This window comes from Martes martes, assembly GCF_963455335.1.
Source record: "Martes martes genome assembly, chromosome: 2".
In the NCBI taxonomy this organism is placed as follows: domain Eukaryota; kingdom Metazoa; phylum Chordata; class Mammalia; order Carnivora; family Mustelidae; genus Martes; species Martes martes.
Window position 1 is genome coordinate 59,834,669 of NC_137889.1, and position 72,089 is coordinate 59,906,757.

At 43.1% G+C, this 72,089-nt stretch overlaps 1 protein-coding gene across 1 annotated transcript; it reads left to right on the forward strand.

Annotated features, from left to right (window-relative positions):
* Window positions 1-25,277: 25,277 nt before the first annotated feature.
* On the forward strand, window positions 25,278-31,425 carry STMN4 (stathmin 4). Its single transcript, XM_080796659.1, has 4 exons — window positions 25,278-25,371; window positions 26,552-26,760; window positions 27,704-27,895; window positions 30,810-31,425. Exons 1-4 carry the CDS (start codon window positions 25,290-25,292, stop codon window positions 30,867-30,869), a joined length of 543 nt encoding a protein of 180 aa, XP_080652785.1. The 5' UTR covers window positions 25,278-25,289; the 3' UTR covers window positions 30,870-31,425.
* Window positions 31,426-72,089: the final 40,664 nt, after the last annotated feature.

A 72,089-nucleotide genomic window follows, 5' to 3' on the forward strand; every position in this document is an offset into this window, starting at 1 on the left:
TGGCAGGAGAGGAGGAAAGGAAGGCAGAGCTCTGGAGAGGAGCTCACCCCAGCCCCAAACACCCCCAGGGTGGACGGAGACAGAGGAGGTAACTTCTAACAGAGTTGGAAATCTTTGGGGGAAATATTATTTATTTATTTATTTATTTTTTTAAGTAGGCTCCATGCCCGGCATAGAGCCCAACACTGGGCCCAAACTCACAACCCTTCGATCAAGACCTGAGCTGAGATCAAGAGTCGGTTGCTTACCCGACTGAGCCACCCAGGTGCCTCGGGAATACTAAGTCTTGAGTTGAGGCTGCCTTAGGAACTGAGAAGAATGAGAAGAAATAAGGAAGTCCTGGATTTTCATTCAGGAATATTGGTTGCCTGTTATAAATTGTGTTTGTTCAACTGCATTTTGATTTTACTATTAGAGTTCTCTGAATACACCACTCAGGAAAGCCAGGGCCTTACCGTGTTGATCTCTTAACCTAGAATGCCATCCCCACCCCTGTTCCTCTTCCCTCGTCCAAACACAAGCCTGTCACCATCTCCTTCAGAGAGTCTCTCTCGCCCCTCCCTGTCCCTGCTTTCCTTTGTAGAGAGAGAAGGGGCACACCTGTTTGGTGGCAGGAGGACAGACCTCCAATGCAATGTCCCAGCTTCGGGGTAAGATGCTATTATTTATTATAACTCTTCTTGTCATTACTGCACAGTGTTGTTATTGTTGTTTAATCAGATTTATTGTGGTATGATTTACCAACAATAAAATAAACTCATTTGAAGTTCAGTGAGTTTTGACAAATATATAAACCCACGCCCATCACTATCACAATGAAAATATGGACTATCTCTGTCACCCCAAATTTCCCTTGTCCCTTCCCCAGATCAACCCCACCCTTGCCCAGCCCCAGGCAACCCCGTTCTTCTTTCTATCTCTTCGGATGAGATTTGTTTTTCCTAGAGCTTCATATAAATGAAATTGTACATGACAATTCAAGTTTAATCAAGAGAAATCTGTCTATATAAGAAAAAACCAGTTTCTTTCTAGAGAATAAGAAAGTCAGTTTAAAATGGGGGTTGTTTCCGAACCAATATTTATTCTCTCTGGAAAGTAAACACATTGAAATATAATCTTTCTGATTGTATTTTCTGATTAGCTCAAAATCTCTATCCTCCTTCTCCATCGCCCTCCTCCAATTTATGTTTCCATTTTCCTTTGATGTCTTATTTATTTTGCTAGAATATAAAAATGTTATTGGCATTCTGCTTATGGGTATTTCAAATTTCCTTGGATTTGGATACAAATTGATTTTTCATGGGCTCATACATCTTCAAGATTACTTTGCTTGAGTTTGGACTATTCATTGATCTACTATATCTTTGAAGACATTGAACAGATTCTAAACTACATGAATGAAATTTACCATGGCTTTTTGTTATTGTGGAAGGATTGTAGATATTTCTTCCTTTTCTGCCTTTCTTTTTAACCTACCTTTACAGCCTTCCAAGTCCCTACTGTCCCTTAAACCTAAATTCTGTAGGAGAGATATGAGCTGTCCACCCACCCTCCCAACTCCCATTCTCTCTGCATTCTTGAAGGAGAGCCAGGAGGAAATCTGCCAAAATGACCCAAGAGGTGATTCCCTCTCCTGGTTCCAGCACCTTCCATGTACAGACAAGCATGCAGCAGGTGAAACTGGTTGAGTGATTGCTGTAGCCCCTAGTCTCCCAGCCCCCAGCCTATCTGACAGCCTGTGTTAGAGGTGCATCTCTTAGTTCCCTGCTGTGACGCCAGAGGAGGCATCCCTCCGAGGTGAGGTGTTCAGCCCCTTAGAGTCCTGCATTGGGGGAGGAAATAGCTCTAGTTCTAGGGAGGGGCAATGAAATGCAAAAAGCAAATATTCTCTTGTCCCAGCTTTTTTTCTTTTTTACCTAATTCAATGTAAGTGTTCTGCCATTGCCAGTTACCTTTTTTTTTTTTAAGACTTTATTTATTTATTTATTTATTTTTTTTTTAAAGATTTTATTTATTTATTTGACAGAGATCACAAGTAGGCAAAGAGGCAGGCAGAGAGAGAGAGAGAGGAGGAAGCAGGCTCCCTGCTGAGCAGAGAGCCCGATGCGGGACTCGATCCCAGGACCCTGGAATCATGACCTGAGCCGAAGGCAGAGGCTTTAACTCACTGAGCCACCCAGGTGCCCCAAGACTTTATTTATTAATTTGACAGAGAGAAACACAGAGAAAAGGAACACAAGCAGGGGGAGTGGGAGAAGGAGAAGCAGGCTTCCCACAGCGCAGGGAGCCCAATGTGGGACTTGATCCCAGGACCCTGGGATCATGACCCGAGCCAAAGGCAGATGCTTAACAAATGAGCCACCCAGGTGCCCCTGCCAGTTACCTTTTTGTTCAAAGACCTTTTTGCACTGAGCACAATTTTGCTGTTATGATTGTGTTATGCCCGAGTTTTCGCGTCTGAGAGACCACCAAGGAGCCAACACTGATGTAATCACAGGAGGGTTTATTTGACAAGCTTAAACTTGGGCCCAAGTATACCGGAGGCAGCGGAGTAGGGACTTGGACCCCGAACCAGATTACAGTCAGAGTTTTTAAAGGCAGAGTAGGGGTGGACTCCGAGGTGGGTGAGGACAAAGGGGATTATGGATGATGTAAGTCTCTAAGGAATTTTGGAAGCAAGGTCTCCAGGACCTTGAGGGGCTAGCTATTGTCTGGGGAAAAGGTTATTCATTACCAGTAATAAAACCTTCTCTTGAGACCCTTTAGATGTATATCAGTGGGCCATATGCTTTGGAATGATTGTCGACACTATCTTGGAGGTTTAGACAAAGTTTCCTAAAGTAGACTTACAGGATCCTGGTCGGACCTATTGGGGTAGGGGTTGGTCAGGCTAGGATAGTCCTTAGCAAAACCTCAAGGTGAGGGCAGTTGAGTCCCCAGGGGAGAGCCACTCTGTCTGTTTCAAGGGCTTGTCAGTAGGTAAGGAATTTTAATGATTTTCTTCTGCCTCTGTTTCCCACTTCATTCCCCCCTGAACAATTTTGACCCTTAAATCTTTAAGGTTGTTGAAGGCGGAAGGTCTCATCTTCTGTAACTTCTTCCTGCTCAATAGGGGTGTAGAGCTGTCCCTACCTATTCAGGTCAACACTGGTCAGTTGGGGAATGTGTAGGGGAGTTATGAAAGACAGAGGCAGCTGAGTCCAGGGGAGACTGCGCAGGTGATCTTCCCAAGTGGAAAGGATCATCTATGGAAGTTATGACAGCAGAGGAGTTTAAGTCAGGTGAGGAGACATGGGAGAAAATAGCAAAACGTAATTAGTGTAACAACAAGAAAACGAAGCTCAAGTAAGTTTTTTGCTATTTGACAAAAAACCCTTTTCCAGTCCAGGAGTTTAAATCAATCATTAAAGGAGAGAGGGACTGTTTAAAGAGCTAACTTGAGTAGGTCAGAACCCAAGAAATATTTTGTGATAATCTGGAACGTCAACATGGCTGCACTTATGTCAGGGCTGGACTCAAGGTGGGTACATCCTTGTTTTTCTTGGCCTCCACAATTGGCCGCTAACCCCAGCCGAGTCCCCTCGTGGAATGTCTGCTCAGCTCTTGGCAATGCCATGCGCTAAGAACAGAGCCCAGGCAGAGTCATACTATGCAGCCCAGCCCCCAGCCCGCCCTTGACACCAGACAAGCACACCTGATTGAAACTGGGCTAGCTGGATTCTCTTGCCTGGACATTTGAAACTGGGATTGAAAGAGGGGTTCATCCATCTCTCACCTTAAGAAACACAGGATGGCCAATGCTCAGAAGGCAGAGTCTGTCATGGAGATGGAAGGAAATATCCTTGTAGATGGAAGCAGATGTGGGCCTGTGTGAGCACAGGGTGATGGGGGCTGGAGGCACAGCCACGTACAGAAAGGGGAAGCAGGGAGAGAGGGATAGAGGCACAGAGGGAGGGTGAGAGGGAGAGAGGAAGGAGGGAGAAGAGGGGAGGGAGAGAAGGAGAGAGAGGGAAAGGGAAGGAGAGAGAGAGGGAGAGGGAGGAAGGGAGAGGAAGGGGAGGAGAGGGACAGAAAGAGAGAGAGAAAAGAGGAAGGACGCTGCTCAGATTTTGTTGGCTTCCAGTCCCAAGTTCCAGCCCAGCTGTCCCTTTGTGTTGGTTTCCATGTGATATTCCTATAAACTTGAATGAACTTCCTGTTTATTCATGAGGTGACTCGGAGTAGTTTCCTATTCATTTGCAACCAAAAGACTGAAAAAGATGCAACCTGGTATCTGGGAAACAAAGTTGCCCACACACACCACCAAAGTGGGCCTTTGCAGGGCTTGGAAACAATGAGGATCCCACCACCCCGGGATAGGGAGGAATATTAGTGGAGCATAGACTGAAGTAGCTGGTGACATTAGTGTCACCGTTTTGGGGACTCGGACAATTTTCCTCCTTAGGCTGAGGCTTGAGCAGGCTTAAAAGGCCACGTTGAAGGCTGTCCAACCATGCTGGCTCCTCCCTGGGACCTCAGTAAGGGGCTTGGAGATGTGACCCAGTGCGTGGCTGTCCCACTTGCAGTGGAGGGGGGAAACAGGTCAGTTAGGCACCTGTGCTCTGGGGAGTCCTTTCTGCTTATGGGATAGGAGCTGAGAGCCCTTGAGTCCACTCCAGAAGTGGAATTTCTGAGCTATAGTCCTAACACTCCGCAGTGACAGACATCCACAACTAAATGCGGTACACTGATTTTGAAACTGTGAGGTCTAGGCACTTGGAATGAGGACACCTGCAACATGCCACGGGTGTTAGGGTTCCAGCGAGGGAGGGAACACAAGCAAGGGGAGTGGGAGAGGGAAAAGCTGGCTTCCCGCTGAGCAGGGAGCCTGATGAGGGACTTGATCCCAAGACCTTGGGATCATGACCTGAGCCGAAGGCAGATGCTTAACGACTGAGCCACCCAGGCTTTAAAGGCATTATGCTGCCAGGAAAACCTCACAGGGTCTTTAGAGCAACACAAATCCATTCCGCGGGGCTTCTCAGTCCCTGAGACAAGCCCAGGTCCAGCTCAGAGGCTGCTGGCTCCATTCAGAAGGTTTTCATGCCCCACAGCCAGGTCATCCCTATTCTCCCCACCAGGGGTGCTTCTAAGAGGGCCCCTGACAAGGCATGTCCCTAAGGGGCAGAACGTGGAGTGGTCCCACTGGAAAACCAGGGACCTGCAAGAGTCAGCCCGGGATGGCCATGGCCTGATCAGATATCCAGTGGTATCTGCAAAGCATACCAGCTCCACCAGAAGGCAGTGGGGTCCTTCATGGCTGTGAGGCAGCCATAAGCATGGAATAGTAGAGACAGTAGTCTACAAAGAAGGAAGCGGCGTTTCAGAGAGGGGAGAGAGACGGAGACGGAGATAGAGAAAATAATTCTAGATCAGGAAGAAGTTGCCAGGGTGGTACAGAGAAGTCCGATGAAGCCCTCACTGTTGCCCTCATGGTTACAATTTACATAACTGTAGCACAACATCAAAGCAGGAACTTGACATTGCTATAATGTGTGCCATTTTATCACATGTGTAGGTTTGCAATCAAGATACAGAGCTAGTCCATCCATAAACATCTACTCACTGCCAACCCTATGTAGTCATCCCTCCTCCCACTATTCCTCTTCCCCCAAAGCTACCGGTCTGTCCTTCAGCCTTGTAGTTTTGTCTTTGGGACAATATTCTACCAGTGGAGTCATACAGTCTTTTGAGAGTGGCTTTTTTTTACTCAGCATAATTCTTTGGGATGCATCCAAGTCATTATGTATCAATTGTTCATCAACTGTTATTGCCGGTGAGTATTCCATGGCTGTTGTACTACTTCTGCTTAACCTGTCAGCTCTCCAGGGACATTTGGGTTGTTTACAGTTTGGGGTTATTACAAATAAAGCTGCAACGAGCATTTGTGTACTACCCGTTTTTTTGTAAACGTGTTTTCGCTTCTCCAGAAATAATGCCTGGGAGTGGAATTGCTGGGTTGTATGGTGAGTGTGTGTTTTGTTTTTGTTTTTAAAGAAATTAACAGAATCCTTTCCGGAGTGGCTGTGCCATTTTGCATTCACACCAGCTATGCATGAGAGTTCCAGTTTCTCTTCATCATCACCAGCATTTGATAGTGTCATTTTTTGTTTTACTTGTTTTAATGTCATTGTGTTCTCGAACTGTGTCTCCCTTATCACAGGTAGTGAACATTTTTGCATGTGTATATTCATTGTTTGTATATTTTCACTGATGCAATGTCTCTTCATAACTTTTGTCCATTTTCTTTTCTTTCCCTTGGCAATCATGTGTTTATTACTACTCCGAAATTTCAACATCCATCTCATTAAGCTTGTCTGTGAAACACTGATCTATGAGGGGGGGTTAGTGTGGGGAAGGAAGGTTACCACCTCCTTCTTCCATGTCTGCAGAGAAAGCTCTTTTTGGATGAGAATCCCCTGTTTAGATCTGAGCATAAGCTCATTGATTGTTAGTCTTAGCAGTAAGTTAGTAAAAGAAGAAGAAGAAGAAGAAGAAGAACTCATCTTTTTTAAAAAGATTTATTTATTTATTTTGAGAGCACCTACATGTGCGTTGGCACACGTGTGGGCGGAGGGGCAGAGGGGGAGGGAGAGAATCTCAAACTGACTTCCCCCTGAGCTTAGAGTCTCAACTCGGGGCTCCATTGCAGGACCCTGAGCTCATGACCTGAGCCAAAACTAAAAGTTGAGGCTTAACTGACTGAGCCACCCAGGGGCCCCCAGAAGAAGTCATTTTTAAATGACTTTACTGTCTGTACCATAGTCACATTTAAGTTGGCAGAACTGCCTCCGGACAGACAAGGCAGAGACCTGTCATGCAAGGGAAAGTAAACGAAGGTTTTTTAAAGCTTGCGGAGAGAAAAGTGTCACGGTCATACAAAGATGGCTGCAGGAGTCTCAGAGGATGGTGCCAGGGCGCGCGTGCAGGCAGGAGTGCTGCAATGGTAGTTGGTGGACGTGTGTTGCCCCGAGGCCACTGCTGTTTCTCAAGGGCAATCTCATGTGCCTGGAAGCAGGTCACTTGAAACCCAGATGTACATGGAGTGGGGTAAAACTTGCACAGGATAAATTCTACAAGTTCCCTGGGCAGGTTCTACAAATCTCTTCTGTGACAAATGGTAGCAAAGTTATGATTCTGCGAAGGGAATCCCATAAATGGACACCAGGGGAATGTTTCCAACCTGTGAAATTCCTAGCCCAAATCAGTAAAGAGCCATCCATACCTTGGCAAGTAACCCCTAGAAGTCTCGTTGTCTCATATCTAGCTCTGTGATGTCCAGTCCGGGGAAGGTTGTCATGTTCAATGGGATTTACACACCTGTTGGTTATCTTTTTGTTTTTTTTTTAAAGATTTTATTTATTTATTTGACAGACAGATCACAAGTAGGCATAGAGGCAGGCAGAGAGAGAAGGGAGGAAGCAGGCTCCCCGCTGAGCGGAAAGCCCGATGCGGGGCTCGATCCCAGGACGCTGGGATCATGACCTGAGCCGAAGGCAGCGGCTTTAACCCACTGAGCCACCCAGGCACCCCACACCTGTTGGTTATCTTAACAGCTTCATCCAAAGTAGCAAAGGAAGTCTGCAGCGAGGCTGCTCCCACTGCTTGGGCATTATTCCTCTTTAATTCAGAGGCATGGTCCCCACCTCTGGCTAAACCAGTCAGTTTGGAACTGTCAGTTCCTTCACGGTGAATCACCTGCGGCATTATCCTTGTGGGAACTTCACTCAGCCTCCACTTATATTGTGGATAACTGTGGGCGCCCAAGCCCCTCGGACTGTGAACGTGGCCTCGGCAAGTAAGGGCAGCTTCTCTCTTTACATTTTGATCTCTGCCCTCTTCTTGAGGGTCTGGTGAAATCAGGGTGTTAAGGCATCACATTGTCTCTCTGGGAGGTTTTGACCTGTCTTGCTCCATTTAATCGAGACTTTCAGATGGAATGTGCCACCTGCGAAGGAGAGGTCTCCCCTGGGACTTTGCCCACTTTCTGAAGGTGACTGTTTGGCTCAGGTCTCCTGCAGCCGTCTCAGCCACAGTGCCTTCCTCCAGGAGGAGACTGCTTGTCGTGCCCATTCTCTAATGGGTGTGTGTGTGTGTTCAGTTTTGATGTAAATGCTCATGTTTTGTTAAGTTTGAGACCAACTTCTGTTTACTTGCAGACTCATGGGTAGTCTACTTTTGAATTCAACTGAAATAAAAGCTAACATTTATTGCACACATACTTTGCATTGGGCTCTGTTCTAAGTGACTTACAGGTTGTAGCTCTCTTGATATATATATATATATATATATATACACACACACACATACACACACACACACACACACACACACACACATATATATATATATATATATATATATGACTAAGAGAGGGCAGCAAGAGAGAGGGAACACAAGCAGGGGGAGTGGGAGAGGGAGAAGCAGGCTTTTCTGAGCAGGGACCCTGATGCAGGGCTCGATCCCAGAACCCTGGGATCATGACCTGAGCTGAAGGCAGACACTTAATGACTGAGCCACCCAGGCGCCCCGCCCCCTTGATACATGTTGTTTTCATAAACATCACTCTACGATGTTGTTCTATATATGAACCGTCCTTATTATTTAGTTTGCAAATCTAATTATCAGCATAAAGAAACAGGTTCAGCAATCCAAAATTGCCTAGATTCGAACTGGCTAAGTTTTATTTGCGTTTTGGTTGACTGAAATAAATCCAAGCTATTGGTATCATGAGCCTGCTTGAATCATGGGAGCCACTATTCAAGGGAAACAACATTGCTCACATTTTTAAAAGTTACATAGTACACACGTTTGTATTTGTTTTAAGTAAATACCCGACAGTATTCAATTCAATACATTCTATAGAAGAGATCTCCCAAACTTTAGTCTCGCCCCTAAAATAAAGGCCCTCCTTAATCTCCTGACTTTGACCTTGGTGATTGCATGCCTCACTCTTTAACCTTTGGACACTATGCTTGATGCTTTTCCGTAAAATAACTGTATTTCTTTCTCTGTTCCACCACTCTGGTCTTATGCCATCTTGAGGAAGCTCTGGGACACCGGCATCAGGTTAGGCTGGGCGGGCGGAGCTCTATGTGGCTTGCCTACTCTCTCTCTTCCCGATATCAGGCCCCACCAATTCAAATCTAGGTCTCATCCCTTAATGGGAGGCTGTGCGCAAGTTACCACTTGACTCTGTTTCTTGTATAAATGGGGTGGTGAGTCCCCTTCTCACAGGGTTGTCGTGAGATTTACTGATTATATACATACACACACCACACACACAGTCCATCACTGCGTAATACTCAAATAGTAGCTAAATAACTCTGGAAATAAGGCAGCTTTCTGCATTTCCCCCACCTTGGTCTCTGCTCTCAGGTTGTGATGTCCTGTCCTCTGCCCCAGCCTCCCTCTCCTATTAGTCAGTAAAGGGGACTCAGACAGAGTGCTCCCCTCCCCTAGTAGCAGAGAATATCTCATTGGCTGCCATCACCATGGCAACTCACTGTCTCCTCCCTCCACCCCACTCCCTTTCCAGAGCAGCAGATTGTGGAGTTCCAGACTTCTCAGCACTGGGAGGGAGGAGGAAAGAGAAGCTGGGGAAGGGGGGAGAGGCTCCCTTGGCTGCAAAGCGGCCCCATGGTTCAGGTTCACTTGGATTCCTGATACCGGTCTGGCAGGCAGTGTGACCTCTACTCTCTCTGCACATTCAGGCAACCATTTCGATATCCCTAGGCATTCCTGATTGCCTTTGAATTGGGCGAGCTTGGGACCAGAGGGTCCTGGTTTTGTGGCATGTGGCATACATGATAAGTATGTTATTCCTGCAGAAGAAGGGTTTTCGTCCCATTGCCTTTGCCATGTTGCTGGGGGTTACATGACAGGACCAGTGAGAGTGAGCTTGGTGGACTCCAAAGGCTGTCAGGTGTCATTCATGATTCTGGTCATCCCCTCTCCCCACCCTGTGGGGTTGCCCAGAGCTGGGCAACTAATGGGTGCTTTCCTTTCCTGGTGAGGGGGGTGGGAGTTGGAGATAGAAGTCCACATGGGGCCCCTGGAGAAGAGCACAGGGCACCGGGCAGGGAGCGGCCAACCAGTGGTTCCCAGCTGTGGGGTGCGTGCCAAGGCCCGAGAACCTGCTTCCTCCCCGACATGAGACGCTTGCAGAGTAGGTACACAGCATGGCTTCTGCACGCACACGGGGGGATGAGCAGATGCTCTTTGGTGCTCTTGCAATTCAAAATTGATTTAAGAGCATGGGCTGAACGAAGGTGACTTTTGTCTGTTCTTAGCAGGGCGGTGGAGGTAGAAGATAAGGGTCAATGACATTGACTGTGGTAGAACAGACCCTCCCCTGGAAGGCTGAGGGGAGGACATCCTGACACCCACTACCATGTGGATGAGCCTTGAGGACATGATGCTAAGTGACACAAGCCAGAAAGAAAAGGACAAATACTGTAGGAGCCCAATTACATGAAGTAATACATGAGGTAATGAATTTGCTAGAATAGGCACATTCAGTAGAATAAAAAAGTAGATTAGAGGTCACCAGGAGCAGGGGGGGGGAGGGGAGTCAGTGTTTAATGGGGACAGAGTTTCAGTTCGGGAAGATGAAAGTGTTCTGGAGCTGGAGGGTGCTGATGGCTGCACAACATCGTGGATGTGCTCAATGCCATCGACGTGTATGCAGAGAAATGGTTAAAATGGTTCAGTTTTGTGTCATGTGCCTTTTACCACAGTAAAAGAAATCCACCCCCCTCAACAAAGGAGGTGAAGGTGAGGCAGGGTGCTGGAGCACGGCCATGGGAGTACGGGGATGGGAGAAGACATTCAGCGAGGCTTTGAACAGAGAGGCATTCTAGAGAAGGGGTCTTTTTCCACAGGATGCCTGGCCCTGCTACTTCCAGTGGGCCAGCAGGCTGAGGAGGTGACATCAGGGGCTCCCTGTCCTCATTTCTTGAGGGAACTAGGGAAGGCACCATGGATGACCCCTCCTCTCCCCTCAGGGGTCCATCTGTTTTAGGAGTCACCAGGGTAGTGATGCTCCTCAGCGGCAGTCATGGTCTTCTTCCCTATGGAAGGCCCAGGGGGAGGGGGGAGTTGGGTGGACTGTGAGGACCCACCAGTGCTAGTCATGTTGCCACAGAAGAGGCGTGGCCAACATCACAGCCAGGTGGCAAGAGGGAAACCCTGCTCTCCTGGGGCCCATGTGCCACGCCCTCACGAGCTCCCAGGCCTGGGGTGTCTGCAGCCCCCTTTCTTGCCTTCTGAGTCACCGCTCAAACCCACCAGCCCTTCTGACAGAGCTGGAAACAGGCACCAAGCCCTCCGGAAGCTATTTTTAGGGTTCATCTGTTCTTTCTGATTTCTCCTCTAGATTCCATATTTTCCCACCCCCAGATCTGAAAGAGCTAAAGATTCTGGACATCATTCATCATTCCCCCCTCCAGGTGCTCTCCCTCGCTGGACAGCTCAGCTTGCAAGCTGGGCCTTCACCCCCACCTTCCTGTACCACTCCCTCCTTCTCTTCTGGATCCCCACCCTCACCCTGCCCCCCCACCCCGGCTCTGGCTCCGTAGGCAGCATGGAAAGCAGGCTATTTGTCTGACATCATCTTCCACTCCCTGGCCTGCTAAGAGTTACTCACTCAGGCAATCCCTGCTCCGCCAGAGACTGTCCAATTGCCAAGCAACCCACTGTCGGCCAATCACCGAGCTCAGAGGTGATGTCATGGCGAGAGCGAGCAGTGGTGCTGATGTGGAGAGAAGCCCAGGGTACCACTAATTGAGGGAGTGAGGAAGGGAGCAGCTCGCTTCGAACGGGATTGCAGGTAAGTAGGAATGAAATACAAATTATTTGAGGCTTTTCAGACAAAAGAAAAAATTAGCAGCGGCAGAGAGGAGAAGTGAGAAATCTGGCACCATTGTGCTGCCTTTGGTTTCACTCCATCAATTCAACTTTGTCAAATCCTGGGGGAAATGGGGTGATGTGCAAAGAATGGGTCTACCCCAGGGGTAAGGGGATGGCTAGAGGCAGTCCTTCTATTTCAGAGTTCAGGAGAGAGAGGGCGGATGGGAATTGCCAGGGTTTCTTTTGGGTTGGATGTCCATGGTGAGTTTTTTTCCTGCATAAAAATGTTCTGTTGCACAGGCAGAATGGTTTTGTTGAGTCTGTCTTCCCCTGAGCTGGCTCTGATGCCCAGACCCGCTTCAAGCTAGCAGCTGCTCTGGGTTTTACATTTCCTTTCTCAGCCACAGTTTTTCTTGGCTCCCTTTCCCCGTGTGTTTCATCCTTTTCTTTCTCCTCTATCTGCACTGGGTTACTTTTTGCTCCTGTATTCTAAGGATACAATGAGATCACCACCTCTTCCTCGCCCCGCCCCGCCCTGAGGTCAACCTGCTCCTACCTGGGCAGGGCCAGCGGGCTGTCAGGCAGCAAACTGCGGGAACCCACAACTGCCACGCCCTGGTCCCCGCTAGTGGCCGAGCCGGCCCCTCCTTGCTTAGCCCACTGCCCTCGCCAGGAGTTTAGGCATTGCTCTCTTCTCATCCAGGGGACCAGGACCAGGGATTTGCTGTCCAGTGGCCAGCTCCGTCCCCACGTGGCATGCTGTCTTTGTCTCATTCCTCCCAGGAAGATACAGTTAGGTGTGGAGGAGTCCCATTGTCCTGAAAAAAAAAAAAAATCAAACAAAAACAGGTCCCCAGAACCCCTTGGGAGGGAGTTCAGAAATATTGAGGCAGCCCAGGTCCGAACCCTCTGGGCAGGGATACCTTCGTGTCTCAAGACCAAGAGAACACATTGGGAAGGGACGTCCAGTGGTGGACTACTGGAGTTCTGCCGGGTGGGTGGCAGGTTGAGAGGGAATGTGGGAGAATCTGTCTCTACTGAGGCTGAGGCCCCCTCTAGGGGGAGGAAACCTCTCCCACAGGCAGAGAGTCAGGGTGCCAGGGGGAATGAGATCATCCACCAGATGAGGAGATAATCATAGTGCTGGAGCGAGAGGTGAGGAGGCAGAGGGGCAATGTCTGATTAGCAGCTCCACTGAATGAAGCTAGAGCCTCCAGAGACCCTGCCTTGTCCTCTAGGGCCAGCCAGCACTCACTCCTCAGCTTGTCCCAAGCCCCCACCTTGCTGCTAGGAAATGTGCTTGCACCCTCCTTAAAGTCCACTTACCACCATCACCGGAGCACCTGTCAGCAGGTCCCTGTCCTGGGATCACCAGCTCCACCCAGGCCACTCCTGGAATTGGACAAGGATCTGGATTGGACAAGGATCTTTAATTGCTAGATGGATCCACCAAGAGCATTGTAGAGAGTGAGCTCCCCACCACTGAGGGCATTCAAGCAGATGTTAGTTGACCATCCACAGGGTGGCTATAGAGATTTCTGCCTTGTGTTGGGGACTGGATCTAGGTTAGTGTTTTTCAAACTGCCGACTGAGATCCAATAGTGTATCGTGAAGTCTGATTTGTGGGTGGTAACTGGTATTTTTTTTTCAAATAAAATGGGATAAATGAGAGTGGAAAAAAGTCAAAACATATTCCATATAATAGAGTAAATGTTTTCAATCATGATTTCTTAATTATGTATTTTCAGTTATGTAAATATTTATAAATATAAACAATATTTATATTTATAAACATATTTTAGAAATATTACTATAGTTACAAATAAATAAGCATATATTTACATATTTATGTTTATAGTTCAGTTATGTGTACATTTCTGTGTATGTAGTTGTATCAGCGACTATAGGTATGTGTGTCTGTCAGCGTTACGACAGGTATATCCCGGGTCATGATACAAAATGCAGTTCTTTGTTGTTGGTCCCAGTAAGAAAAAAACATAAGCTCAGTGACCCTTATGACCTTTTCTAAGACTGTAAGCCCATGGATAACTCTTAACAGACTATGAATTCTTTTAAAAAATTTTTAATTTTGGTAAAATACACATGACATGAAATTTACCATTTTAACCATTTTATGGTATACAGTCCAGTGGTGTTAACTGTATTCACATTGTTGGGCAACCATCAACACCATCCAGCCCCAGAACTTTTTTCATCTCTCCAAACTGAAACTCTGTCCCTGTTGAACACTAACTCTCCATTCCTTCTCCCCCCACCCCAGCCCCTGGCAACCCTCATTCTATTTTCAGTCTCTATGAATTTGATTACTCTAGGTATCTTATGGAATCATATAGCCTTTGTGTTTTTATGACTGGCTTCTTTCACTTGGTATAGCGTCCTCAAGATTCATCCATATCATAGACTATGAACTTCTTGCAAGGAGAACTGTCTTGCTCAAACACATCCCAATGACCGCGTACCAAATAGGTGTCCAAAATCCAAGTACTGTGTTAAGTGGAAAACTGTGTTTCTGTAGGCGGATAGTCCATTCTAAAGAGTATATCAAAAATTGAGAAGTCTGGTTTAATATCGTTCTTCCTGAGCAGAGTGTTGAACAGACATACTATTGGCCAGTGGGGTGGTGGGAGTGTCTTGCAATTTTTTTTGCTTAACATTTAGATTTCACTTTGGCTCAATAAAAGAAATCCCAGGCTGCCTTCTCTCATCCAACTAGGCCACTTAAACCACATTTGCCTGATGGGACGTAAGTGTGCTGACAGATACGACTTCAAGTAGAGCAATAAAGATTGATAAACTGAAAAAAAAAAAGATTGATAAACTGAGATCTGGAGAGTAAGGTGTGACAGGAAAGGAGGCAGAGGAGGAAGGTAAGAGGAAGGTAAATCGAGAAGGACAGTGTCTGCATTAAACCAACCATACAGAAAGAACGGGAAAATTCAGATCTTTTTGTACTGTTGATTTTAAATAATTGGATGTTTTCAAAATCAATATCATAATCCAAGAAAGGCTTAATTTTTCCTGAAATCTTAAGATCCTTTCTCCAGACCCCCTTGATCTCTTTATATTATTTCTCACTTAACTGGAGACTATCATTTGGAGGCACAGAATTCCCAGAGATTTTGAAATCATAGGTAGGTAGAAATGAGCCATTTATTTGGGGAGGGGGATAGAAATTTGGGAGAAAACTATAAAACATTCAAAATGTAATTTTTTATATTGCTCTATAGAGAACCAAACTCTATTTCCATCCTTCCCCCTTTTTTTTGGCGTGGCTAATAAACACTCATCATGTATAATTTAATTTGCTTACTAAGTTAGAATTTGCTCTATTTAGAGATGTGACAGTCTGGAAAAAGGTTATTTTTTTTTCTGTTGTTTTTTTTGGAGGAAGAGTATGGACAAAAAAAATCTCTTCTGATATTTTAAAAAGCATTTTGCAGGTTTTTACATCTTTAGTTCCACTAGGAAGACAGGAAAATACACAGATACAGGTCCACTACCCTGCTTCCCCATACACACCTACACATCCCCCTTCCTCCCCTATGCTCACTGGTCTTTTCTATCCATTCAAACTGATGGTTGCCGTGTGTCCATGCCCTTAGGGTCCTTCTTTCAGAGGTAGGTTGTTGGAGGCAAGAGGACAGAACAGATGGGGAAGGGTGGAGCTCTGGGATGATTGGCCTAATTTATGGCGGAGAACAGGCAACCCGGGAGTTCAGAGAACCAATCAGGGAATGTGAATCCAGAGAAGGGAGCTGAGAGCAGATTATAGGGTGAGAGAGGGGGTGGGGCAGGGTGTAGAGTTCCAGGGGATCCTTTGGGGGTCAATGCCCAGGTAGAAAGCAAGGTTGAAACTGAGAATGAGGAAGCAGGTGGATAGATTCCATTAGCTAAGAGCACTAACACAACTTACCTGACTGTTGATCCTGGGACAGACGTATCTGTCTTCATCACTTGCCACCGAACAGATATGTAAGGACTGAGTAAATATTCCATGAACCCTGCTTGAAGAATGTATTACCCCAGAAGTAGTCTAGTTAACCAAAACTTTTTATCAAATTAAAGAACTTGGGTACAAAACAGATATGGTATTGATAATGGTGAAAGAAAGAAAATACTAGAATTTAGATGGTTTGTCTAATTATTTTTCTTGTCTAATTATTTTCTTTATTAGTGAGGGAGCTTGGGGGAGGGGCAGAGGAAGAGGGAGAGAGAGAATCTTCAGGAGGCTCTCACAACCCCCAGATCACAACCTGAGCCAAAATCAAGAGTCAGATGCTGAACCTGAGCCACCTGCATGCCCCGAGTCTTTGTCTAATATAATCAACATATTTATAGAGCTGAATGCAAATGTCAAATATGTGAACGCTAAGGAATATGTCTATTAAATTTATCATCGTATTACTTCCAAGCACCTCCCTAATCTGATATGTATAGTAGATTCTCAGTAAATATGTGTTGAACAAGTAATTTAAGAAAGAAATTAATAATAGCAATCCAGAATTGAAAATACAGATCACTGTGACAAAATCAGAAGGTTTGTAGTGAAAAGAAATAGACGTATGCAAAAGCTCTCATCTTTCACAAAGAAAACCATTAGATACTGTTTTCTTCTTAATATAATAAAATATAGATATAAGTGATTTTTAACTTGGAGATTAAAACAAGATGTAAAACTTACCAAGCACTGGGGAAGAATGAAAGAATAAAGAAAACAAGAATAATATTGTAAAAGATGAGAACATCTCTTGATTGTAGCTAAATGTGGATTGGAAACCTGGCTCTGCCCCTCCTACTTAATATTGGGAAAGGCACTGACCCTCTTGGGCCCTCTGTCTCTTCATCTGAAAAGGGTGGGAAATGAAGATGCCAGAGATCACCATGGCTCCTCCCATCTATGGGCAGAGAGCTTGACCTGTGGAAATGCCTACAAATCTATTGCTTGTTCTCTGCTGATGTGAAAATGATTTAATTTATTACACTTGGTAGGGCGTGTGTATGCTTTTGAACAGGACTTTCTGAGGCAATGCCTGTTGTAGGAGAGAACTCAGTGGTGAAAACTTTAAGCCCTGGGTCTGCCCATGCTTGGGGCGGGCAAGGCTTTGTGCACCCTTCATCCACATGCCCTAGGCAGTCATCCATCCTACTTATATTTACACTTGGTCTTGGATATGAGGAAGTACCAGGGAACCTTGAAGACATTCGCTCAAATCCCATCTATATCATTTTCTGCTTTCTGCTTGTAAGACTTTGGGCAAATCAAGTCACTTGCCTGAATTGATCGTCAGTAAAATGGGTATAATAGAACCTATTTTATAGGATTTGGAGAGAATGCAATGATAAAATATATATGCCCAGTTTACAACTATCTAGAAATCATGGACATTAGGAAGAAAAAGAAAAGCTAGAAGGAAATGCCAACAGCAAAAAGTAGCGAGATGACAGGGATTTCTTTTCTGAAATAGGATATTAATATGTTTGTAATTAAAACATTACATATAAAATGTATATACGCACATACATGCACTTGAAAGTGCCTGGTAAACTGAAAAGCACTCCAAAATATTGCTACTGTTGTGACTAGGACTCTGATTACAGGGCTTGTTCCATACTCCAATGCTCCCAAGTACTCTGAGTCCAGCATCTCCCACGGTACCAGGGTCGCAATGCCTTGCCCTCCATCCAGCAACCCTGCATGGAAGTCCGTGCCCTGGAATTTTGCTTCCAATATGTTGATTCTTCCGTATGTATTAAATGGAAAATATGAGCGGCCCAGAAAGTGCCATCACTGTAGATTTTTTGGGGCTGTCATTTTTCTAGACTTAATTTTCCTTCTTTGGCTGGCCTCCCAACATAGCTGTTACAACGAGGAGGGGCTCCCTAGACTCTGCGCTTGCCAACAGGTGACTCCTCTTTATTTCCTAGAAATACACTGAAGCTGCATTCCTGAGCCTGTTAGATACTGTCTGGAAGTTGCTTCTGACCCCGGCTCCCACCATCTCTTCTTCCTGAAGCCCTTAGAAGCAATCCCTGCGGGGGTGGTGATTGGACAATGCTAGCTCCCCGAAGCCAGCCAATCACACGCTGTTGCGCTTTGCCCCGTTGCCTTCTGTGGGTCTCACTGGTCCGGTCTTGGCCTGTGCTCTACTAGCTGCTCCTTCTCCCTTTATAACATGGTCTGTGTTACTGCTGGAGAATTGCCGTGGACCGGCAGGGCATCTGCAAAACTTTCCGAGGCTCCAAATTCTCACCCTGGGGACCTGTTTCACATTTTCATTGCCCCAAAACCCTGTGGTCATTTTAGGACCCAGCTGAGGGCTTGGCACAGAATTATATATTCAATAAGTATTGTGGAAAGAATCACATTCATGAAAAAATAATTTATATCCCTTTTTTTAAAACTCAGATAAGATGTAAAGCTTTCAGTCAAAGTCCTTTGATCGGCACAAAATAACCAGGGTTACTGTGCCGAGATAGGATTCCATGACATTTAGGTCACATGTACAGCTGATTTCAGGCACATACATAACTTCAACAGGACTAGCAATTGGCACAGACCTAAAAAGCCACCTCCCTGTACTGAACATGTTTAGACATCCCAGATCAGAGCTCACTGTCTCCATGCTCCGATTCGATGCCAGAGTCCTTCTATCATCTCCAGACACCCTCACCAGGGACCACTCTAGTCAAACCACTGGCATGTGCATTAGCTTTTTACCCTTCAAAAATAGTCCGCATAGGATCTGGCATATCCTGAAAGCCTTGTATGGGCATTCCTTGCAGTGACAAATAAAACACAGTCTTACTTGGGGGGCTGTCAAAGGAGCCTCAGGGGGATCAGGCATGCACCTAGTAAATGGTCATGATGCTAGAGCATCAGAGAACTTGGTGTGCATCTCTATGGGCTCCTGGGCATCAACCACATTACAGAACACCTGGGATCATGGGGCACCATTTCTGGTCATGTAAAAAGTCCTTTAAATCCCCATCTTTTCATGCTGCTCGGGTGGCCCCCACATGGGTTTTCCCCACATGTCCTGGTGTGTGGGAGGAGGGAAGGGATCAAGAGGAAGGGTAAGGGTGCTGGAATTCAAAGGTTTGGACCCTGGTCCCATCTCAGGGCCACCTCAGGATCTCTGATCCCCAGGGAGGAGTGTATTGGCACTTTGGAACGGACAGTTGTTGGTTGTGTGGGATGGATATGTGCCGTTCAGTGTTTAGTTTATCCAGCTGTTGCCCACTGAAGGCGTGGAGCACCTCAGTCTAGTGACTATCAAAGAGTCCCACGTTTATTCCTGGGAGTGAGGCTGACCTAGTTGGGAACCTCTGGCTAGTGGCCAGAAATTCACTCCACTCCACTGCTGATATTCTGACGTTCAAGGGGAAAACGGGGGGCTCTGACCACTTCGCTTTAGACATCTTTCCCCCGACCATGCCGCACGAGATCCCCCTTCAGTCAACAGCCTGAATTTCCAGACCTTCTCTCTCAGCCACCCTGTCTGCCAATCCAAACATACTCATTCTGTGTCTCGTGTTTTTATGGCCTGGGTCTCTTCTCGTTTGGGTTATGGCTAACCAACTACTTCTACCAATTATGTTAATGGTTCCATCTATCAATAAAAATGTGTGATCACTTTCTTTTTATACATAGACTTAGATGCTGGAGCTGGAGTGAATGTATAGATTGGCTTGCAGGAAAATGGTACTGGCTGGGATGCAAACAGTCGAGGGCTTGTTCTAGGTGGGTCCTCGTCACTTTGTGCCTAGTCCTGGCTTCCAAACTTCCTCTCCTTAGCTTTTCCCAAGGCTGATGCTGTCAGAAGAATCTTTTTGCTTGAGTAGCAACTAATGGCAGAAATGGCTTTAGAATGAACACCCCAGGTCTGCCTTTCCCACTTGCAGGCTTTTGTGTCATTAAACTCACTCTGCTGAGCTTCAAGTTCCTTCTTACAAATAACCTCAGAGAACAAATTGAAATAATGCTTGTGAATTTTCTGGTACCAAGCAGGTATTCATGATGTGGTAGCTGTTCCTTTGGCCATTATCATCAGCATCACTGTGTCCTCTCTCCTCCCTTAGTCCAAAGATGTCAGCGCCTTCCTACTGAAGAATATAAAGAGCAAATGCTTTCCCTAGTCTGCTGGTTCCTCATCTTCTTATTGCTGGTCTACCAGTTGGTCCCAATGAGCCTTGCATGCAGCCCACTGGGCCTTCTCTGTTTCCCATTAAATCCAATCCACATGCTCACACACTGTCAAGTTCCAAAGCCATGGCAGGGATAGAGGCACCTGCAGAATCTGATTTGCAGAATAAGTCCAGCGCACCCTGACCTTTGTCATCTGAAATTTTGGTCCTCCCACCACCTGCTGTGCTGGACCAATAACTGTCAGCACAGGAGCTGGGATGCCCAGGGAGGCCCTGCCTCTTGACCAGCAGCCTGCACCCATCAAAAGTGCTGGGGAGGGGCGCCTGGGTGGCTCAGTGGGTTAAAGCCTCTGCCTTCGGCTCGGGTCATGATCTCAGGGTCCTGGGATCGAGCCCCGCATCGGGCTCTCTGCTCAGCGGGGAGCCTGCTTCCCTCTCTCTCTCTCTGCCTCTCTGCCTACTTGTGATCTCTGTCTGTCAAATAAATAAATAAAATCTTAAAAAAAAAAAAGAAAAGTGCTGGGGAGTGAACACTGGGTAAGAGTCAGGAGGCCACTGTCATGGGCTCTGCTTCTGTGGCTGTTGGCTGATCTTTGATCTTTGCTATGGCTGGATATAGTCATTGTCCTGGTTTTCCCTAGGGACGTATCTTTTGGGGGGACACCATTCAACCAACTTCACTGAGTGGCCCTGGAAATGTCACTTACCTTCTCTAAGCCTCAATTTCCACATCTATAAAATGGGAACAACAATCCTTACATCAGAAGGTTATCCTGAAAGTGAAAATGAAAGCATTTGTCGCATAGTAGATGCTCTATAGATACACATTTTGATCATGTAGACTCTAGCCCTGTGAAGCAGAGAGCTCTCAGTTACAAATCCCCTGACTCTACATGCCTCTGCCCATCTCTAGAGTGTCTCCTCTTCCTGGCCCTGGTCGTCCTTCTCAGCCTCTCTGACTTAGGTTCTTTACCTGGTTGCTCATGCTCCTTCAACTCCTAGCACAATATCTTCCATACAGGTGTAGAAAGCACCTATTCGTGTTTTTAGTTAAAACATATCTTCAGTTCAGGGGTGCCTGGGTGGCTCAGTGGGTTAAAGCCTCTGCCTTTGGCTCAGGTCATGATCTCGGGTCCTGGGATGGAGCCCCACATCGGGCTCTTTGCTCAGCGGGGAGCCTGCTTCCTCCTCTCTCTCTGCCTGCTTCTCTGCCTACTTATGATCTCTGTCTGTCAAATAAATAAATAAGAAGTCTTGGGGAAAAAAAAACGACGACGACATATCTTCAGTTCAGACTGGCATTTCCTGAGTCCCCAGGACCATGGAGGAAGTAGCATCCAGTCCCTCCCCTGGCCACAAAGGAAGAACCTACAAGTAAGAAGACTTGAATCAAAGAACCAGCTCTTCCACTAAGTAGCTGTGTGACCTTAGCTAAGGGGCTTAACTTCTCTGAGCCCCAGGTTCTTCCTTTGAAAGTGAAGCTTCTGATGTCTGTCTTGTCAGCCCAGCTTCACATGAAGATTAATTGGGATCATGTAGGTGACAGGAGTCATAATCTGTGCTCTATGAATAGAGGGCCTTAACTGTCCTGCCCAGGTCTGGCTGAAGGGCATGGTCCCTCATTCCAGATACCTACTCCTGCAGAAGAAGTCCAGCTCAGTCCCCTTTCTTTCTTAGAGTATCCTTCTCTACCTCGCTTCACTGACTTGGACCTCCAGCTTTAGATCCATTACCTAGGTTAAGTCTGATGCCATGCCCTCTCCTGCAAGGGCCCTCTGGCCCAGCCAGTCACCTCGTTAATCAACTTGGTTATGAGCCAAAATTGTGTGGAATGGAGCCTCGTGACCAGGGATGTCGCATCTAGGCCCTGTTCAGGAGCCCACTGGTACTGTCAGGATCAGCTTGGCTCAGAGGAAAGAGGCCCATTGTGCTGTGGCCAGCCGGGTGGGGCCTGGTAAAGAACACAAAGGCTGCAGGGAAGAGCACTTCAAGGTCAGTTGACCTGGCTTTAAATTTCTGCTTTTATACCTCTCTAACCTCATGACCCTGAGTAAGCCACATAAACCCTCTTGGCCTCTGTTTCCTCATCTGCAAATGGAGATTACAGTCCTTAATTGCCGAGCTGGTGAGGACCAGGGCAGGGACTCTGAAGCAGGGATGTGGGTGGTGGCTACCCTGATGGAAAAGGCAGAGAAAGGGAAATTCACATTCATTAAGTACCTCTTTTTTGCTGGATGCTGTACTATGCTTTTCTCATTTCCATTGTGCAATTTGGTGCAGAATTAAGATGGAGAAAGTAAATTGGACATGTGAGTGACAGCTAGTAAGTGAGATCAAGTCTGAGTTTGACTCTGCATTGGTCTGGTCCTAAAGCCGAGGGCCCCCCCCATCCCCGCTCCCGTGGCTCCCCAACTCATCTGCTGCTTATCCATAGCTAGTACAGACCCCAGTTGCCAGAGGCAAAACACCTCATTAAGGAAGGAAAGGGGCTCTACATCAGTCTCAGAGTCCTTCCCCTTGTGAGCTGCAGGCAGTGAAGCTGTTGGCTCACGCCAACCTCTGCTGGCATGGTGACCACTGAGGGTGATTGCATTAGTCAGCATTCTCCAGAGAAACAGAACCAATAGGATGCATACAGAAAGAGATTTATTATGATGGATTAGCTCATGTGGTTAGGGAGGCTGAGAAATCCCACAATCAGTCACCTGCAAGCTGGAGACCCAGGAGAGCTGGTGGCGTAATTCCAGTCCAAGTCTGAAGGCCAGAGAACCAGAGCTCTCGTGTCCGAGGGCAGGAGAAGATGGATGTCCATCTCAAGCAGAGAGAGTGAATTCATTCTTTCTCTACCTTTTTTTCTTTTAAGGCCCTCAACAGATTGGGTGAGGCCCACCCACACTGGGGACAGTCATCTTTTCTCAGCCTATCCACTCAAATGTTAACCTGTCCAGGAGACACCCTCACAGACACATTCAGAAATAATGCTCATCAGTTATCTGGGCATCCCTTAGTCCAGTCAAGTTGACTCAAAAATTAACCACCACAGTGACCAAAGATCAAGTGGTCCCCATGATGACTGTTTACCACTGGCTATTCCTCAGTTCACTGGCTAGCAGCCTTCAGTGGGGCCCTGTCACCTACTATTTCATCTCTCCCTCCTCCTTCACACTCTCTGGTCCAGCATCAACCACAGACACAGAGCTTTCTCATGCCCCACCCCCACCTTGCTTGTGTTCCTTCCTTGGCACAATGCCCTCCCTGCTTAATTTCAATCATCATTTAAGACTCAGTTCAGGTACTGCTAACACCAGGACCCCCACCTTGCTCCCCAGGGTCTCCCAGGTGCTGAGTATGAAGCCCCAACTCTGTGCTCCCACAATGATCCTGCATGCTGATTTCCATCTCTGCACCAACCACATTATGATGACATTATTCTATAACAATGTTTTTTTTTTTTTCTCTCATAGTCCAGGGTTATGTTAAATGGGGTCAAGGAGTGCTTAAGACAAGAGGTTCTTGGTGGGTAGTGAGTGAGGGGCCATCTGGAGTAGTATTTTGACATCCTCTGTCCAATTCCTTCTGATCTCATATCAGAACAGGCTGGGCAGGGAGGTCTGAGGGTGGGAATAGGGAGAAATTCAGGACACAGAGTTATTTTTTGAAAACCTCCCAAGTGATTCTGAATTAGGATTTGTCTCTCACCCTAGCCTTTGTTTTGGGCCAGCCATTAAGCTTCACAGAGAGATAAATGAACACCTCTTAACACATACAGTTTTGGGAAATCTGTGTCTGATACTCAGGGAGACTTGAGACTAGAAAGCCAATTATGAAACTATCATTAGTACATGGAAACTGAACTTGATTGTGGTGATGTTGAAGAGAGGGTCTGGGTTTGGGAAAGGGAGAGTGGGTGTGTAGAGTTCCTGGTGGTGGGAGCAGACCAGGTGCCTTCTGGGATTCCCTCCCCAATTTTATAAAGAAATTCCTTATGCAAATAACATGTCAGTGGTAGAATACTCTCTTTCTCAGATTTGTGACGGCATCCTGAGCTGGTGACAGACCTACTTTGGACTTTGAGCCAGATTCAGCCCTCACTGTCCAGAAAACATGACCCTCGCTGGTAGGTACAAAAACTCTTTCTGTGATGGGGCACCACAGCATAGGGTATTTCTGTACACACATATATGTACTTACATAGGCACAAAGAAGGATAAAAGACTGACAGGAAGTAAACCTAAGGGTTAAAGGAAGTTATCTCTAGAATATAGGTGGGATCACCATTGAGCTTTTCCTCCTTTTACTCATCTGTGTGTGTTTTTAAGAAGTTTTTACAATGCACATATATTATTTTGCACTTAATTATGTTTTCAATTTGTAAAAGAGAATGAGGAGGAGAGTGCTTAAGCACTACATTGGGTTTAGCTGAGAACAGAGAGAGCCTGAACATAGTGGAGCTTAAAACAAGGGGCATTGGCCCTAGGGTGGTGGGGGTACAGGCAAGAGCACATGCCAGGGCCAGGGCAAGGGTGGGCTGGACTTCACTGTATCAGCTCTAACCTGTGACCTCCTGGTTTTTAAATCCTCTTCTGACACAAAGAGGCTAGGCAGTGGTGGGGCTACTCCTTCAGCCCTCATGGACACCAGCACGTTTGGCTTTGACCACTGCACAGGGAAGGTCAGAGAAGACTCACATCCTGACCTCGCCTCTCAGTGAGGGGCAAGACTAGAGTGATGATGGTGAGATTCTTTACCTTTCAGAGAAGCACTGCTGAGTACCTTGAGTAATATGGAGAGTGGATTTCCTGTATCTTGGAGCAGAGTAAATGAACTATTCTGGCAAATGTGAGGAAAGAGAGAACTAGGTCCAGGGTGCCAGGCGGGGGCAAAGGCACTAGTGCTTGTGGTCTTTACCTGAAGGCATTTTGCATTCAGTACTAAGAAGGGAAACAATGCACTGAGGAGAAGATGGGATCATCTGGGTGCTCTGGAAGGCTCAGGTTCTGATAAGATGGACCGAAGAGGACATCATCACACACGAAAATCCCAAACCAGGCTTCTCAGGGCAAAGGGGGCTGAAGCCTCAGCCAAGGGGTGGGTCTGGATGGTTTAGATACCTCTGTGGAGCCTGGTCACCCCTGGGTGCTCGAGTGTGCAGAGTCACAAGAAGGCTGACTTCCGAGTCTAGGAGGGGGTCACCATGTTGTCCTACTGGTGTTTCTGCAGCCTACAAAGAGAAGATGAAGGAGCTTCCACTGGTGTCCTTGTTCTGCTCCTGTTTTCTGGCTGATCCCCTGAATAAATCATCCTATAAATATGAAGGTAAGTGAGGGCCACCGTTGAGAGAGTAACTTGTGGAGGGTTCTTGGGCTCGTATCCATGAGTACCACACTCCTGTCCCAATTTCATGAAACTCTCCTTCCCATGTCACATTCTCTTTCCCAGAGCCAGTAAAACCACCACAGCTTATTCTGAGGGTCTAAACACCACGAAAGGGCAGGTGTGGGGCTGCTGCTGGGGGATTAGACAGCAGGTGAAAATCTGAATCAGACCCTCTGCAGAGCGATCTTGATCTTAGCTTTTCTTCATTCATTTAACAAATGGATGCTGTGGAGGATGCAGAAGTGAAGCAGACAGAGATTCTACTTTTGGAGAACACCTAGAATAGAAGACAAGATGCAGTGTGGATCACTAGATTCCACGGTTGACAGGCCTCCTCTGGGAATGGTGGAGAATGTTCTGAGAGTCCAGAAGTGGAGAGAGGGCTTCTACCCGCAGTCACCCAATGAGGGTAACCATGCTGACCGGGACCTGTGACAGGGTTCCAGGACACTGGCAAGGAACACTGAATGGCCATGCTCTGATCAGGGAGGGGCGGGGAACAGGACACCTCTTAATTTTCCAGGGATTAAAAGGAAGGGACAGATTTGTTCTGGAAATGAGAGATGAGAGTGCTTGGGTTACCTGAGATTGTTCTTTCTGTCTAGGCTGGTGTGGGAGACAGTGTAGGAGGAAAGATCAAAGCCAGCGGAAAGACAGTGCTGACTGGAGAGAAAGAAGAGAGCAGGGTAGGAGGGAGCAGGGGAGAGGTGGCAACAGGCTGAGCCATCAGACTGGTAGTGGGACAAGGAGTGGGGTGGTGGGTGGTGGGCAAATACATCACTGTTGGCCACCACTGAAGACAATCTGAGCAAGAGCTCAAGTGTGGGAGAAGCCTTGTGGCAAAAGCAAAAGCAAAAGCATTTGCTACAGCCATTATTAGAAGCTACAAATCCTGGGGCACCTACTCTTGGAGCCTGAGCCCTTGCTGTGGCTACCAATTCCTTGAGCCCCATTGGAGCCCACTGACTATTAGGTACCAGGTTCAGGGCCAACCCAGAACCCTGGTCATTGATTTGCTTTGGGGACCCCAGACCTCCCATATATGTATGCACGTGTGCATGCTTTTGGAGGGCCAATCTAGTCTACAGAGAGTGAGCAGTACCTTTCCTGCTCTCTTCAGCAGATACAGTGGACCTGAACTGGTGTGTAATTTCTGACATGGAAGTCATTGAACTGAATAAATGTACCTCGGGCCAATCCTTTGAAGTCATCCTGAAGCCACCCTCCTTCGATGGGGTTCCCGAGTTCAATGCCTCCTTACCCAGGCGGCGAGATCCATCACTGGAAGAGATCCAGAAGAAACTAGAAGCAGCTGAGGAACGAAGGAAGGTAAGTGCTATCCTTTCTTTCTTCCAACTCAGCATGACAGGAGGGAGCTGGACAAGATAAGAGGTGGCTCTGAGCTGGGGTCAGGTCACCACCAACCTACAAATACTTAGGTATCACCTCCCATATACAGGGAAGATAATGAGGAACTATTGAGGGAAACAAAGAAGTAAAGGTCCCTGGTCACTAGGAGCTTACAGCTTGGTTAGAGGGGTAGGGCATTGCATGACATATGTCCACGAGGTGCACACTAACAGGAGGAAGACACTGACAAACACTAAAGATTTCTATAAAGGCTAGACAATCAAGGAAAGGGCTCCTTAACTGGGGAAGGTGAAGGTCATAGTGTGGTATTAGTCTATCCCTTTGTGTGCCCTCTGTGTTTCCTAGTGATTCTTATGGCCCAGCTCCGGTGCCATCTTTATGTAAGCTTTCCATCTTTGAAGCAGAAAGTAATCTTCTCACTTGGATTTAATGGCATTTCCTTTCTACCTTTTAAGGCATGTGCTGCTTACGCCTTTAAGGAGTACCTTTAAGGTCTTTATGCCTTTAAAGTCTACCTTTAAGGCGTATGCTAGTCTGGAATATATATATATATATATATATATATATATATATATATATATATAACACCTCTATGAGACTTTTTTCTTTCCCAAGTTGCTAGGATAGTTCTTGGCACATGGTATAGAGTCACCTAATATTTGTGAATCAATGAAGGAAGGAGGGAATGAATGAAGGCAATGAGGAAAAAAACCACCACCACAACAAAAACTGAGGGAATGGTGGGAGAATCCAGAAACTGTCCTTGTTTCTTGCCAATGGGCCAGGGACCAGGCTCAGGGAGGTATGTGTTCTGGGTGTAGAGCTCTTAAGTTTTGGTGGTGAAAACACACCGTGGCATGTTCACTTTCAAGGGTCTCTTTCTCCCTTTGTGCTGCCTTAGTACCAGGAAGCTGAGCTCCTGAAGCACCTGGCAGAGAAACGAGAACACGAGCGAGAGGTGATCCAAAAAGCCATTGAGGAAAACAACAACTTCATCAAGATGGCTAAGGAAAAACTGGCTCAGAAGATGGAATCGAATAAGGAGAACCGGGAGGCCCACCTTGCTGCCATGTTGGAACGGCTGCAAGAGAAGGTAAGTGTTCTTGGTGAGAGCGGAGACTCCTGGAACACTCTCTTCCTTCCAAGGCAAGTATAAAGGACCTGCGTATTATTTCAGGTAGCAAACAGCCTCAGGTAGGAAAGGGGGTATTTCTGTTAGGCTGGATCTTTACAGAGTTTCAAGGGATGTTTTGGGAAGTCATAGGCAAGAAATTTGAGCTGAGCTTTGGAATTCCTTGGGGGATATTATGCGCAGTTACACAATTGAAATTTCTCATTGTCTTAGGGAGATTAGACCTCTTATCTCTAGAGAAAGCCTGCCTAATGCAAGAGAGTAAGGACGAACAAGCCGTTGTACATTCCTGGCTTCATCCTTGAATGGACTGATTCAATTTAATGAAAGATGATGACTTGGGCTCTTGGCTCTAAGCCAAGGACATGATAAGCTGAGTTGACCATTGAGCAGGAAACATGATTCTCTCCAAACCTCTTGATTTGGACTGAGTGAGTCACGGTTCTTTCCAATATTCTGCCCTTTGTCAATAAACCTAATGGTGTCACCTACATAAGAGAAACGTGAGAGACTGGGATTGGTCCCACGTGTCAGCAGAATAACAGCCCGTTCTGCTGAGAACACGTTGGCCTCATTTCCTGAGTCTCAAGGCTGCCCCAGTTTCTCTTGCAGCTCCTGGGAGAGCTCCAGCTCTGTGTTTTATTTCCAGGAGCCGCCTGCTGCGCGGTGACTCCCGGGACCCGATCGGTGGCCTCGTCCCATGGTGAGCAGCGTGGTCCCCACTCCTTCCTGCCCATCCACCTAAAGTCTCAGGCACTTGGCAACAGCTGCTAGAAAGATTGGTTTCTTTACAGGGGATCTGAATGTTGGATAGACTTTGCAGCTAGCCAGCATGTGGCAGCCCTTCCACTCTCACACTCTGCCCTAATAGGGGCAGTAAGGTCTCCACCAAGTATCAGATGGGAGGGAAGTGATCTGGGTCTCATTTCAGTCTTCCCCAATTGTTGATGGATGGCTAGGAACAAACTCTTGCAATAAAAAAGAAAAAATCTGGGATTGTCATAAAGTGGGGGATGGGCACTCAGGACAAACCCAGAAGAAATACTAGAGGCTAGAGCCACGATATGGTATTTTTAAAAATGGCAAAAACACTTTTACGTCTTCCTACTCCCATCCTAACAACAAATCCATGAGATAAGCAGAACAATGTTATCCTTATTTAATTGATGGGAAAACTATATCAGAGAAGGTCGAATAACTTGGCCAGGGTCACACATCTCCTAAGCAGTGCAGTTGGGACTAGAACCCCCAATTCTCTGGCTGTGTAGTCCAGGGCACTCTTTCAAACAATGATCCCATTAGCCTTTTGCCAGAGAGGGGACAATCAGAGACCAAGGAAAGCCCAGAAAGCTCACCTGAATGGACGTTGATTCCAAGGCGAAGAGTTTGGGAAACACCCCCTGCCCCGCCCCGTCTGGAGTAATAGCTGTGGAGGTGGAGTAAGACTCAAAGAAGCAAGATGTTAGAGTCAGAATCTGAGTGGAGCATCACTCCTTGGGGACTGTGACCCTCGGGCACTGAGGAAGGTGGGAGGTGTGGTAACAGACAGGTGTGTGGCTTCTGCCTGCTCCAAGTCAATGCTTTCTGTGTCAGTATCTGCATGGGTCACTGACCATCCACATCAGATTCACCGGGTATAGAGTTTAAAACTACAGATCCTTGGGAGCCTACTGATCTACCATCAGTGGCTCTCTAGGGATGGTTCCTGAGGACCCAGCAGTTTAAACAATTCCCTAGGTCATGCTGATAATGCATAGCAAGGTTTAGAACCATTATCCTAGACACACCACTACCCACACTCTCCCCAGGGCCATGGAAAGTTCTAGGGTCTTCTTGGGGATGGATTCATAGTTTTTGATCTATTCTGCGCTCCTGGGCTGCCTCAGTGGGCCTACTCCAAGCTGACTTTTGATATCTGGATATGATGCTATCTGGGTGATTGCCAGGGTCTGGCAGAGACCATATTTATCGAGCACCTGCCATGTGCAAAGTACCATAGGAGGAACTGGGAAATACAAAGAAAAAGGCATGCTCCCTGCCTCCAAGAAAGTCACCATCCAATAGAGGACCCAGACAGATGCACAATGAGCAGTGACATAAGGCAGACCATAATGTACCCTAGAGGGGAAAGCTAAAATCACAGAATTCTAGAGGTGAAAAGAACTTCTGGTTTAGGGCCCTGTCTTTGAAAACCACAGAGCCAAGGTCTGACTGATGAAGTGATTGGTCAAGGTCACACAGCTGATGGGTCTTTGAGGTCAGATCCCATCTTTTGGCTTGATTATGCTGTCCGGCGAAGACGGTTCTCATACACCACTTATGAGAGAGTCCACTTTTTGGAGTTGGGTGACATTTCCAAAAATTCCCCAGTCATTTTATATTTAAGAGCCCTCATCTTTCACCAAGGGGCTGAAGAAAACAACTGAGGGGATGGACAGAAGTGAAAGCAGCGGTCATGTTGCAAGTGTGTGTAGGGGACATTCGTAATGAGGCCTGTCTGTTCCACCTGCTCCTCCGGCGTAGCTACACTGAGCTGCTCCTTACAATAAGTCAAGCAATGCACTCAGTGCAAGCCCAGGAGGGCCAGGTGAAGGAGGGGGAGGCTGGTGGGGTCGGAGGCTGCTGCGAGGTGGGTCCCCCAGGGGAGGTTGGCCCCAGTCAATGAGCTCCCTGGGGCTGCACCAGTCGGCTCACTCACCTGCCTCCTACCAGTCTTACCTGCGACCTTCTGCCCCTTCTCAGGACATCTTTGCAGACCTTCCTCATCACTTCCTGCAGCTGCAATTCTTTACTTTGGGTTCTCTTGCCCCTCGGCTTCCCTTTTATCCCCGGGGAAGCCTGTGTGACCTGCCCTTTTCGCTCCCTTCCTTCTCAGGACAAGCACGCAGAGGAGGTGCGGAAAAACAAGGAGCTGAAGGAAGAGGCCTCCAGGTAAAGCCCAGAGGCCAAAGAAGTTTCCAGAACAGCCGGACAGCTCCAGCAGCTCCGCAGTTCCCGAGGCAGCCTCGTCCGCCGTCGGCTGCTCTCCCAGCACTGGGGTTTGGGGGGAGGGGGGTGGCCAGGGGTGTTTCCTCTGCTTTTGGTGTTTGTACATGTAAAGAATTGACCAGTGAAGCCATCCTATTTGTTTCCGGGGAACAATGATGGGGTGAGAGAGGGGAGAGAAGGAGAGAATTTGGGAAAGGAGGTAGAGAAGGACTCATGGACATTGCAACCCTGCCCACCGCAGACTCAGGTCAAGTCCTTGGCTTTTCTTCACAGTGAACGTCCAGGCACCGTGTCGAGGAAGCTACAAACGGGGCTGTAGAAGTACCAAGTGAAGGGTGGGGTCCTGGGTGACGGTGTGGCTGCAGGGCATGGAAGGAGAAGCCCAGGGAGAGGGTGGGGGGCCCGGAGGTTTGCTTCCGCCCTGCAACAGGTGGGATGAGGTCTGAGTGTGTGTGTATTAACCATCATCTTTTGATCATCATGACCAATGAAATATTTACTCCAGGTCTCCTGCTCTTTATTTTCTGAATTTGTCCTTTGAGTGTTGGACAGAATATTCTTGAATTTGGTTTCTACCCCCAGGGTGGCTGATGTCCCTTTTTTTCCTTAGTTGGACCATCAGAGCATCTGAGAGGTGCTGGGTGAGGCGGGTTAAACATGCCAGCCTTTGGCATAATGGAAAAGTTTGCTTTTGCTTTTCTTCTTCTTCATTTTTTTAACCCCCCTTTGTGGGTTGTCCATTATTGGATTGAGTTCACTGAATTGATGAGGAAAGAAATTCCAGCTTGCCTTCTGTGGATTGACATTCCAATGGTCCTCAACACACACAGTAAGAAGGTTCCCCTTTCTTTGGGAGTGTGGGATTCTAGGTGGTCATAAAAGTGAGCGAGGAAATAAAATGTTTGTTAATGGAATGCAGAGGGACCATTTCAGACCCACCTTACCCAAAACACTAAACCATGACTGGGAAAGGAGTTTCCCTCTTCTTCCTTGCAAACAGGGCCACAGCCTGCAAGAGCAGGGGCCTCCCCCGAGCCCACACTCTGTGTGGCTTTGGACAGCTTTATAAATAGACCTTTTGGTAAATCCCCGCCCCCCAACCCACCAGTGGTACCGCATTTGGCGTCTTCATTTTAGGAGGGGATAACAGGAGGCTCACTGATGATGACGAGGAGCCGAGGAAGAAGAAGATAATGGCAGTTAACACCTAAGTAGCACTTACTAGATGCCTGGCAGTTTTCTGGGTATATATCTATGTCTATCTCTACATCTATCACTTAATCCTCACAACAACATTACCCAGTAGTACTCTTATCCCATTTTGCAGACTAGGAAACTGAGGTATACAAAGGTTAAGTAACTTGATCAGGGCCATGCAGACAATATATAGGTGAATTGGGACTTGAATTCTGGCCATTTGCTCCTAGAGCCCAAGCCCTTGGCCACTGTACTCTGCTGTTTCTCAACACTTCCAAACTAGAATATAAGTTCCAGGAGAGTATTTCTCAAAGTGCCAGTTGTGGCTCATTAGACTGTGAAATCAACTTAGTGGGTGTCACCTAACCTTATTATTATTATTTTTTTTAATGGAATAGACTAGGAAACAAAACATCAAAGTGACTGCAGGAAACAATGGAGATAACTGTTTTGCAGAAGTTGTGTTTCAATTTTACATTTGCATATGTGTGTTCTAGGTCACAGTATAAGATGCATTTCTTTCTGGGAGTTGCAATTCAAGCTCCTTGAAAGTCACTGCTCTCCAGTGAATCTGGAGACCAGACTTATAGCCCCAGGGGCTTTAGAAGCTACTGTGTTTGAGAAAGTGAGAGGCTTGGGGCCACGCCATCTAGAACTGTCTGCCTCTGAGTAAAAGGAGACAAGAATGGCTTCAGGAGTCTCTTCCCACAAATCTACCCCACTAGCATCTCCATCCTGCCATGGGAAAACCCAAGGCTGGGAGGAAGCTTCATTCCCACTATTCTCTTTCACCAAACACTTGCACTTAGCATTCATACCTTGATCAACCCTATGAATCCTCCTCGCCATCCTTTGCAAAGGCAATTCTCTTGCTTGGGTTGCTCTTCCCTGCCTGGCTGAATATTAATTCTTAATCATTCTTTTCAATTCAACTCAGATATTAAGTTCCCTGACTTAACCAATATTTGGTACCTTTTACATGGTTTGATTACTATGTAATTATTTGCTTACCTATCTCTCTCATCTATTAGACTTGAAGTTTCTTGAAAGCAGGAACCAGTTTTATTATTCTCTGTGTCCTAGGCACTGGTTGCTCCAGAATTTCTTCATCGGATGGGATTATGGGCAGTAATCTAGTTAAAAGAAAGGCCAGGCCACTTGCCCTGAAGCTTCATTGGTATAGCATTTTACTGAAGCACTGTATATAAGACCCAGAAAACACACTCAATTGCATATATCAAAGAATATGGCTGATCCAGATTAGGCAGAAAACTACAATCTGTCAACAAAACACCCCTGGGTCCCACTAATCCTCAGTGCCTGACGTTGAAAACTGAAAACTCCAATTATGTGCTCAGCATGGAGCTAGCTTCCAAGCATTAAAAAGGATTCCTACATTGAAAGGTTTACACACCACTTGGGATGCAAATGAAATGTCCAACACGGCAGATCTTAATTTTTTAGTTTATATCAAAATCCCTCTGAGAGCTTGTTAAAATGTACATCACCAATTACGTTACTAACAGTGGGTGTTTGTAAATGAAAATAATTGACCAGGCTTACCGAAATACTACCTTTTTGAGGAGGTTGCTTTGGAATCAACATTTTAAAAAGCCATTCCCCAGCTTTTTAGGTGCCAATCCTGACTACAGCTTGAGGAGTTCCGTAAGATTGAGAACTAAGCCTTAGGCAGTATATCCGAAGGTAAGAGGGAGGGAGAAGCCTTCATGGAGTGGGCAGCACTCAAGGGTGAGCAGACTTTGAACAGAGAGGAAGAGGCAGACACGGCAAGGGAGAGTTGTACACGTGGGTTGGGAACCATGAGCGGTGGGAGGGAGTTGCTGCCGCAAAAGTGAATAAATTCATCATCCAGGAAGAGTGTACAATGAAAAGGGCTCTTGGGATTGTGGCAAGATGTTGTGGCAGGATGAGGAACTGGGGCCTCGGAAGACAGGCATATTTTAAATCCTGAGATCCCAAACCAGGTTTTCAATGGAGGCCATAATGCCCCCTAGAGGGCATTTTGGAAATGTGCAGCAGCAATTTTGGTAAACAAAAAGCAGGCTTAGCGCTTCCTTTGAATGGGGGGAGACCAAGGATGCTTGGCTGCACCGACACAATGTCCCACATCACACTGGACTTCTGAATGAAAAGGAGAAACCTGTTTATGATCATCTTAGCCCAGACCCTAGCTCAGTTTTATAAATAAACACAACTCCGCGCACCCCACCACCCCATGACAATTTAAATATTTGCTGACTTTTATAGGAATGCAACTCCTCAGGTCTGCCCGTCTCTGGTCTTTGTCCCTTGATCGCTCTCATTCCTCCTGCTCTTTTCTGTCTCCCGAGTCCTAGTCCTGTCCATTCACTCTGTCCTTGGACTTGATTCTTCTTTCCCACTCAGCACCTTCTCAAAGACAAAAGCTAATCTGAACCCACACTGAGAACACTGAAAAGCAAACCTTGAGGGGTGCCTGGGTGGCCCAGTTGGTTGAGCGGTGGACTCTGGATTTCTGCTTAGGTCATGATTTCAGGGTCATGAGATGGAGGCTCCTGTCAGGGCACAGAGTCCGCTTGAGATTCTTCCTCTGCCTCTGTCTGCATCCCCGCCCCCTGCTCTCTTTCTCACAATAAATAAATAATAAATAAATACATAAATAAGTAAATAAGATCTTAAAAAAGAAGCAAGCCTTGAAAGAATCATACTGCTTTCAAGTAAAGTAAAGGCATGCCAGAACGAAGTCCCAATCAATTTAAAGGAATCCAACAAAACCCAGGACCAACAATGTAGACTTCAAAATGTCTAGCATTCAATAAAACTTTGTCAGGGATACGAAGACATGAGAAAATACAACATTTAGTCAAGAGGAAAATCTTTAGGTGCAAATATAGAAATGACAACAACGATGGAATTAACCAAGATGTTAAGACTTCTAGAAATTCACTCCAGATATTCAAGAAACTAGTGGACAGCATAGAAGAAATGGAAGATATAAAAAAGACCCAAATGCAACTTCTAGAATGAAAAATACAATTGGGAAAAAATACACTGGGTGGTATTAATGGCTGGTTAGTTACAGTAAAGGAAAGCTTGAAGGTAAAGACAAAACAATAGGGGCGCCTGGGTGGCTCAGTTGGTTGGGCGACTGCCTTCGGCTCAGGTCATGATCCTGGAGTCCCAGGATCGAGTACTGCACTGGGCTCCCTGCTCGGCGGGGCGTCTGCTTCTCCCTCTGACCTTCCCCTCTTGTGCTCTCTCTCTCTCTCTCATTCTCTCTCTCTCAAATAAATAAATAAAATCTTAAAAGAAAGACAAAACAATAAAGACTATCTAAAACTAAGCATAGGATGAAAAGGACTAAAGAAATGAAGAAGATAGCAATGACCTGTGGAGCAAGATAAATGTTTTATCAAATGTAAAATTTGAGTCTCAGAAAGAGAGGAGAATGCTGGGGTAGTGAGGGAACAGAAAATATATGCAGAAGTAATGGCTCTCATATTTGAGATTTTATAAGAAGTATAAGCATCAGATTTAAAAATCTCAACAAACTTCAAAAAGGATAAACATAGGAAAATCATACCAAGATATATCCTAATCAAATTGTTGAAAAAAGTGATAAAGAGGGGTGCCTGGGTGGTGCAGTCAGTTAAGTGCCTGACTCTTGGTTTTGGATCAGGTCATGATCTCAGGGTCTTGGGATAGAGTCCTCCATCGGGCTCTGTGCTCAGTGCAGAGTCTGCCTGGAGTTTCTCTCTCCCTCTCCCTCTCCCTCTGCCCCTCTGCATGCATACTCAACTTTTGCAAATGAATAAATAAATCTTTTTTTAAAAAAGTGGTAAAGAGAAAAATCTTAAAAGCAGCTGGGGAGAAAAGGCATTAGATACCGAGAATCAGAGCCAAGAGTGATAGCACACTCTTCTCAGAAAACAGTTGTTACGGGCTGAACATGCACTCCCCAAATTCCTATGTTGAAGGCCTAACCCCCAGCACTCCCAGTGATTGTATTTGGAGATAGGTCTTTCAAGAGGTAATCAGATGAGATTGTATGGTGGGCCCTAACCCAATGTGACTGGTATCTTTATAAGAAGAGGAGGTAAGGACACAAACATACAGAGGAAAGACACAGCAAGACAAAGCAAGAAGGTGGCCATCTGGGAGAGAAGGAGAGAAGCCTCAGGAGAAACCAACCTGGCCAACACCTTTATCTTGGACTTCTAGCCTCTAGAACTATGAGTCTGTTGTTTAAGCCACCCAGTCTCTGGTAGTTTGCATGGCAGCCCCAAAAAACGAATAAAATAATGGAGCAAAATCTTTAAAGTTCTGAAAGGAAGAAATCTGGCAGTTTAAAATGATATCTGCACCAAAAATATCCTTTAAGAATGAAGGTGAAGGGACGCCTGGGTGGCTCAGTTGGTTGGGCGGCTGCCTTCGGCTCAGGTCATGATCCTGGCGTCCTGGGATCGAGTCCCGCATCGGACTCCTTGCTCTGCAGGGAGCCTGCTTCTCCCTCTGCCACTCTGTCTGCCTGTGCTCTCTCTCTCTCTCTCTCTCTGACAAATAAATAAATAAAATCTTAAAAAAAAAAAAAAGAATGAAGGTTAAGTAAACACTTTTTTCAGATCATCAACATCAGAGAGAAATCATTGCCAGCAGACCTGAACTAAAAGAAATGATAAACTTTCCTCAGGCAGCGGGAACATACAATCAGATTTGTTAAAAGACTATAGAGTATCAAGAATCATAAATATGGGGGTGACTGAGTAGCTCAGTCGGTTATGCGTCCACTTTTGGCTCAGGTCATGATCCCAGGGTCCTGGGATCAAGTCCCACTTTGGGCTCCCTGCTCAGTGAGGAGTTTGCTTCTCCCTCTGCCCATCTCTCTGCTTGTGCTCCCCCCCCTCAAATAAGTACATAAAAATATTTTTAAAAAGAATCGTAAATATGTGGGTAGGTATAAACACATTTTTTTTCTCACTTAAAAAAGTTTAAAGCAAAATTAATGACAGTGTATTGAGGGCTTTATCACATATAAAGGTGAAATGTATTAAAGAAGGCCTGGAAGACTGGAAGTGGGAAATGAAGGCATCCTGCGGCGAGGTTTTTGTACTGTAGGTGAGGGGGTATGATGTTTGATGAGAGACTGAAGTAGGTTGAGGATGTGTATTGTAAGTCTTAGAACAACAATGAAAACAGCATTGCCAATAAAAAGAAAGACGAGAGCCAGAAAAACGGAGAGGTGTAGCTCGTAAGCCAAGACCGGAGATAAAATGGAATCTTAAAAAAATTCCAACCCAAAACAAGATAAGAGAAAAGAAACAAAGACCAAATGGGGCAAATGTAAAGCAAACAGCAAGGTAGTATATTTACATCTAACCACATGAATATTTTTTCATTCATTTTCTTCATTTTTATTGAGATATAATTGACATACAGCACAGAAAAAGTTTACCATGTATATACCACATAGTGATTTACATCTTTTGAGAAATGATTACAATAAATTAAGGTAGCATCCATCATCTCCTATAGATACAAAAAAAGAGGAAAATAATGGCTTTTTCCTTCTGATGAGAACTCAGAATTTACTCTCTTAACAACTGTCAAATATACCATATTGATAATCACATTAAATTTAAAAGTTCTAAACTCTCCTATTGAGATGCATAGACTGTCATACTGGACCAAAAAGCGAGATGCAGCTATTTGCTAGACAAAGGTAACCCACTCTAACTATAAGTACAAACACAGGTTAAAAGGGAAAGGATGATAAAGGTGTATCATGCAATACACAAAGGTGTATTACCCAATCAAAAGACAGCTGGAGTGGCCACATTCATACCAGACAAAGTAGATCTCAGAACAAGGATTATTGCCAGACACAAAGAAAGAAAATCGATCATAACAAAAGGAGTCAATTTACCAAGAGAAAATAATAATTCTGGATATATGTGTATCTGTTAACCAGAGCTTCGAAATACACAAGACCTAATAGAACTGAAAGGAAAAACCAACTAAAACATTATATCCAACAACAGCAGAATGTACATTCTTTTCTGAATTCACATGGAATTTATCAAGAAGGACTATATTCAGGACCATAAAACAAGTGTCAAAACATTTAAGATGATGGAAACGACACAAAATAAGATCTTTGACCACGATAGAATTAAAGTAGAAAACAGCAATAGAGAGAGGTGGAAATCCCCAAATATTTAGGAATTAAACATCACACTCTAAATAACCTGTGGATGAATGCACAAATCACAAGGAAAATTAGAAATATTTTGAACTGAATGAAAACAAAATATATTAAAAATTATAGGAAGTAGCTATTGAAATGCCTAGACAGAAATTTATATCTTCATATGCCTTTGTTAGAAAAAGATCTAAATCCACCTTAAGAATTCAGAAAGGGAAGAACAGATTAAACCCAAAGTAGCCAAAAGGAAAGCCTAAAGATATCATCAGTGGAATTCAAAACAGAAAGACGATAACCAATTGTTACTCTGGATGAAGATACAGAAATGGCAGTGCCCCATGGATAATGTTGCATTTGATTTCCTTGGAAGAGTGGTGCAGAGCAGTGCTTCTCAAACTGAGCACAACACATGCAGGGATATGCAAAGCTACAGATAAAATTGCACATCCTCTTAGAGGATCATTTTTATTGGAAAGTTGGGAGCGGGACATCTTTCTATGGTAAATATAAAAATCAAATCCAATACAAAAATGTACCTAGATTTTTAAATTGCATTAAAAGCACATAATGTAAAATTTACCATTTTAACCATTTTAAGTGTACATGTTAGTAGTGTTAAGTATAATCACATTGCCGTGAAACAGATTTACAGAAACTTTTCATCTCGCAAAACTGAAACCCCATATCCATTAAACAGCTCCACTCGCCTTCCCCTCAGCCCCTGGTAGCCTCCATTCTACTTTCTGTTGCTATGAGTTTGATTACCTTAGATATGGCATATTAGTGGAATTGGACGATATTTCTTTTTGTGATTGGCTTATTTCAGTTAGCATTATATCTTTAAGTTTCAGCCATATTGTAACATGTGACGGTATTTCCATTCCTCTAAAGAATTCTATGAATTCCATTGTACAAATACACCATTTTGTTTATCCATTTACCCACTGGTGGACATCTGGGTTACTTTCTCGTTTTGCCCAATGTGAATGATGATGATGATGATGATATGAACATATAGGCACAATAGAGAGTTAGCTCTGTCCACTCAATTTCACAAATCCCAAGGATCCCCTTTCATTCTTCTCTACCATTACATTTACTTTGGTGGAAAAGAATGGGAACTCCTGGTGTAGTGGTGAAAAACATGGTCTTTAGAATCAGTGCCCCTGAATTTATGAATACTAGATCTGCTATCAATTACCTCTGTGACTCTGGGTAAGTGACTAAAACTTTAGGAGTCTTACTTACCCATCTGTAAAATGAAGTCAGTAACTACCATAGCTACAATGCTTAGCCCAGTGCCTGACACACAGCTAATGCTCAATCAGTAGTAGCTAGTGCTATTCTATTGTTTTCTGTAAATGACACCAAAGTCTGTTTTCTCTTCCTCATGGTAACTTTATCATAATATTGTCCTCATGTTTAGCAAGTATAATGGCCTACCCTTACTTCTCTCTTCAGAGAAGCATCCTATTTGAACAACTATCCTCTCCTATCTTCACCCTTATTACCTAGGTCCCATGTGTCTCCAATAATTATTTGCATGGGATGTTTACGAATTCCTCAAATTTGTTTCCTCCTGCTATAGGTGCTTTCTAGTTGGCTTATAGCTCTTTAATGTGATGCTTACTTTCAGGTACTGCTTTTGTGAATCCAAATGGGTCTGGCCATTTTAGTAAGCCATTTGGCAATGTGTAACATGGTCCTTAAAAATGTCCATCCCCCCCCAAAAAAGTCCATACTCATTGACTTAGTTATATTCTTTCTAAAAATCTAATCTGAAGAAATATTCTAAAATACAAAGCTTCATGAATATTAATACTCATCAAAGCATTAAATGTAAAAATGCAAATAATGTAAATGTCTAGCAATAGGGAAATACTTTAAAAAGTAGGGACTAGTTACATAATAGATGCTTATTAAAATTTTTAATATTATAGGGAGGTTGGCATGATTCCTCATGTGGCCAGGAGGGCTGGGGATTAACCAGTATGGGCTTGATGCTGTGAGTGTTAGGGAGGATTTAAGGCAAGAGAACAACACACTTGCAATTTGGAAGGTCATTCTGACAGCAGCGAGGAGGGGGCTGTAACTAGAAGTGGGAGTCTGGTAGGAAAAGTGCAGGAGAAGAGCAGGCGGGGTGAGAGCCTGCACTTCAAGAACCTGATGGTGAGGGAGTACAGGGAAGGACTGAAACAGGAGGAATCAACAGAACTTGGTGACTGTACAGAGAGATTTCCATGCTTCTGGCTCGAGCAGGTGGGCAGATGGTGGTGCCATCATTAAGATGAGAGCACAGGAGGAGGGGAAGGATTTGGTTTGGGGTATGGTGACTTTCAGATGTGATTTCTTTAAGTAATATCACTAAGCTGATTTCTTGATTACAATTAAATTACCTACTTTGCTTATGAGCCATTTTTCATGACCACCATCAGGGAGTAATGGGGGGCCCTGTTTAACAACCAAAGCTGGGGGAACAATTCTGCCACGATTAGACGTGGGCAATCTCAGAAGCAGAGACTGCAGTAATATCCCATTACATGGTTAAGTTTAAATCCTAGCTATAAATACATGCGAAAATATATGCATGAATGTAGAGTAATTAATGCTAAATGTGTTGCACATTTTAACTTGCCTTGAGCATAACTTCAAATTATCATAAGTCATTGCAGTTGCAGGGATTCTGTTTCATAAGTACGTGTTTAGTTTGCATAATGAAACTTTAGATAACTATACTCTACAGTTCCCAACCTGCCTTATTACTAGGTGTCAGTTTATAAATTTCTGACCAGGAAATGGAAATGGAACATATGATTTCCAGGAACTGGTTTTTTTTTTTTTTAAGATTTTATTATTATTTATTTGTTTGAGAGAGAGAGACAGCAAGTGAGCATATGTGCATGTGCAAGTAGGGGGAAGGGGTAGAGAGAGAGGGAGAGACAGAATCTCAAGCAGACTTCATGCCGAACACAGAGTTGGAGACGCAGGGCTTGATCTCATGACCCTGAGATCATGACCTGAGCCAAAATCAAGAGTTGGACAATTAACCAACCGAGCCACTCAGGCGCCCCTCCAGGAAATGTTTTTGATTGGAGAAACGTGCCCTTTTTCTTTCCTTTCCTATCTCCTGCTGGATTGAATGTGGGTGGGATGACTGGAGCTGGGGCAACCATCTTGGATCCTGAGGTGAAAATGAGAAAAGAGGTATGCTTTGGGGCAAAACAGGGTGGGCAGAAGCCTGGATCCCAAACACCTGGGAACCAAACATACTTCAGACATATAAAAGAGAAATAAACCCTTTCTTTTCCTGTGTGTTTGTTTTTTTTTTCCTGTCAGTAACAATGGGATCTAATCATACTGAATTTAATTTCCATTTTCAGGGGCACTTACCTGGCCCAGAGGTCATGAGTTCAAGGGTCATGAGTTCAAGCCCCATTTTGGGCATGGAGCCTACTTAAAAAATGTTAAAAAATAAAAACAAGATAATTTCTTTTTTCATTAGTAAAATTTACATACAATTTTTGTCCTCCCTGTGCCCTGAGATTGTAATGACACATTGAAAGCACTGGGATGATGAATATGAATAAAAGGAGTATAAAACTTGTTTCCTATTGGGGAAGAATCACACACCACCAACTATCACAAACTACAGGTGATAGGTCCCATTGTTGTTTGTTGGAGGCACAGAAGAGGGAGTCATTAGCTCAGGTAGAGTGAGAATGAGTGACATTTGAGCTGAATACTCTATGTAAGGAGGCAGGTATGGAAACAATGTGGGGAGAGGACATTTCAAGGATCATACAGCACAGGTAAAGGCAATGGGTATGTGCAACTAACAGAAGTGTTGTCTGGAAGGAGAGTGTATTTAGGGAACAGTCTGCTATCCAGAATGACCAGAATGCCATATGCAATGGGACTGACAGAAGACGAACCTAGGAAGGAACCCTAATGTCAAACAAAGTAATTTGTACCTAATCTACAGGTAATTAAGAGCCATCTAATAATCTGCAAAGATACGAAGTCCAGTCACAGCCTGCCATGGCAATTATCACACAGTTCCATTTTTCAGATCATCTATCTGTGGACAGCAAAATAGTGAAGAGGCTTCCTATAGAAATACAATATAATTACAATTTATTCCCAAGGAATCAAATAATTTTTCAGATAAGAACTGGGAGTTGAGGGAAGGAAAGGAGGGAAGGAGGGACACACACACAGACATAGACACACACACAGACACACACACAGACACACACACAATGTGTATGTACATGTGCATGTTTAATAGAAGCTCCAGATGGTAGATAAGAGAGAGAAGAAAGCCTGAAGACTTGAATCAGAAAAGATTTTAAAGGAATGGAAGGAAGAATGAAGATGAATTTTGAAAAGTTTAATTAAGAGCATGGGACGTTTTGCCTTAGGGAAGGAGAAAACTGTCTCTAAATTTATTTATAATGAGATCTTCACACTTTCTTCCTTGGTCTATTTTTGTGGCTTTTTTTTTTTTTGCAGGTTAATGGTAATAGATGTTAAATGCCTTTTTGATTCAGTTTCTAGAAATGTTTCATGCAATACTTATTTAATTTCAGGGTTTTTTTTTTTATAAATACCCAAGGGAAATTTTGTAAGTTTAATATTAAGTTTCACACTGGAAACAGGAGAAGAAAATGGACATGACATGCATCCCATGTGCCTAGACGATGGCTGATGCTTAGTCTACCTCACCTCATTTGGTTTACCCATCACTGTAACCCTAAGAAGTAGCTTTTTAAAAAAGATTTTATTTATTTATTTGAGAGAGAGCGAGAGAGAGAGAGAGAGAGAGCAAGCACAAGCTGGGTGAGAGGGAGAGGGAGAAGCAGACTCCCCACTGAGCAGGGAGCCCGGGAAGGGACTCCATCCCAGGACCCTGGGATCATGACCTGAGCCAAAGGCAGACCCTTAACTGACTGAGCCACCCAGGCGCTCCCAGAGGTAGACATGATTGCACCCATTTTACAGAGGGAGCTGATGGTCTTCGAGAATGCCCAGGTTCTTTCTAAGTGGCAGAACCAGGATTGGAATTCTAATCAGCTTGACTGTAGAGTCTTTGTTCTTTCGAAACCCGAAGAACATCGTGGCCTGCCTCCCACCAGCTGAGAGAACTAGGGCTTTGTTGTGCAGCTGTAATGAGGTGAACGAAGCTATGTCCTGAATTCCCAAAGGCGATGCTTCTGAGAACCCTGAAATGCGGCGCACTCATGATTCTAGGTTAAGTTTCTCATGGGAAGGAAATAGAGCACTCATCGATTACTTCCTGTTGGCAGTTTTATTTGGGTCCTTTGAATCTATGAAGAAAAGCCTTTTAAAGCCTGTTAGGATGCTCTGGCCCTAGTGAGACAGGAGGGACAGCTGAGCAACTCTAAGCCACCTTAAATCACTGCCTCTCTTCACACATAAACCATATGCTTCACTGAGAGGTGAGGAGTATAAGGCTCTTGAACCATATGGGAAGCTACAGGAACATGGGACTGCCTTGTTATGTGCTATTTTTAGTCTGTTTCATAAGCCTCGAATATCTCATATCAAAGAGGATATTGATCTGGCTTTTTTCTACTTCCAAAATTCAAGAAAAGTATTTGAACCTTCATGGTAATGGGCGTTTAGTTTTCTTACTTCCTTGCCTCTGTGGTGATTTCATGGAATTGTCACGTATGCGAAGGTAGAAATACGGTATTATGAGTCTAAAGTTCTTTCATTAGACCGTGGGACCCTGATGTAGAGATGGGAAATGGCTGGAAAGTGAAACACCTTGGATTGCCCTCAAGACCAGAAGTCAAGTGTTCACATATTCTGGCATTTATCTTTCCAATCCTAACCCTTGGTATTTCTTTTTGGCAAAGCCCCTTTGCCTATCAGCACGATGCTTATCACGAAATACGTATTTCCAGCTCTGTGCCTTCCAGTGTGCTTGGAATGTGCTTCTCTTTCATCCGTTTACCTCTGGCCTGCTCTTCTCCCATGGAACAGTGCAAATCTCAACTTTACCAGGAAGCTTTTGTGGCTCTTACAGTCTGCCCTTCCCTTGGAACTTCAAAGTCTGCTGTTTCACGTCTTTTTAATCCCCTACCTTAATTTATTCGCTTCTGATTAAATTATTTGAGAATATCGCCAGCACTTAATGGGTGCTTAGGACGTGAGGATGGAGGATTGATGGGTCCCGGGGCAAAAGCCTACCCTTTCAGCTGCATGGCAGGTAACAGGGAGTACAGCACGGCTCTCAAAACCTCCATCTCCGGGACGCCTGGGTGGCTCAGTTGGTTAAGCAGCTGCCTTCGGCTCAGGTCATGATCCCAGCGTCCTGGGATCGAGTCCCACATCGGGCTCCTTGCTCAGCAGTGAGCCTGCTTCTCCCTCTGCCTCTGCCTGCCACTCTATCTGCCTGTGCTCTCTCTCTCTGACAAATAAATAAATAAAATCTAGAAAAAAAAAAAAAAAAAAAACCTCCATCTCCTCAGGGACCTCCTGGCGACCCAGCTCTGCTCTCAACATTCTCATGCCGGTATTCCCTACTCTACTCCCTGCGGTCTCCTGTTTGCTCGCACATTGCCAACCATTGTCTTCTGGGGCTCAACTCTCAGATCCCCACGGTTCTTGATGCCGGCTTTCTACCGTTGCCTTGCCTACAGAGCTGCAATGCCCGGCGTGGGTCTCAGGAACACCAGGACACGAAGCTTCTCTGAAGGACTGACAGTTACCCCAACGCCTATACCTCGTCTGTGAGGTGAGAGTAATAATACTTCGTATAGTCATGAGAAATGACTAAAACAGTGTCTGAAGCTTTATTATGGTACAAGAAATATAATAAAAACTTAAAACATGAGATCTTATTAGCTTCTTCTCTATTCCTACGCTTTCTTGCACCTGGGATATACTTGTTCTAACCCCACAGTTTCATGTCTAGCCTCTTTTTTCCATTCTGTCTGCACCTAAGGAAGGAAATATTTCAGTCCTTTAAAAATCTCTAGCATCATCTTCCCACTTGCATACTTTCTGATGAGAAGTTGGCTTTTATTCTTATCTTTGTTTCTCTGTATGTGTCTTTCTTCTTTGGCTGACTTCAGAATTTTTTTTTCCTTATCTGTTTCAGGTTCTCTGAGCTTTTTGGATCTGTAGTTTGATTTTCTTTATTATTTTGGGAAAAGTTTCAACTTATTATTTCTTAATCCTGTATGCTGCCTATAAGCAAGACACTTTAAATATAAAGACACGAAACATTTAAAGTAAAAAAAAAAAAAAAGAAACAGATGTATGTTAATGCAAATCCAAACAAAGCTGGACTGGCCTTCTCGTAGCGCATTACTGAGTCCTGTTTTTCTGCTCAATCTAACTATTTCCACCTTTTCACTGGGATGTTAGGTGATTTTATATTTCTAAATAACAGCTTTTCAGGTTGCCTGGGTGGCTCAGTCATTAAGCGTCTGCCTTCGGCTCAGGTCATGATCCCAGAGTCCTGGGATCGAGTCCCACATCGGGCTCCCTCTGTCAAATAAATAAATAAAATCTTTTAAAATAAATAAATAACAGCTTTTCTGTATATAAGGAATGTGTCTTTTTTCTTCTCTCTGATTAAAAAAAATCAACCTTTAGTTGTGGTAAAAACACATAATCTATAATTGATCATCACAGCCATTTTTAACTGCACAGTTCAGTAGTGTTAAGTAGTCTCACAGTGTTGAGTAACAGATCTCCAGAACTTCTTTATTTGTCGAAATGGAATCCCCATAACCACTGAACAAGAAGTGCCCATTTCCCCATCTTCCCAGCTCCTGGTAACCGTCATTCTACTTTCTATTTCTATAAATCTGACAACTTTACATACCTTATATAAGTGGAATTGGACAGTATTTGTCCTTTGGTGAGTGGCTAATTTGATTTAGATTAATTTTCTCAAGGTTCATCTGTGTTATAACACATGACAAAATTTCCTTTCTTTTTAACATTGTTTCATGGTATGTGTATACAATATTTTGTTTATACATTCATCTGTCGGTGGACCTCTGGAGAACTCCCCCCTCTTGGCTATTGTGAATAACGTGGCTATGAACATGAATGTGAAACTACCTCTTCAAGACCCTGCTTTCAATTATTTTGGATAAAACCCAGAAGTGGAATTGCCAGAACATATGGTAATTCTGTTTTTACTTTTTTGAAAAACTGCCATACTATTTTTTACAGTGGTTGCCCCATTTTATAATTTCCCCAACAGTGTATAAGGATTCTAAATTCTCCTCATCCTTGCCAACACTTTTTAGTATTATTTTTTATATTAGCTCTCTTAGTGGTGTGTGAGGTGATTATCTCATTGTGTTTTTGACTTTCATTTTGCTGATGATTAGTGATGTTAAGCATCTCTTCATAAGCTTGTTGGCTATTTATATATTATCCCTGGAGAAACGTACTCAAATTCTTTACCTGTTTTTAAGTCAGATTATTTTTTTGTTGTTGAGTTGTATGAGTTCTTATATATTCTGGATATTATCAGATGTAACTTATAAATATTTTCTCCCATTCTGTAGATTGCCTTTTAACTTTGTTTTCTTTGTTGCCTTTGTTTTCTTTGGACTGTAGAGCTTTTTAGTTTGATACAATCCCGTTTATCTATCTTTGCTTTTGTTGCCTCTGTGTGTGTGTTTTTTAACGAATTGTTTTTCTCTTTATTTATTTATTTTTAATTTAAATTCAATTAATTAACAACATATTATTAGTTTCAGAGGTAGAGGTCAGTGGTTTATCAGTCTTTCTTTTTTTTTCACTCTTTAATTTAATTTAATTTTTTCAGTGTTCCAGGAGCACTGGGTGTGGTGCATAAACAATGAATCTTGGAACACTGTTGCCTGTGTTTTTAGTGTCATCTCCAAAACATCATTGCCTAGACCAGTTTCAGGAAGCTTTCCCCCTGCGTTTTCTTCTAGTAGCTTTATGGTTTCAGTAGTTTATGGTTTCTGGTCTCGGTTAAGTCTTTATTTTGAGTTGATTTTTGTATATGGTGTGAAATAAGGATCCAATTTAATTCTGTGTGTGGATATCTAGTTTTCCCAGCACCACGTATTGAAGAGATTGTCCTTTCTACATTTTGTATTTTTGACATCTTTATCAAAGATCACTTGACTCTATGTGCATGGTTGTATTTCTGGGCTCTCTATTCTGTTCTATTGGTCTATGTCTGTTTTTATGCCTGTATCAGGCTATTTTGATTACTGGAACATTGTAATACAGAGAGTTTTATTCCTCCAGCTGTGTTCTTCTTTCTCAAGATTTCTTTGGCTATTTGGGATCTTTTATAGTTTCATGCAAATGTTAGTTTTTTTTTTTCCCCCCATTTCTGTAAAGAATGTCATTGAAATTTTGATGGGGATTGCATTGCCTCTATAGATCACTTTGCATAGTATGGACATTTTAACAATACAAATTCTTCCAATTCATGAACAAATTATGTTCATTTATTATACTAACTTCAATCACTGGAACTGACCTTGGGCTCTGGGTCTCTGTTTTAAGAAGGATTCTGAAGCCCCATCTAGACTGAGACCAAGAACACTATGATAGATTGGAGATGTCTGACATGGATGCAGGAGAAGGAGGTAATGAAAAGCTTACCATGCATTTGATTTCCCTGGTTTAGGCAAAAACATTACTGAAACTTAGTATTATTGAAAAACTATAGGCTTTATCTTTGCATTAAAATCCTAGCTCTAAAAATAAGTACCTGTATGATATTGTGCAAATTAATATTTCTAAGCTATCCTCATCCGTAAAGTAGAAATACTATCTCAAGGAATTTTGCTACGTCTAGTGTTGATATGACCAGACTGAAGGCAGGGCTGAGGGTTGACTTGAAGCTCCTTCCCTAAGAAATCTGCAGATCTCCAGGAAGAGAGCAGAGGAGATCCTAGAAGAAACCCATTAACACACAATATGTTCATTTTCTATTGCTGAGGGAACTTATCAGCGTAAAACAACATCCACGTATTAGCTCATAGTTCTGTGGGCCAGAAATCCAGTATGGGCTCTGCTGGGTTCTCTGTTCAGGGTTACATACTGCTGAAACCAAGGTGTTGGCCAGGTTAGACTCTTAACTGACGATTATGGAAAGTAATTTTATGCTTATTCAAGTTGTCAAAATGCAGTTCCTCCTGATTATAGGTCTGAAGTCCCCATTTCCTTGCTAGTTGCAGCTGGGGTCTGTTCTCTGTTTCTAGAGGCTACCCACATTCTTCTCATGTGTGGCCTCCATCTTCAAGCTGGCGAGGACACATAAAATCTGTCATATGCTTGAAACTCCTCTGACTTCCCTTTTGTTTTAAAGGGTTCATATTGAGGACTTCTGGGGAAGATGGTAGAGTAGGAGGCTCCAAAACTCACCTTGCCCCACAGATAGAACTAGATAACACCCACATCAGTGTAAATAACTCAGAAAATGACTCAAAGACTGGCAGAACAGAGTCTCCACAGCTAAGTGTAGAGAAGAGGCCATATTGAAGAGAATAGGTAGGGTGGATATGCAGTTGGGAGTTTAAGGGACCCTCAGGACCGTTTTTGGGAGGGAGGGATGATGATGGCAGGGAGAAGGGAAAGAGACAGATCCTCACACCAGGCACCTCAGGTATAGAGATGCCTTAGAAAGACAAATCCTTGGGTGCGTGGGTGGCTCAGTTGTTTAAGTGTCTGATTCTTGGTTTCGGCTCAGGTCAAGATCCCACAGTCGTGGAACTGAGCCCCGCATCAGACTGTACACTCAGTGCACAGTCTGCTTCAGATTCTTTCTCCTTCCCCTTTTGCCTCTCCTCACTTGTTCTCTCTCTCTCTTAAATAAATAAGTAAAATTGAAAGCAAGGAAGCAAGCAAGCAAGCAAGCAAATCCCTGTAACATTTGGCTTTGAAAACCAGAGGGGCCCGATTTTTTGAGTTTTTACAGTGGAGCTTAACCTCTGGAACACTGAGAATCAGTGGGCTTGGCTCTGGGAGAGCCCAGAAGGTGATAGAAAACTGGGTCCCTGCCCTTAGGGAGATAGCACAACAAACAGCCCCAAGGAGACAGCATAGAAACAGCAGCTTGAAAAAGTCCTGGGGAATACAGGAGGGACAATTATTTTTCTTAATCCCAGAACTTGTATTAGAAGAGTAGGGATCATTGGGAGACTTCACCAAGAACAAAGGAGCTGGTGGGCACCATTTCCCTCTCCACCGCCATCCTAGACACCCAGACACATGTGGGAACCAGCAGGGCACCAACATTTGCTACCTAACTTGGTAACAGCATAGCCTGCCCCTCAGGTCTCCTGTGGACGTGCCCTCTCCAGCTATGTCTCAAGTTCAGGTCCCCTCCCATATCAGATCTGAGGAAATCTTGCTAAGATTCTGTGCCCTGCCCCTGCATTCTCCAGTGGACCTGCCCCCTCCAATCCACCCTTAGCTGGAGTCCATCCAAAGTGGTGCCACAAACCTGGCAGTGTGTAAGGTCTCCGACAGGGGCAGGAACCACTCCACAGTGACTCCTGCCGCAGGGAGAAGGGAAAATAACCACAGTCAGACAGAGTCTGACTGTGGCCCCAGCTGTGGGCTGGGGACAGACATCTGGTCTGACTGCAGGTCTCATCCACCAATGAGAGCTTCTCAGGGGGCAATCATAGGGAAAGCACCCTGTAGTTCAGTGCTACTGTATCTCTGGCAAACACCGGGCAAACTCAAGCCCAAAGTGGCCTCAAACTGGCACACTAACAGCACAGGGACCAAACCCTGCCCATAACAGACCAAGAGAGCCATGCAGATGACTGGACTGAAGGCAGAAGTGGCTCAGCCACAACAGCAGAGCGCACACAACACATATAGGAGACCTCCCTGAAGTGCCAGGTTCTGATGAACAGGGGACATTGCCCGCAGGGCACCCCAGGACCTCTTCTTCATAAGGCCGCTACTTTCTTTTTTTCTTTTTTTAAAGATTTTATTTATTTATTTGACAGACAGAGATCACAAGCAGGCAGAGAGGCAGGCAGAGAGAGAGGGGGAAACAGGCTCCCCACCGAGCAGAGAGCCCAATGCGGGGCTTGATCCCAGGCCCCTGAGATCATGACCTGAGCCGAAGGCAGAGGCTTTAACCCACTGAGCCACCCAGGCGCCCCATAAGGCCGCTACTTTCAAGAGTAGGAGATGTAGTTAACATTCCTAACATACACCATGAATTAGACAAAATGAAAAGACAGAGGAATATGTCCTAAATGAAAGAACAGGACAAAATCGTAGCAAGAGACCTAAGTGGAATGGAGATAAGTAATATGTCTGATAAGGAATTTAAGATAATGATCATAAAGATACTCACTGGACTTAGAAAAGTGTGAAGGACCTTAGTGAGACCCTTAATAAAGAGATAGAAAACAAAAAAGAACCAATCAGAGATGAAGAACTCAATAACTGAAATTAAAATGCACTAGATGGAAGAAAGAGTAGACTAGAAGGAGCAGAAGAGTGGATCATTGACCAGGAGGACAGGAATGGGAAGCAATCAAGCTGAACAGGAGAGAGAAAAAAATAAAAAATAAAAATAGACTTAAGGAAAGCCACTGACACCATCAAGCATAACAACATTCACATTATAGGGATCCCAGAAGAAGAGAAGATAGAAAAATGGACAGAAAATTTATTTGGAAAAATAATAGCTGAAAACTTCCTGAATTTAGGAAAGGAAACAGAAATCCAGATGCAGGGGGCACAGAGTGTCCCCAGCAAGATCCATGATGCTCTAAATGGATTAAAGACCTAAATGTGAGACCTGAAACCATAAAAACCCTTGAACAGAGCACAGACACTAATATCTCTGGCATTAGATGCGACATTTTTCTAGACATGTCTCTTGAGGGAAGGGAAATAAAAGCAAAAATAAGCTACTGGGACTACATCAAAATCAAAAGTTTCTGCACAGTGAAGGAAACAACCAACAAAACCAAAAGGCAACCTCCTGAATAGGAGAAGATATTTGTAAATGACATATCTGGTGAAAGGTTAGTATCCAAAATATACAAAGAACTGATACAACTCAATACCCCAAAACAAATAATTCAACTAAAAAATGGGCGGAGAACATGAACAGACATTTCTCCCAAGAAGACATCCAGAGGGACTACAGACAAAGGATGCTCAACATCCCTCATTATCAGGTAAACGCAAATCCAAACTACATGAACTATAACTTCCCTCCTTTTTAAAAACTTTTTTAAAATTTAAGTTCAATTAGCCATTATATAATACATGATTATTTTCAGATGTAGTTTTCAATAATTTATCAGTTACGTATAATACCCAGCGCTCATCACATCACCTGCCCCCCTCGATGCCCATCACCCAATTATTCCATCCTCCCACTCACCTTCCCTCCAGTAACCCTCAGTTTGTTTCCTATAGTTAAGTGTATGTGATGGTTTTTCTCCCTCTCTGTTGACCTCCCATTCAGGTTTCCCTCCCTTTCTCTACGATCCTCTGCGCTGTTTCTTCTATTCCACATATGAGTGAAACCATATGATAATTGCCTTTCTCTCACTGACTTATTTTGCTCAGCACAATACCCTCCAGTTCCACCCACCTGGATGTAAATGGTGGGAATTCATCCTTTCTGATGGCTGAGGATTATTCCGCTGTATAGATATACCATATCTTCTTTATCCATTCGTTTGTCCATGGACATCTGGGCTCTTTCCACAGCCTGGCTATTGTATCACCTCACTCCTATCAGAATGTTTAAAATAAAAAACACAAGAAACAGTAAGTGTTGGTGAGGATGTGGAGGAGAAGGAACCCTCGAGCACTGCTGGTGGGAATGTAAACTGGTACAGCCACTGTGGAAAACATTATGAAGTTTCCTCAGAAAACTGAAAATAGAACTACCCTATGACCTAGTATTTGTACTACTGGATATTTACCCAAAGAATACAAAAATACTAATTTGAAAAGGTAGATGAATGCTTATGTTTATTGTAGCATTATTTATAACAGCCAAATTATGTAAGCAGCTTAAGTGTCCATGGAGGATGAATGGATAAAGAAGATGTGGTGCATATACGTACAGCAGGATAGTACTCCGCCATAAAAAAGAATGCAGTCTTGCCATTTGCAACAATGTGGATGGAACTGGAGGATATTATGCCAAGTGAAATGAGTCAGTCAGAGAAAGACAAATACCATGTGTTTTCACTCATGTGGAATTTAAAGAACAAAACAAGTGAGCAAAGAAAAAAGAGACAAACCAAAAAACAGACTCCTAATTACAGGGAACAAACAAATGGTTACTTGGTGGGGGGGGACTGGGGGGGAATGGGGATAAGAGGTGAAACGTATTAAGAGTATACTTATCTTGATGAGCACTAAGTAAACTATGGGATTGCTGAATCACTATATAGCACACCTGAAACTAATATAACATGATATGTTAATCATACTGGAATTAAAAATTAAATACATAAATAAATAAAATTTTTTAAAAATTTAAAATTAAACTTAAATAAAATTAAAAAAAAAAAAAGGATTCGTGTTGTTAGGCGAGGCATACCTGGATAGTCTTCTTATCTTAAGGTCAACGGATTTGGGACTTTAACAACATCTACCAAATGTCTTTGCAGCAGCACCTACATTAGTGTTTGACTGAAGAAACCCATTTCTGGGATGTGGAAATCTTGGGATCCGTCTGAAGGCACCAGAATTCTGCCCATGACACACCCTCATTGAAAAGGTCAAAAGATACACATAACGGCCGGCTGAGGAACACCAGGGGCCACGTGCCTCTGGGGATTCCTCCTGCCCTCGAAGAGCAACACAGTCAGAGAGCAGTGGAGGAAGGGGGAGGCTAGGGTCTCTGTGGTGTTCTGTTAGGGCAGAAAGCCAGGGGGGCCTTGGGGCTTCCCAGACCCAGACACAGCTCCTCCAGGGTGAGAACCTGCAACAGCCACCTGGGAACTGTGGCGTGAGATCACACCAAAGATGAGATTTAATGGAGAAAGCTGATCTTTCACTCTGCCATTACACCAAAACAAGTAGAAGAAACTGCACCGGGGTAATTTTGCCTCCTGGGGTTCCCCAAGGGTTTTTCTCTTGTCCCCTTAGACTGTTGTATCACCGAGTCCTCATGTAGGTTATTGCCAACTGGTCTTCCAGTTTATGATCTGCGATAAGGCATTTCCATAAACGCAAACACATTGAAAAGGCCCTGGGAGAACTGATCAATTCCAGGGCCAGATAGAATTGTCCTTGCTCAAGGACATATAAACAGGGCAAAACCAGTCTGAGACTGTGTATATGAGTGCTTGGGATTGTTTTGAGAAATATTATCATAGAAAAGAGAAGTGAATTTTACATAGTGTTTTCTTTGTCTTTCAATAAAATTCAAGAAGATATGGACCAAATCAAAGACAAAAGATTAAGGAGAGAAGGACCAAGAAGAGAAAGAAAGAAACATGGAGATGCCTCTGATACTGAGAAGCCTTGAAGAAAAATAAAAATGCATACCACAATTGAGTTCTACATTAGCACCAGTAAAACAAACAAATAAATAACTCACCATGAATAGATTTTTTAAGCCAAGTGTAATACACACTTGAAAAATTCTCCCAGAAGGCAGGGGAAAAGAGAAATACAGTTTTTAAAGTGAACAAGCAATAAATAGAATGTAGTATGTGTTGATATGCATTATTTTGGGTACAGGTTATAGAAATTCACCTCAAACAGATTGAAACATCAAAGGGAATTTATGGGTTCCATGACTGGGAGGGCTCAGAGTGCTTTTGGCTTCGGGTGTGTCTCGCCTGCTGTTCTGTAATTGTGAACCCTAAAATGTTACTACATTGAGCTAAACATTCATTGTAAAGGAGGTATTTATCTACTTATTTACCCATTGACAGTACTGAATGCATTTAAAGTCGATCTCAGCAAAGAGTCTATGGAGAGTCTCATTTTCCAGAAATTAACATAAAAACCAAATGAGCTTCTATTTCCACATGCTAGTTCCTATTTCCTGTCTTGGCTTCCTCTTATGTTTTAAGAATCTGCCAGTGGGCTTGGGACTTTTGTTTTCATTGATGTAGGAATGGAAACGTATTACCGGGCAAGCTCTGTCTAATCAAGATGCATTTCTTTCTGGAAATCAGGAGGTAACTTGCAGCACGTAGATCTTGATCCTGACTGCCCAGCTCGGCGAGCGGAGTTGGCCTGGGGCGTGCAGGAGAGAGTGATGGCCACCAGGTGGCGCTCCTAGTTCTTGCTGTTTTCGTTCTGGGTGCTCCAGCAACAGTTCTGCAAAAACATAGACTTGCAGAAAAGAGATTGCTATTCCAGAGCTCACACAATTGGTAATTAGGGATAGGGTTGCTATGGTGATGAGGGGGATGTCTTGGGATGTTTATGGCTTTGTAAGCGCCAATGCTTTGTGAGCTATCAGACTGCTTCCTTTGATGATAATGGCTGGTACAACAAGGTCATGAAAATCCCCTAAGATTGTGCAAGCTGCAGTGGCCACTATTCTTTCTAGGTTCTTCTGTGTTTGGAGGGCTATAACCAGGGTGTCGAGAGTGACAGAATGTACTCCTTTTAACATGTCTATCTTATTCCACATTGGATTTTTTATTTTTCTCGTGTTTGTTTTCTCTCCATCCCCAACATTTCTCAATGTCTTTTTTTTTTTTTTTTTTTTTTTTCATAAAAGTACTCCATGAGGAAAGTCTTCATGGTCTAACAGGTTTGGGAAAGACTATGATGCTATTGCTCTTGGAGATTCACAATATGCATCGGCATATTAAAATCAATGCAAAGTCCCATTCATTTCCAAAAAGTCAAATGACAACTGAATCCATCTTAGTGGAATATTCATGAACACTTAGGGAATCTATCCTCTTTTTGTTGCTAAGATATTAATGAATATTCTGTTAAAAAAGGATTCACTTGTAATTGATCATGTTTATGTCGGTTTCCCCAATGAAGTGTTGGGTTCTTTCCTGTGGCACAGGCCCAGGAAAGTCTAGGTGTCTCTCAGTGAGGAATGGAGGTTCAATAAATGTTAATTGTTGTTTATGGGCTCCTAAGAAATGTTCTTGAACTGATATCTGTCCATAGATACTATTGATTGCCGTTATTCTTCATAAATGATCTTCAGCTCTCAGTTTTAGTGGGAAAATGAATTCAACACCGAGACATAGCTAACAGTGTCGGGGATAAGTCATCTGTAACTTAGCATCAAATTATGACCACATTCTCATGAAAGGGCAAAGGATCAAAGCACTTTTGCCTCTATACACCATTTATTTTCCATTTTAGTGCATCTTCTCAACGTTTTAAGATCAATATGTTACTAACAATTTTTCAGGGAGATGCCATTCCCCTCGTGAATAATCATTTGTGATTGATCATAAAACATAGCTCCAAAAAACATACAGACATGCAAAACACTACGTATTTGCTCAAACCTGCTTTATCTCACCAAGGGAGTCATCCTCACTAATATTTTATTGTGTGTTTATCCTGTGCCTCTTGCCTTTTTTGGAAGCACCTTGCATGTGTGAACCTAGCAGAAAAGGAACAATAGCCATGGCACACAAGGGGGGATGGTCTTTGTTGAAACCTCTATTAGGACACCAGGCGGATGGTCCCCTCACTCCTTTCTTCTGGTGGATTCTTTGCTGCTTCCATCGTGGGGCTTTCTTCTCTAAATAATGAAGCCTCTGCTACATTTGAACTTTGAATTTGAACAGATCTAGGCTCCAAAATATTTTTCTACTTGTAAATTGTGCAAGATTGGGGGTGTGTATAACCTCTGAGCCTTCATTTTCTTTTCTGTGAAATGGGGGTAATGAAACCCACCAAATGGGTTACTTTGAGGATACAACGTGGTAAGGTAATTGATGAAGAAGTAAGGTGTTTGTCAGACAGGTAGGCAATAAATGTTACTTCTCCCTTCACCTTCTTAAGATTTCCATTGTTTTCTTTCTTTTTTTTAAAGATTTATTTACTTGTTTTAGAGAGAGAGAGAGAGTGCGTAAGTGCATGCATGGTGGGGGCTGCAGAGAGAGAGAGAGAGAGAATTTCAAGCAGACTCCTTACTGAGCCCTGAGCCCAGGGAGCCCATGGGCTCCATCCCATGACCCTGAGATCATGACCTGAGTCAACACCAAGAGTCGGATGCTTAACCGACTGAGCCACCCATTGTTTTCTTTCTTCTGGCATCATGGCGATTAAAACTGATGAAATCTAAGGGTGTGGGGTGGGGATAATATCGGAAGACACTGCCCTGGTCTAAATGTTTGTGTCCCCCACATTTTTTAAATTGAAAATCTAATGCTCGAGATGATGGTATTACAAGGTCAGACTTTTATGAGGTGATTAGATCATGAGGCAGAGACCTCATTAAGGGGATTAATGCTTTTAGAAATGAGGCTCCAGAGGACTAGCTCATTCTTTGCAAGGTGTGAGGACACAGCAAGAAGTTGGCAGTCTGCAACCCAGAGGCGGGCTCTCACCAGAACCCCGCCATGCAACACCCTGATCTTGGACTTCTAGCCTCCACAACAGAAATAAAGTCCTGTTGTTTAGAAGCCACTCAGTCTGTGGTGTTCTGTTTCAGCAGCCTGAATGGACCGACAGAAAATCGATGCCAAGAGTAGGGTGCTGCTGTAACCATTGTAGACACCTAAAAATGTGGGTGTAGCTTTGGAACTGGCTGGTGGGGAGATGCTGCAACAGGTGTGTGCTAGAGAAGCCTGTGTTGTCATGAACTGACCATCAAGGTGGCTCTCTTGACAGCTCACGGGTGGAGGCGAGCTGTAGAGATAGCCCAGTCCTCTGACGAAATACCGAAGTGGTTGGGAACAGAACGTTGGTAGACGCATGTTCCAGTGAGGTGTCAGATGGAAATGGGGAATGTGCTGCTGGAAACTGAAGAAAGGTGATCTTGCTCTAAAGTTCGGAGTCTGGAGGAGATGTGTTTTGTGTCTTAGTGTTCTGTGGAAGGTAGAGCTTGCAAGCAATGGAACTGGAGATTTGGCTGAGCACGTTTCCAAGCCAAGTGTCCGAGAAGCAGCCTGTTTTCTGTTTGAGTGCTTCAAATGCAAGAAAGGAGACATGACTTAAAGATGGAATTGTTCATCAAAAGGGAAGTAGAACGGAACAATTTAGGAACTTCTCCACCTATCTGTATTGAACGAAAAGTAAGAAAATGTGTTTGGAAGAAAAACGTGGGTGTGGCCAAACCAGGCTTTGATGATTATTAGTCAGCTGGGACTTACTGTCCAAGACCATGGAAGAGTAACCCCAAAGGCATTTTGGAGATCATGGAAGGGTCGGAACGGCTGTCTCTTCCATCACAGGCCCAGAGTGAAGGGCCTGGGGAGTGCAGTGGTTTCAAGGAGAGGCCCTCACTTCTCAGGGTCTGCTCCCCAAATCTCAGTCCATCATGCTCTTTGCACTGCTCTGGGGGGCATGGTGCCCCATATGCTACATTTTGGCTCCCTCCGTCTAGAATCACAGGTGCACGACCCAAGCAGAGAGAAACCCCAGGGCAGAGATATTGTAGAAAGTCACCCCTAGGGCAGTGGCTGGCAAAGCCATGGGGGCAGGCCATCCCTGTGACCCCCGACCAGTAGAGCCCACCAGTGGTGAGTGAGTTCATTCTGTGTGAACCACATCCTAGGCTGCACCAGCAAAGTCGCAGGGGTGGACCCAGGGCAGTCTTAGGGGCTTGAATTTGCTTAGGACTTGTTCCTTCTTTTTTCTTTTCTATTTCTCCCTTTTGGAATGGGAATGTCTCTCCTATGCTGTCCCATCTTTGTATTTTGGAAGCCCTCAACTTGTATGATTTCCCAGGTTCACAACCGGAATCTCAGCCCTATCTGATTTAGATGATATTTAGTTGAGATTGTGGATTTAGACTTTTGAGTTAGTGATATGTGAGAAGGACATGAGTTTTGGGGATCTGGGTGGGGGAACACTATGGTCTGAATGTCTGTGTCTCTCCCAAACTCATATGTTGAAATAAGCTAGTCAGAAAAAGACAAATATCATAGGATTTCACTCACATGCGGAATTTAAGAAACAATAGAGATGAATATGGGGGGGGGGTGGAAAGAGAGAGAGACAAATTGTAAGAGACTCTTAACTTTAGAGAACAGACTGAGGGTTACCAGAGGGGAGGAGGATGGGTTAAACAGCTGATGGGGATTGAGGAGGACACTGGTTGTGATGAGCACTGGGTGTTGTGTATAAGTGACGGGCCACTAAATTCAACACCTGAAACTCATATTACACTGTATGTTAACTAACTGGAATTTAAATAAAAACTTGGATGAAGCTAAGAAGAAGAAGAAGAAAAAGAAGAAGAACAAAAGAAAACCAGTGGAAGTAGTTCTCTTATGAAAGGTGCCCCAGAGAATTAGCTGGTCCCTTCCACCATGTGAGGACACAGCCGGAAGTCCACAGTCTGTCACTGGGAAGAGAGCCTTCGCCAGAGCCTGAACCCACAGCCGCCCCGATCTTGGACTTTCAGCCTCCAGAGCTGGGAGAAAGACAAATTCTGTGCAAAAAGAACAAGACAGACACCCACATCTGGAGTTACACCTAAATACTTCAGTTTTCAGTCTCAACTCTTTCACGTTCCATCGGATAAATCTTTAGACACGATGAGCCCTGCCACCTCCTTCAACCTGCTTTATGTCTTTTATTTCCAGCACTGACAAGTGTCGGTATCTTAGGCTCACAAAACTCTCTGAAGGTAGCAGGGGGAGTCAGCTGGGAATGCCCCTAGGGGCATAGGTCCTGGCTTATTTCAGCACAAAATGGAAACATTTTCGCTTGTTTATTGCAGCTCGCGCTGACTAGCCAGTTCTTGCTAGGTGATTAATTTCCACGCACTTGTCTTCAGGCTAACTCTGGTCTCCCACTCCTTTGCATTCATTCACTGAGTTATTATTTTGCTTTGCTGGCTTTTTGTCAGGTAGCTTTTTCATTGGTACTTATCTATCAGTAGTGTTTTGTATGGTTTTGCTTTAAAGGTTCGTTCTAAATTTATAGATTTGGGATGCCTGGGTGGCTCAGTCGGTTAAGCATCTACCTTCAGCTCAGGTCATAATCCCAGGGTTATGGGATCGAGTCTCCCGTCTGGCACCTTGCTCAGCAGGGAGCCTGCTTCTCCTTCTGTCTGCTGCTCCCCCTGCTTGTCCTCGCTCGCTCTTTCTGACAAATAAGTAAATAAAATTAAAAAAATATATACAGATTAATTTTGATCAAACCTCCAAGTTTTATTTTTTTCTGAAGTTTGACGATTGGCTTCTATTTAGGATGTTTTAATTACACATGAATGTTTTTCTGAGATTTCACTGATGACCAACACAGCACTCTTTTTTATACCTGGTAGATCAGTTAATGGCTTTAATGACCAGCTTAAAAACGAATCAGTGACCCACACATTCAGCCATTCTAGCAGTTTGATTATAAGGAGAATTAATTGTATAATGGATGTTTTTTCCCAAAGTCATTAATATTTAGTTTTATAAAACATAATCCTTTACATATGTATTATGAATTTTATACAAATAATTCCCCTCAAAAGTCAGGAGAAAATATAACTGAGATCAAATTCAGTTAGCTGTTTCAACTTCAGAAACAAATTTACTGCAGCCGGAAAGAATTTGGAGATAAAACCTATAAAGAAATTTGATTTATACAGATGCATGTTATTCGGTTCTGACTTGCCTTTAATCTTTAGTAGGATGAATTTTACACCCTTCATTTCGTTTCCCAATTAGATAGATTACTCGCAGAACTCATTTTATATCCTGATGCCCCGCCCATGTTGTTACACCTGCAGTAAACGTTAATGGAATCAATCAATCCATTCATCTGTTTCATTCATGTAACCATTTGTTACAAGTTCCTATTTGCTGTCTAAGGCTGGAGATGTAGTGCTGTTGGGTCCTGGGAAAGGAAATATCTCTCTAGTCTTCCTTTGTTCCTGGGGCCCAGTCTCTCACTCAGTAGTACTTAGGATCTGCTCACTGACTCAGAGCCGGTCTCGGGCCCCTCCCCACATAGAATCCATTCAGTTACTATAGCGGCAGCTTCTCTCCACCCATCCTCTCTTAAAGTTGCTTCAGGTCCTCCAACTTTCTCAGGTCTTCTGTGTTTTTCCTCCCAGAGTCTACCATCCAACAACTGTTCCTAAATGACCAGATGCCTTGTCAGGGAGTCACTTATCCATTCACCACCTTCCTGCCATTGCCTGGTTTTGGAAAACATTAAGTAGGCGTCAACAAAATTATTGTTATTTTCTTTGTCTAGGACACAATTCCCTCCTCCATGATGTGGAGATGATAAAGGATTTTCCTTTGCAAAATGATAATAAGCATTAATCACATAACGTCTGCAAAGCTCCTAATGCATTTTGAGAGACATTACTGGTAATCCTGGAATGTTCATTTTCTTCCATCCTTCTATCCTTCTTCCTTCCATTTCTTTTCTTCCTCCTTGTCTTTCTGTGTTCTTTCTTTCTTTCTTTCCTTCTTTCTTCTTTTCTTCCCTTTGACTATAAATGGGTCTCTTGAATATTTCTGAAAACTATGCCTTACTTGTCCCTCTTTCATGTCTTAGAAGAGGAGAGAGAGAAGGGAGTAAGTCGAAGATTTTTCTAAGTACTCGAGAATCAGATAAAATTATTGCCCTTAGTAGCATTAGGGGGCGCTCAAGGCTTTCTCCTCTGTCCTACCTTCCCTCTCTCTTTAAATTTTTTTTTTTTTTGAGTCTAGTTGATATGCAATGTTACATTAGTTTTGGGTATACAACATAATGATCTGAATTCTCCATGCATTATGCTATGCTCACTATGGTGTGGCTACAATCTGTTGCCATATAATGCTATTACAATATCATTGATCATATTCCCTATCCTGTGCCTTTTATTCCTGTGAGTTAGATTTATTCTGTAACTGGAAGCCTGTATCTCTCACTTCCCTTCACCCATTTTGCCTGTCCCCCCCCCCACTCCCCTCTGACAACTATCAGTTCTTTATATTTATAAATCTGATTCTGCTTTTTGCTTGTTTATTCATGTGTTGATTTTTAGATTCCACATATGAGTGAAACCACATGGTATTTGTCTCTCAGTCTGACTTATTTCACTTGGCATTGCACCGTCTAGGTTCACCTGTGTTTTCATGTAACAAGACCTCATCCCTTTTTGGGGCATAGTATTTTTCTGTGTGTGTCCCCCATATCTTTTCCATACCCATTCATCCATACTTACAGTTGCTTCTATATCTTGGCTATCTACCCTTCTTCTCTTACTGAAAGCTAGAAGCCTCATCAGGAGCAAACGGACACACTTGAACCTCTGAGTAAGGACTTGATGCTTTTGGAGGGGGAAAATCACGAAGTCAAAAATTGCTCCTACTTGTTTTTCTTGAGTCCATTTCCCCTCTTTGTGGAAGACTGTTTTTCTTTGTCATTCTTCTCTAATTTGGCTAATATAAGATGGCCTGGTACCACTTCCCACTTTTAAAAAGACAATACTCAATGGCTCCCTCTATCTCTTGCAAGGCAAAGTAGCAACCAACGTGGTGCCCAGAGGAAGGGAGTCTTGAGGCAGTCTATTTAGGTCTATTAATTAGGTAAAAAATAATTTTCCCAAATGTGGTCCAAATTAACTCAGTATGATATGGAAATATAAAACGTGTTTTAGCCGAAGTCCCAACATGGATTATCTTTTTTCAAATATCCTCACAGATATAAATACACATGTCTTACTATCCTAGTAGATGTATGTAGCTATGAAGAATGCTAGTTCAGAACTAAGTTCATGGTTCTCTTTTGCCTCATACAAGAACTATTATTTGAGGAAAGAATTTAGCAGACCGAGGGGACTGCTATCAAAGCAGTATGGGTCTGGTCACTGGGAAGAAGAATCACATAGGTAACCAAAACTTGGACAATAACTGTAAATAATATGGTGTCTCAAATGAGTGATCATGATTTATGCATTAAGTGATGCTCTCAAACTGTTATCTGATATTAGTAAAATGACACAATTTATTCTTTCCCTCAGATGGTCTCCAGTTGAGGGTACAGTGTCATGAAATTGGGAATTAGGGGATTTCCGAGGATTTTGTGATGGTAATTCAGGTTATAGGGTTAATAATACTTATAAAAATAGGGATGTAGAAGTGAATAAAAAAGTAGATAAAGTCAGATATGTCACATAAAGAAATTAGATTATTGATGTAACAAATTATTTTAATAAAATATGTTTATGGGTGCCCACGTGGCTTAAGTCAGTAAAGTGTTGACTCTTGATTTTTGCTCAGACTGTGATCTCAGGGTTATGAGATTGAGCCCTGTATTGGGCTCAAGCTGGGCATGGAGCTTGCTATAAATTCTCTCTCTCCCGCTCCCTCTGCCCCTCTTTCCCTAAAAAACACCTATATTTAGGGGAAAAAAACATTTTATTTAATTATTTGTGTGAGAGAGAGAGAGAGCACAGAGGGAGAGGGATGGGGAGCAGCAGGCTCCCCGCTGAGCAGAGAGCCCCATGTGGGACTCGACCCCAGGACCCGGAGATCATGACCTGAGCCAAAGGCAGACACTTAACCAACAGGGTTTCCCAGGTGCCCCCAAATCCCACATGCTTAAAAGTTAGTTTGATAGTATAGGGAAAAGTGAGACACTGCAAAAATCAGAGACTGGAGTTTAAGAGGATAAATGTGATTGCCATTTTCGTAGATGCCAATGGCTAAGAGCTATCAGAGAGAGAAACATGGGATTGATAAAATTCTTGGCTATAAAACTCACAAAGAAATAAATAGATAAAAGCAAGTTTATGAGAATTAATGTGTTTAAGCTATGGCAGAAACCAGGAAGTTACACTTAATAAGAAGAACAAGGGGAGAATAGTATCATGGTGAGTGAAACAGGGGAATTTAAAGCCAGGGTGAAACTTCACACTGGAAACAATTAGAATACTTCCATAAAAATGTATCCATAAAGACACTGGAGAGCTAATGGAATAGTGAAGACTTCCACTTTTGGTCAAGATGGAGTAATATATATCAGATTTATCCTTCAGTCTTGAGACAACTAAAAAATTGGACAAAATATATGAAACAGGGGTTTTTAGGCATTGGAAACCAGGCAATACAAGACAGTGCACCCCGAGATGGTAAGGAGAAAGGTAAATGAGCCTGACAATTTCCCTGGACTGAGGAGAGTTTCCAGACTGCAGGGTAGAGTGCTCGCTTCGGCAGCACATATACTAAAATTGGAACGATACAGAGAAGATTAGCATGGCCCCTGCGCAAGGATGACAGACTGCAGGGTAGAGAGGAAAAACTCAGTCAGAGCCCAGAGGTCTCTCTAGGTTAGTGAGAGAGTGAGGGAGATGATTATGCCTAGTCAGCTAGGTTTGCATTGCTGAGTACTAGAGGGAGGGATATGTATAGGGAGAGCTTCAGTAAGTCTGTTTTGGATAGTAAGTCGGCTATTGATCCGCGTATGCATGTGAAGACGCTACCCAACACTGGGAAAATATCTAGTCCAAAGGAATACAATGATACTCTTTGGACTCCTAAACATCTGAGAATAGTTCATGTTCTTACCAGCCAGAGTGGAAACCCTTGTAATTCATTGGGTATCCTGTCAAATACCCAGGAAAGTATTGCCTCAATAGTGAGACAAAATCAACCCCAGACAAGAGACTGCTCTGATCCCACATAACAAAGTTTAATATCAAGTATTGAAAAAATCTAACTATTTCCAAGTAACCTGACTATATGCCAAAATAAAGATCAAGTATATTTACAGGGGTGGTTGGGTTATGGACATTGGGGAAGGTATGTGCTATGGTGAGTGCTGTGAAGTGTGTAAACCTGGCGATTCACAGACCTGTACCCCTGGGGCTAATAATACATTATATGTTAATAAAAAAATTAAAAATTTAAAAAAATAAGTAAAGTCTTAAAAAAAAATAAAAGAATGGTTATAGGAATACAAAAACATCCAGCATGCAACAAGATAAAATTCACAATAATTAACATATAATAAAAAATTACTAGGTATGAAAATAGGGAAAGGAGAAAAGACAATCCATAGAAAAAGACCAAGGAGTGACAGAGATGATAGAATTAGTAGATAAGGATAATAAGACAGTTACTAAACCATATTCCATATGTTGCAAAATGTAGAGAAAAATGGATTACATTAAGTAGAGATATGAAAAATATTAAAAAAAGACAGAAATCAAACACATGGAAATGAAAATACAATGTCTAAGATGAAAGATAGAATTTCTGTGATGAAAAATCCACTGGAATTAAACACTGAAAAAGAAAAGATTAGAGAACTAGAAGTCATATAATAGCACCATCTGAAATTAAGCACACAAAAGACAAAAAACTTAAAAGGAAAAGAACAGATTACTAATAAATTATGCAACAACTTCAAGCAGCCTAATATACAGATATGTTTAGGCTTCCTTCTTCAGGGATGTCAATAAACATTTCAGATATGTTGAATGTTTCCATCCCTACTCGAAATTGATAGAACAAGTGGACAGATAATCAGGAATGATATAAAAGACAGGAACAGCACTATTATGAAAGCAATGAGAAACAATACGGTTAAAATCTGGGAAAAGAAGAAAATCTACAGAGGTGAACATCTGTGGGTTTTCTTCTTTTAGGGAATCTGTGAATTTCAGAAGAGGTGGCTTTGTGTCGGAGAAACTGAACAGAGCTTTTCATAGCCTCCAGTACCTAGGGAGATAAGAATCAGAGTTTATTATATATTAAGTGCAGGGGTCCCAGAAAACATTGTTTTTTTTTTTTTAAGATTTTATTTATTTATTTGACAGACAGAGATCACAAGCAGTCAGAGAGGTAGGCAGGCAGAGAGAGAGGGGGAAGCAGGCTCCCCACTGAGCAGGGAGCCTGATGTGGGGCTCGATCCCAGGAGAAAACATTATTTGTATTGCGACTTCAAGCAGCTATACCTTAGAAATATTGACAAATCAGAAACAAATTTGCATTTGCTGGGCTAAAGTTCAGCTTCAGCTTCAAATGATTCCATCAGTGAAATTGACTTCAAATGATCCAGAATTGCTGGTGACCCTAGTTGCTTGAAAGAAGCAATGGCAAATAAGATATTGAATAATATACTGGTATCCAAAAGTCCAGATGTCTGGTAAATAATAAAAGAATAACTAGTCTTACTAGTCTTATAAGGACACAAGACAACACGATAAGAATCCAAGATTAAGAAACAGACAACAGAAACAGACCATACGGCTCCAGATAATAAAGTTACCAGGCACAGAAAGTTAAATAACCATCTTGATTATATTCAAGGAGTTTTATGAAAAAAGGCTTTGAATTTTCTGGGAACTGAAAACTATACAAAAGGAATAAGTAGAAAATGTATAAGTAAAATATTAATAACTCAATGGATGGTTTAACATCACATTATATACAGATAAAGAGAGACTTAGTAAACTGGAAGATAAATTGTAAAAAAACAGCTACGCAAATAGAAAAAAAGGGTGGAAAATAGATAAGAAGGTGTAAGAGACATAGGGCTGTAGCAAAGTTCTAATGCGCATCTTTTGGAATCTTAGAAGGCAGACATAGAAAAAATGAGGTGGAAACAATAGTGGAAGATCTCAAGGTTAAACCATATTCCCAAGTGGAAATAAATTATCAATCCATTGATTCAAAAATTAAATTGTGAGTGGGATAGATGCAAAGAAAACCACAGGAAGACACATCATAGGAAATCTGATGAAAACCTCCCAGCAGGAATGAGGGATGTTGGAAAATAATGTTGAAAATAACGAATCAATGCTGAAAACGCAATAGCAACGTAGATTCTCACACAATGAAACTGTTCTCCAGAGAGTGAAGACACATGAAGACATTTTCCAGAAAATAAACACCAGCTAATGAGAACAACCTTTGAGGAAAGAATGACGGTGTGATATGCAGCTGATGAATGACTGAACTTGGCATCTGAAACTAACGATGTACTCTATGTTGTCTAATTGGATTTAAATTAAAAAAAAAAAAGAATGAAGGCAACGAGTGCTGTCTGGAGCTCATGTGGAGCTGGGAATCCTTCATGCCCCCTTGAGACAGAGAGGATAGACCCTGTTGAATACACTGAACATTACGTAGAGACTCCAGGGTTCACCGGTCACCTTGGCTTTTTATCTGCTCTTGACTGTATGTCACACATGCCTCAAATTTAACCCATTACAGATTAAACACTACATTCTCTCCCCATCTTCCTAACTTTGCTGACTTCCTCAGGCTCCCTCAACTCAGTGTGTAAAAAGAAACATCCTCTATGAGGATCTCAAGCCAGAAATGTGGATGAAAAATGGACTCCTCTCATGTCCTCAGCAGGTACACAAGCAAGTTCTATGGTCTGTATTCCAGATGTCCACACGCACGACCTTCAGTTTTCTTCTCTCCCACTGCCAACCTCCTCTCTCCTGCATAACCCAGCTAAACTATTAGACACACTGCAATCAGTTGATGGTTTTCTGACCTGCCTCCCTTTCATTCTTCATCTAGTAGCCACAGGCACCTTTAACAAACCTTGAAGCATATTGTGCCATCTTCTTGAGTTTAAACTCTCTAGTCGCTTCCTATTGAACATGGAAGACAACTGTAGTCCTTGCCATGGTCTTGCCCCAGCAAATTTTCTTACCCAGCTTTATTACCCCACTCATTCAATAGCCATCCTAACGGCTGCTCTTCAATTTCTCAAACATGTTGACTAGTCTTCTGCTGTAGAATTTTTGCTCATGCCTGAAGCACAATGAGTATTGTCTGCAGTTCTGTCTGACATCCATGCTTGTGTCCAGAAATGATATTAAAACGTTTTTGACATTTAATAGAGCAGAGGCCCTCCAATCTGGCATGGACTGCAAACAATCAGAATGGGTGTCAAATGACCATGTGTTCACTGGCCAACATCAGCCCAGCTCCTGGTCACAGAATATTCTTCTCTATATTTCAGGTCTTGGTTCAAATGGTAAATCTTCAAAGAAGCATCCTCTATTTCTCTTTCTAAATAGATTCCTTTTTCTACTTTGTTTTATTATCCCATTAGCCATACTAGCATTATAGATAAAACAATTTTGAGAATTTATCCTATCTCCTTTAATCGATTATGCATTCTGCAAAACAAGGACCTTGTCTGCTTTTTATTATTTATCATTTTTAGCAGTGTATAGCCAGTGCCTAGCATAGCACATAGTCACAGAAAGTGCACAATAAACATTTATTGAATGAATATGTGAAAAATAGGTTCACTCCAAAACTTCAAGGTGCAAGCATAATTGGGAGTCTGAATCAACCAACCTAGGATGTGGGACTCAGTACAGATTAATCCTCTAAATTCTATGGTGGGGTTACCTTTTTTTTTTTTTTTTTTTAAAGATTTTATGTCTTTATTTGACAGACATAGATCACAAGTAGGCAGAGAGGCAGGCAGAGAGAGAGAGGGGAGGAAGCAGGCTCCCTGCTGAGCAGAGAGCCCGATGCGGGGCTCGATCCCAGGACCCTGGGATCATGACCTGAGCCAAAGGCAGAGGCTTTAACCCACTGAGCCACCCAGGCGCCCCTATGGTGGGGTTACCTTTAAGCATGTAGAATTTTGATATGAAGAGTTTTGGTTTGATGGTATTGGTCCTTTACCCAAACTGTTATGTTGTTTTAAGGCACTGACATGATACTCTAGGGGAAATCAAGTTATGTATGGCTGCAGCTGGGTAAAAGGTATCCTTCCTGGATGTGGGTACTGAAGTAACAGGAGAGAAGGCTTTCAAAGCTCTGGAGAATGCAGGAAGGCTCCAGGGAGAGGCAACTAGCAGAGGAAACACTTCTCAGGAGTCTCAGAAGCCTAATAATAGCTTCATGGGCCTGAGAGAGCCTTGGGGTTCAGAATTACAGAAAATGAGCTTCAGAGGGTGGGTGTAGGGTGTGTGGTGTTTAATTTCCTTGGAAAGTTGCAATTTACAAGCATGGATGTCAGACAGAATTGTGGACAATACTCATTATGCTTGGAACACAGGGACCCAAAGATAAATCTAATGGAAACGCAAGTATTCAAAAATATGGGAGGAGTCGGGGAGATGAGGGTTACACAAAAAGACCTGGAGACTGGACATCCCATTTTTGGAAAATGTCTGTTTTCCCAAGAGAAAAAAGTGTTGTTAATTCCATATTCAAACAGAAATCAGTTTGGACAACCAGTAGATTTTGTTCTTTTTCATCCTGCTGTGAGACTATTCTTGTCACAGGGAATATCTTTAGAAAAAAGATTTTTCAATCGAATAAAAATTTTTAAAGTGACTTTTCTGGACTTTTTAGAAAAGTGACATTTATTCCATGAAATCTGGCAAGTAAAAATAACCAAAAGTAACTAAAAATTATCTGCCACTCAGATTAAAACTATTAACATTTATTGCATGTCTTTGCAATCTTTGTTCTATGCATACATACTTATCTTTGGATATATATTTTTAAAAGTGGATCACTCAGCATATGCTACTGTGTAATTTGCTTCTTCCATTTGAAAACGTATCATTAAAATCTTTCCATGTCATCAAGTTTTCTTCTTCAACAAAAAATTTTCATGACTGTATTAATATTCAGTTTTAGGCATCCCTTGTAACTAATTTAACTATTTTCAATTAAGTTTTGGTTATTTTATTTTGAACATTTTGGTTGTTTGATTAACAATGAACATTTTGGTTGTTTTATTTTTTTAAACATGTATGTACATTTAAAATTACACCTAACACCTAGCACAGTGTCTGTCACCTGCTAGTCTTTCAGGGAATACTGTTAAACAATAAAAATGTGTGTATAGATTTATTAATTTATATCTGATACAAAAACACTGATGGTGTAAAAATTAATAAAGGAAAAGCTTGTTTAGATTGGAGCTGGGAAGCCCTAAAGTTGGAGCTCTCATGCATGAACTTTCCCTGGCAGATTACTTTGAGTTTCCAGGCAGAAAAAGTTCACTGTACTACTGGGGTAGGAGGAAGGAAGATTTTCTTCTTGCCCAGCAGCAGCCCAGCCAATGAGGAAGTGCCACAACTCAGCCAATGAGAAGTCATCACTTCCCTGAACTCTTGCTTTCTTCTACTAGACTTTCATTCAGAGCCGCCCCTCACAACTTCCTCCTCTATTTTCTATAAAGTAGTGTTCCTAACTTTTGTTCTCTGGGCTTGCCTATCTTTGCCATAGCTTGTAAGTTTCAAATTGCAATTCCTGTGTTATTCCTGAATAAACTCATTTTTTTTCCTGTAAAATAACTAGCTCTTCTGTTTTTTAAGGACAAAAATGGTATGTTTACTTATAAGAAAAGAGTTTTTTTTGCATGTGTTCATGATTAATCCCTTAGGATAAATTCCTGGAAAAAGAACTGTTAGCTCAAAGAAAGTGTAAAAAATTAGGACTATTAAAATGTACTTCCAAACTACTTTGCATAAAGATTAATCCACTTTACCCTCACACTAGTGTTGTATGAGTGCCTTCTCTCTAACCTGACCATCCCAAGATAGAACCATCTTCTCAAATAGATTCCAGTAATTGTACTTTTCAGTTTAATTCGTATTTCTTTCTCTATTAGTGAAATTGAGCAACTTAAGGGTTAAGAAAAAGGGTTTTTTGGCATCATAGTTCCTATTTTGTGAATTGTCTGCTAATAACAATTTTCTTTTAATTAATTTACACTTGTTCTTAATATTTCAAGTCCATTTTATCTTTGAAATCTTTAAAATATATTTCTCTCAATTTATTATATATTTTTTGTTTTTCTTTCGTTGTTTCCTAATGCACAGATATTTTAAATTTTTATTTAGTTAATTTTTTTTTCTTTAAAGTCTCTGCCTTTGGTTTAATGTTTAGAAAGTTTTCCCTGACTACAACGTTATATAAATATTTATCTGGGTTTTTTTTTTTCTGAATCTTTTGGATTTTATTTCCTGCCCTACATTTAACTACTGCATCTGGAATTCATTTGGATGTATGGATTGAGGTAAGGTTCTAATTTTAAATTGTTTCCAACCAGTTGTTTATATACTATTTTTGCATTATCCATTTCTTCCCTATTGAATGTTCTGAAATGACTTTAACACATGAGACATTCTTTTTATTTATTTATTTATTTATTTTTTATTTTCAGCATAACAGTATTCATTGTTTTTGCACCACGTTCTTGATCATATATAGCTGTTCTGGGATTTCATTTTCTCTTCCATTAATCTATGTTTTTATGCTTGTTCCAGTAATATTTTAATAGGTGTTAACTTTTATACTTTAAAATTGAGTAGAATAAATCTAGAATAATGTTTTTGGTTCAAATTTATTATGGCCAATCCATGATATTGTTTCTTGTTTTTTTGTTTTTGCTAGAAAACATAATTTAGAAACAAGTTTGCAATTTTCTAAAAATTATATTGGAGATTTTACTGGAATTTGGTAAAATGAATAGTCCAAATTGGGGAGAACTGAAATCTGGACTCATTAAATATTTTCATCTAGCGATAGTATAGCTGTTTTTCTCTAGTTATTCAAATCTCTTTTATGTCCCTCGGTAAAGTTTTGTAATCTTACTCAGACTGGTTTATTGATATTCTGTTAATGTATTGCTTGGGTAGTTTGTATTTTCGCTTGTTATTTCTAGCTTGTTATTGCTAATATTTTGGGAAAAATGCCTTTAATTATTTTGCAATTGAACTTGAACTCTTAGTAATTCTTAAGTATGTTTAGTTACTTTGGTGACAGAGGAAGGTGTTTTCAGTTAGGCAATCACATCACTTACAATAATGATGGTTTGTTCCCTGCTTCTATCTATATATACATACACACATCATACTCTTTTTTTTTCTTGTACATTGCACTAGCTAGAACCTCAGAAAAAATACTAACTAAAAGCAGTTATATGAGCATCCTGATCCAGACTTTAGCCAAAGTGCCTCCAATATTTCAACATTAAGTAGAATTATCAGTCATATGATTGAGAAATACATAAATATATCTATCATATTTTAAAGAAATAACCACATTCCAGATCAATGAAAGTTTAATAGAATCAAGAACAGATGTTCAGTTTTGTCAAATTGTCTATGAGAATCCATGGCAACCACAAAACTATTCTTCTCAGATCCCCTGCTGGGGTGGAAAGGGAAGGTAATCTGCCAGTGGACCAGCTGCTGTGCTCTGAATCCACTGGTGCCACTCTGACAGCCAGTGACTGAGGCAGGAGGGATACTAAAATGGTCTGGTTCCTGAGATGAATGGGGGTCCTCTGATGGGTGCCCTTCTTTCCCTTGAAGACTCCCTATCAAAGTTGCTCAGACTTTCTTAGAACCTACTGCATCAGAGAGGGAGACAAAGCATAAGAGGCTCTTAATGATAGGAAACAAACTGAGGGCTGCTGGAGGGGAGGGGGCTGGGAGGATGGGGTAACTGGGCGATAGACATTAAGAAGGGCGCGTGATGTGATGAGCACTGGGTGTTATGTAAGACTGATGAATCACTGACCTCTACCTCTGAAATTAATAATGCACCATATGTTAATTAATTGAATTAAAAATAAAGAAGTCTAAGACTCATTCTACCCAGACTTCCTTCCTTCCTTCGCTCTCTGTTCATCTCTACCGCCTGACCCTACCACTTTCCTAGCCTTTTACAACTCATTCCTCAT

What these genes read in the sequence shown, in the direction of transcription:
- STMN4 (XM_080796659.1), top strand. Translation starts at nt 25,290, where the DNA reads ATGAAGGAGCTTCCACTGGTGTCCTTGTTCTGCTCCTGTTTTCTGGCT. An exon ending in ATCATCCTATAAATATGAAG is followed by an intron (nt 25,372 to 26,551) that starts GTAAGTGAGGGC and finishes TGCTCTCTTCAG; the next exon opens with CAGATACAGTGGACCTGAAC. An exon ending in CAGCTGAGGAACGAAGGAAG is followed by an intron (nt 26,761 to 27,703) that starts GTAAGTGCTATC and finishes GTGCTGCCTTAG; the next exon opens with TACCAGGAAGCTGAGCTCCT.